The sequence below is a fragment of the Vulpes vulpes genome, chromosome 7 (genome assembly GCF_048418805.1).
Source record: "Vulpes vulpes isolate BD-2025 chromosome 7, VulVul3, whole genome shotgun sequence".
Taxonomy (NCBI): Eukaryota; Metazoa; Chordata; class Mammalia; order Carnivora; family Canidae; genus Vulpes; species Vulpes vulpes.
The window spans coordinates 6062389-6134477 of record NC_132786.1 but is presented as its reverse complement, the minus strand read 5'-3'; the positions used below and the strand labels follow the sequence as shown (position 1 = coordinate 6134477).

The following is a 72089-nucleotide window of genomic DNA, read 5'->3' as shown; positions in this document are numbered from 1 at the left end:
GCAGGTGATCCCTCTGAACCTGCTCCTCTGTCCCATGCTCACTGATCATTTCTCAGCTCAACTGAGTCAACTCAGAAGCAACCTTTGTTTCTGTTTCTGTGTGCTTCGTGCCCAGCACTTCTACTTAATCCCTCCATGTAGCTTCCAATCTTTATGGAAATTCTCGTGCACTTATGACACTGTGCATCTCTTCTACTAGATCCTTGAACGGACTTGTGAGAGTTATTTTAAGCCCCTCTGTGATAGTTCCTACCACCAAGTACATCTGATCCTGGTTCTGCTAATTTCTTGGTTCAGGGACACTGACATTTTTCTTGCCTTTTCCCCCGACCTTTAGTTTTGCCTGAAAATGGAACATTTTGCATGTAGGGAAAAGAGCATTATGCCTTGAAACGGGCACATGTCATCTGTCTGTCCTGTGGTCTTGCTTGGTGAGGAGAGTGTGGGAATCACGGACTCCTGGCTTGAGTGGGGCTTGAGTTTTGTGTTGCTGCGATCATCCCCATCTACCAACAAATTTCTTTCCCCTATTGAGACTTGTGCCTAGTGTGGAGTGTCCAGGGCTGGGAGGGCTTTTCCCAGGGTCGCTGAACCACCCTGAGTGTTCGGCTCTGCTGTGAGGCTGCCCGTGGAGAGTGTCTGTCTGCAGGCTGCCCCTGGCCCTGGTTCACAGCTGTGTCTTGTTTCTCAATCCTGCTGGCCTGGTGTTGGAGGCTGAGGCTTTATCCCTCTGTCCTGGCTCTTTCTCAGTCTCAGGCATGTCCTTTGTCGCCAGGTCTCAGAGTTGGGGCCATCTTGGGGGACTTTCCACCTCTGCAGACTGAGGAGAGGGCACCTAGTCTGAACAGAGTGGCTTCCTGCCCCAAGGACCATCATGAAAGAATGATGTGTTTTGTTTCCTGTTCTCTTCCCTCAGTAATGAGTCTTCATCAGCCTCTGAGGGAAACAGTTTGCTGCCCTTCCCCCCAGTGGCTCAGGCTTTTGTTACATGATGGAGGCATGACCTGGGCCCAGAGCTTGGCTCTGTAACACAGCTGTGGTGCCTCCACCTGACCTGCGCCATGCAGGAGGCATCCTCTGGCTCCCCCTTTTCCCTGAACATCCTGGCGAGGCCTGTCCCAAGCATGTCTCAAAATCTTGAGAACTGGTGGGCACCGCTCTTTGCTGTGGCTCTCAGCCAGTCTATGCTTCTAGGAACCCACCTCTAACTTCAGTGCCTTGTTAAAGCAATTCTCAGGGGCTTATTTGCTGGCCTGTTTTCCTCCCTGGCTCTGGCGCAGGTGAGTAAGACTCACATCCTATCTCTGCCTGGATGTGCTGACCTTTCCTGAGGTTTCATGCTCTTGGGTTCCCCTGCAATCTCAGCTTTGTTATGATTTCAGGAACAGTTATGATTCTGTGGTTTAACCTTTCTTGTTTTAGGAGGGAACCAATGTTCTTTCCAGCATTTTACAGCCTAAGTGGAAGCTAGAACAAGTTCAAGTGCTTTATATTTTTCCTTTATTTTTTTAAAGATTTATTTATTTATTCATGAGAGACACAAAGAGAGAGAAACATAGGCAGAGGGAGAAGCAGGCTCCTCGCAGGGAGCCCAATGTGGGACTTGGTCCCAGATCCTGGGATAATGCCCTGAGCCAAAGGCAGATGAACCACCCAAGTGTCCCATATTTTTTCCTTTAATGGAAACTGTGTTTTTAGAGCAGTGTTAGATTCATAGCACAACTGAGCAGAAAATACAGAGTACCCTGTGCCCCTCCACGTTTTGCCCCTAGAAACATCCTGCACCAGACAGGTACATTTTCACTTACTTTTAAGGGTTTATTTTATTCATTGTTTTAAAAAGATTTTTATTTTTTATTTATTTATGATAGTCACAGAGAGAGAGAGAGGCAGAGACACAGGCGGAGGGAGAAGCAGGCTCCATGCACTGGGAGCCTGATGTGGGATTCGATCCTGGGTCTCCAGGATCGCACCCTGGGCCAAAGGCAGGCGCCAAACCGCTGCGCCACCCAGGGATCCCTGTTTTAAAAAGATTTTATTTGAGAGAGAGGAAGCACGAGTACGGGGGAGGCAGAGGGAGAAGCCGACTTTCTGTTGAGCAGGGAGCCTGATGTGGGACTGGATCTCGGCCCCTGATTTATGAGGTAAGCTGAAGACAGATACTTGACTGACTGAGCCACTTAGGCACCCCTTAAGGTGTGTTTTAAAAGACAAGGTATAAACGGGAGATGAGATTGATAATTCACAGGTAAGTAAAATATAAAATGGCAAATAATGATATTTAAGCCAAGGAATTTAAGTCAAATAAACTGCTTATGTGAAAACAACTTACCCAAATTATATGCATAGTGTTTGGAGCAAACGATTCATTGTTTTTTTGTTTATCTTGCAAACCAAGCCTACAGATTAATAGTATATCTAATTGCATTTGTCACAAATGCCTCTTGAGAAAACAATTTTGATTGCTAGGCAGACACTCATGAGATGACCTTCCTGGGCAGAAGAGAGCATTTCCTCGCAGGGAAGAGAAGCAGGGGAAACTGCAGTTGTGGTTGACTTTGAACCTCTTCTGTCTCAGTTAGTTGAGATGTGGCATTCAAGTCATTGGAGACTGTAGATCAAATATTTGTGAAGTGAATAATGGTAGAACAAAGTGTTATAATAATAGGTTAATGTGACTATGGTTTACAGAATGAATTGTCTCAGGAGTTCCAAATGTCTTCTATCAGAAACACCTGAAAGGCTCATGAAGTTACAGTTTGCTGACCCTCCTGTGTAGGGTCTGATTCAGTGAGTTTGGGTAGAACGAAGGCTATCATTCCTTGAAGTGCACTGAATTACTTAGCACTTTGCTGCAAATACTAAAACAACAGCATTAACAATGGAAAGGAACTATCCATGGGACAAATGTTTCGACTAAGAGTGATATAACCTGCTGAGTGATGGAGGGTGAATGACAAGGCCCTGAGGATCTGGAGCAGGAGCAACTGAGAGAGGTGTGGGGTCTTTACCAAAGTCTGGAATTTGGGAGTTTCCCTTTGTTGCCTGCAGATGAGAGGAGGAGAGCAACAGTGATGTGACCATCTAGACACTGTTTCTACAGTTCTCTCAGCCATGGAATATTTCCTATTTTCCTCTGAGAAACTACCCAGCCAACTCTGTCAATCTAGGGGAGTTCAGAAATTCAGGTGAGGAATGAGAGGCATCTCTACTTTCCCTTTCTCTTGCTTGGCATATCACAACATTGTCAATGGCACTGGGTGCCGTAGTTTCAGACATTACAGTACATGGGAGAATGAAAGTGGGACCATCAGGATGATATTCACATTGGTGAGGATGGAAGGTGTGGGAGATAGTTACTGGGCACTAGGCAAATAGATGAGGTGGCATGTGGATGACCAGGGGTTCCACACATGGGTGACTGAGCAGATACACAGGTGGCTGAGTGAGTATGGAGATGCTTACAGACATTGGGTAAGTGTGTGGATGTGTAAATGGTGATGCTGAGAGTGACTGGGTATTGGAATGGGAGATGAATGGACAGCTGATTCACTTATAGGGCACGTTGCCTGAAGAATATATCAGAGATGTCATGTGACTGCAGTCTGTCAAAGTTACATTCAATCTTTTCATAAATACTACAAATTTGAAGAGGTATAGAAAATTGACTGTACTAATGATTTTGGATCTCCATCACTTACCCCTTTTTTTCCCCTGGAGAGCATCAGACTCTATTTTTATAGATCCTATTTGGAGTCTTAAATCCTTTTACATAGTGTTACTATTTTTGGAACTTCAATAGTACTATGAGAGAGGTACTCAGATGTGCATTCATCCTGTAAAACACTCAGTAGGTCTAGTAGGGTCTTTCTGCATCTTGGAGGAGTGAGGCACAATGATCCTGCGTTCAGCACAGACAAGGGTATCCTGGATTTGAAGGGGATTACCGTTTTTTCACCAGGTTTGATTGCAGACCTAGTTTCTGATCAGTAAAAAAAGGGGGGGGGGCATAAACCCTTTTTGGACTTCAGGTTTTGGATATAGGAGAATATTCTAAAACCTCAGTAAGCTGGCATCCTTGGGTTTTTAGAATGACCCTAGGCTTCAGGGGGCTGTTGTGATTTTGAAGAGAGTGGAGAACAGACTTCAGAGGGAGCAGCAGGGCAGCATGGAGACTCTGCCCTTGAGGACTGGGAGTGGTGACAGTGATGGATACTGTAATGCATAAAGCTCCTGAGGAAGTCTATCAACCTCACGTTGCTGCTTCAGACACTCCTGCACCTCACCAGGTTTGTGTTGGAACCAGTTGTGGGGCACCTGTGAACTTTCTAGCGGTGATTTTCCTCACAATGTAAACTAGTCCCAGATGAGTTCTTAGGCAAGAACCTGAGGAGTCTGGGACTCTTCATCTCTCTGGTCCATGACTTTGTTGGAAGGAAACATTCTTTAGAAACCAACATAAACTTAGACTGAGGTAGACACGCCTGTTTGTCAGGCACTAATCAGTGTTTGAGAGCACGAATGGGTGCACCAACAGAGAGTGGGTGTACACAGCCCTGTCTAGAGGGGCATGAAAAGAACTGATCTGACTTGTTAAGGACTTTGGATCAGGAATGTGATCCACAAATGCTGCAATCTTCTGACCCTAAATAGCGTGGCAAATGTTGCAAAGTGATTCTGTCTTCCTGAAATAGGGGGCTCAGGTACTGTTCTAAGAGTTCTCAAAGCTGAACTTATATACTAACAGAGAGAAGGGGGGAGGTGAAATGGGGGAGATACTGAAGATGATGATTAATATTAAGAAACTGAAGATAGTAAGGAGGACTTCTGCATCATATTTGGGGAGGGCCTAAGGCCAAGCCAGATCTGTAAGATGATAGGTATTATATTCATGAACATGTAGTAGGAATCTATTAAATTTCCAAAAAGATAAATTGTTGATAATTATCAAGTCTCTTTTCTCAATTTTCTCAAAGAGTTTGTATACCAAATATTTAGATTTTTCTTTCAGTGTTGGAAGATGGAAATGTAAGATGAGTAAGTGGATTGTTCAAAGTCCTACAACACTCAGAATGTGAATTGGGACTAGAATGGAGGTCTCCTGACTCTCATTTTTGGGGTTAGTTCCTCTAGATTGGGCTGTAGGGATTGCACTGTGGGGACACAGTAGATTGAGGAAATTATACTGCCAGTCTCCCCACTTGGGACAAGACAAAGAAGCTGAGCATTTGCTGAATGAAACCATAATAAAACATGTCATCAAGATGATTTGAGGCCAGCATATGTTGGAGAAACCGAGGCTCAATAATTGTTGATTATGTGAAATTCCAGGCACCAAATTTAGATGGAGAGTAGCAAATTGGTTACCTTGATTACCTCTGAAGATATAAAACCTGTTTGAGATCACCCTCCCAAGTGATCCTTGGGTTTTTTGTTCCAAACATTAGGTTGTTGCAAATATTTCTGCCCATGATGAATGCATTAAATGTATACAACATTCAAGTGTTCAGCTGTATATCCGATGAATCTTTCTCTAAATTAAAGTGCTATTTCTATTGGCAATTGAAGTGTGTAAATGTATGGTCTGGTTTATTTTTGACCCGCATAAGACAAAACATGTCTGTAGGTTATGAGGCTCACCTTAATGTGCTTTGTTTCTATATTCAGGACTTTGGTCTGCGGGAGTGAAGTTGTAGAGGACTCCAAATAGGAAGCCAATATGATTAAGACTCAATGGAGGATTGCAAAAGATGTGTATAGACTTTCAGAAGAGGAAGAACTTTTTCCCCCTTAGCTGTAGGGCATTATTGATGTCATGAACAGGGGGAAAATATGGGTAGTGGGCTTGCCCATAAGCATCAGTGTTTCGGATTCGATTTTTGAGGCTGATCTAATATTTTGCCCATCCATGCACTCTTCAAGTTGGTATGAATAGTGAGAAGAAATATGGTTCTGAATTATAATCCTGGAAAGTGAGGCACTGAGGAATCCTTCCACAGTGTGCAAGCTCCTGAGTCTGTTCCAATCAATACTTGTTTCTTCCTAATACATGAGGGGAGGGAGGAGATAACTTATTGAAGCAGCCAGACAAAAGAAGTGGAAAGCGTTGCTAGTTTTAAATGCTTACACATGAGTTAGTGAATTTGACAATGAATGCTGAGAATAGGGAAGATATATGAAACCTTTCACCCATTTGTGGAACTCTGAATAGTTCCATCCTTATAAAATTTAATCAAGTATTTTGGAGTGTTTGTCCACAGAGTAGCAATGGAAAGAAGATGCAATTAAAAGTGATTTAAAAACATGAGGAGCAGCAGCAGCAACTGAAGACATCTCCAGAGAACCACAAGTAATGATCCTGTCTATGTGGCACCAGCTTGGTATAAATTCTTTCAGTGCTTGTTGAATTTTGTCTGTGGGTCAGGTGTCTTGTCTTAATTGATGAGCAGTTGCTCATAGTTCTTCAAGGCCTTATCAGCTCTATTAGAGAAGGAATCTGGGGAGGTTGTGGAAAGAGCTAAAAGAGCACTCTACTCTGTCGAAAAGCCATATAGTTACATGGGGCGACACCCTTCCTCTCAGGCATCCTGTAGAGCTGTAGGGGGCTCCCATCTGGCAGGTCTACTGATCAGAATTTAAGTAAATTATGACAGATGAGTTGGAGATGCCTCATTTACATGACTCCTAAATACCACATGTTTACAAATTTTATCAAAAATTACTGCCTAAGAATTCACCATATTTCTAATGGGCAATTTTATTAGAGCATGGATCATTTTAGTGGAAGGTAGAGCTTGGCATAAAGAGTTACAGAGATGGTGTGAAACTATTTGGCTTGTAAATGAAGGGTTAGGAGTGAGAATCAGATAAAGGGAGGGAGGAATAAGCTAAGGCCAAATTTTATCTACCCCATGGAGATAAAGGCCGGTCCTGGCTTAAACATTAGCAAGCATTGTTGTCTAAATTGTTTACTGTTCATCTTGTTTAGGTGACATGTTCTTTCAGCTAAAGGTGTCATCAGGTAGTAGGAGACTGAAACAATAAGAAAAATAATTGTGGTTGAGTTTAAGGAGGTGGAAGTGGAATAGGTTGAAAAATAATATTTAACTTGTTACAATTTGCATCAACTTTATAACAGAAAAAAATAACCGTTTCCATGGAATCAATGAATAGATTTACTTTTTAAAAAGATCATAATGGTTGGCTAAAATTTAACTTTTAAATTGGGTGTTGTCATATAAAAGGTGTTGTGTGAGAAATTTGTTCACCTGCTTTATGTCTTTATTTCTTTGTCATGGAGAGAACATTCTAGTCTCGATATTTGTATAACTAATAATTACTGAATAATGGGAGGAGGCACTGGGAAGTAGTTTTAGCTAAGGTCTAGAAAGGTAATATTTTAACTGGAAAAATTTGACCTTGCTGTCTATACTTCACCCCTGACGTTTTCTGCAACATAAGAGTCATTCACATACTAGTTCACAAAAAATTATTTGCTATATATTTTAAGCCTTCCATTTAGTGTTTTTCATACTTAACTATGTCCTCAAAAGGAATGTTTCACATAAAAAGAACAGATTTCAGGCATTTGTATCAGTATTTAAAGAGGAAATTTTTCATAGACTATTTCTATGGCATCTTTCACACCAAGTCATGCAGCGTGCTCTATTTGTTATGGCTACGGTAATTATCTTACTTTGCCATAATTCATAAAACAAAGACACAAAGTCCTTCCTTCTAGGTGTTCATGTCCAAGAAGATTAACCAAAGTATATGTCATTCCTCAATACTATGTTCTGAGCAGACAGCATGGATTATTTGTTTGTGAGTAGACCATGATAGCTCAAAACATATAGAGAGTGGTTTTAGATTTTTTGAGAAAACATGTAAAATAGCATTTGTTGCTTATTAAAGGAATATTGTGGACCTGACAAAAAAGGTAAAGTAGCCAGAGTTAGAACAAATTCTCAGAAGACAGAATAAAATACACTATGCAGGAGGAAGAGCTAAATAGACATGCCTTTAACTGTGGTCATTATTCAACACTGGTTTTGAACATCAGTTGCCTGCCTAACCCTGTACTAAAATATTTCTGTTGTCTTATTTATGCAGACAAATGGAACACATATTCCCACATTTCCCCTTCATTTTTTGACCTCAGTGAAAAATACATGTTCAGGGAGAGCTACATATCTTACAAATCAGTTAGATCTGAGAAGACCAAGCTCTGGCTTTCTGATAGGAGTGGTGAGATCTGAAGTCTCCACCTGGCACCGGGTCCATTTTCCACCCTAGGCCAGGATAGAAACCCAGATAATTTAAGTGGAGCCAGTCCCAAAGTATTAAGGTGATGATATTAACTGCAGGGCATGCTAAAAGCATCTGATGAACACACGTTTCCTCATGCACTTGTCTTCCCAAAGGCCAATCTGCTTTATGTACCATGAGTCCCAAAAAGGACTGTACAAGTATGGACAAAAGGTATACTTGGATATTAAGGCTTTTGAAATAAGGCAGTGGTCTTTGGAAATGAATAGCAGCCTTGGTGGGTTAAAAGTAATCAGCTAACTTATCAGTGAAAGTTACTTTGGTAGTAACAGCTTATTTTAATAAAATACTTTGCTGTAAAACACACAGTATGATAATAAATGCTAGAGATAATAAAAGTTAGAAGTAGAATGAGGCCAGATTGAGGATTGTGTGGAAATTCTTCTGTGCAGGTAAACCTTAATTCTGTGTATGTGCAGACATCATAGATGTGTTTGTGTGGTGAAGTGATGGGGAAACACTTATATCTCCTGATGAACTTGGAGGAAGTGTGTAGAAGTATGGAGTGAGTGGAGGAGGCATCAGGGAAATTTAAAAGGGTGCCCTGAACTCCATGAGGTGGGATGATGAAAGCAAGTGTGAGTGTGAATGCCATGATGGGAGGATGAGGAATATGCAATAAAGGAAATGAATAAAGGATTTATTCCATGGAGTGGGGAGGAGGAGGGAAAAGTCAAGCATGATGTGCTGGGAAAGTGGGAGAATTTTTGTTGGATTGACATGAAGGAGTCAGGAGGGATCCTGTGTGTGAGGGGGTGAGTGGAGGCCTTGGTGAGAGATTTATGAGACAGACACTCATTTTGGTGTTGGGGAAACCATCTGGGCGTTTAGGGGAAAGGGCAGGAGATAAACAGACTTGAGGGTGAGCTGCGTCACCCTTCTAATGATTGTAATTAGAAATTACAAGCCCTTCGATGGAAAAGCCATAGAAATGTACAGTTGGTGAGCACCAAACTGACCAGATCCTCATAGCATGCAGCGGGAGTGTTTGGAGAAATCTCCCCAGGAATGCAGACAAGCAATAAGAGATCAGAGGCAACTCAAGACAGAAGCACAGGATAGAGTCAAGAGTTTGAAGGAGCAAATACTGGACACTGTTAAAAGTTAAATAGTGGAAATCAAATGAAAGCCTGTATATTTGCTACCAGAAAATTACCAGTGACCTTTGAGTATAATTTCCACGTTTTAGTGAAAACCTCATTTAGTGAAAACCATTAGGTGAAAACCTCACTTTTATGGCTCAAGGGATGAACTCTGTGATAAAATAATTCCAAATAGTGGACACCAATCATTTGAGAACTCTGGATGTGAAAGAGGAAATAATTAGAATGATAGATAGCAAAGATTCCTCTCCCTGTACTGAGAGGTTGTATATTTTTTTCTTTAATGAGGGCAAAGTGGTCAATGAGAGTTAAGAGAAACAAAAGAAACCCCAGGATGGCAAAGAGGATAAAAGAAGGAATAAGATCCTTATTGAAAGAGTTGAAAAAGATAATAAAAGAGGTAGAGAGTATGAAATCAAAGATTAGATCAGTTATCATCACCAAATAATGGATATCTCCCCTGATTCAGTGGGAATCCATTATAGCCACTATATGATCCATTAGTATAGGAAAGTTGGATCTTTCTCTTGTACACCCCAAGGAAAAGAAAGTTGGGGGATGGACAGGCATGGTGTAATAGTGAAAATGAGTTGATCGTATAAAAAAAAATTTTTAAGTTTGAACAGTTTCTGTTAAATGGACATTAAATGTCCAAAATTGATATTGTAACATATAGATCTACTTTAAAAGCCTTTCTGGGATGAAGGAAAGCACAAAAGAAGCTGCCTTCCAGCGTACATCTACATATATTCTTACGTATATTATACTCTGCCTTGATCAATGATGAAGGCTCCTTAAACATTTGTTTCCTTTCCTCTTATGTAAATAGAAAGTCAAACATCCACACTGTCATTTCCTTTATTCTGAGCCCATATGCAAAAGACAGAATCTTAAGAACATCAAGTTGAGAAGAAAATTAGAAAAGGACAAGATATGATCACACTTCCTTTTCCCTTCCTCTCCCACAAAAGGCTGAAGAGATCAAGGCTCTAAAAAAGACCAAAGGTCCCAGGTCCTCAACATGACAGTCATCCTGAAGCCCTCAGTTCCCTCGTAGAATGCCTCCAATTTCATTAATATCTGAGTTTGTGGAGGTTTTACATGGGAAACTCCTTTGCTATTCTATGTACTCTAAGGCAGAGGTCATGTTACTACTAATACTCAGACTACTACGGTACTATGAATACCAGTACAGTCTAGAAAGTACTTTCTCTAAAGTTACCTACTTTACAGCTTGAAAGTACTCGTGAGTTGTATAATACTGTCCTGTTTCATATGTAAAAGTTTGTCACTGAACCACAATAACAAAGCTACTAACTAAATTAGCTTTCAAACCTACCGTCTCTGATTCTAGAACTTTCCACAAGGCCCTGCTTCTTCCCAAAGCGTGAGTGCTTGCCTCTTGTAATATAGTTATTCATTTTATCATGATGAGGCTAGTCCAACCAGATTGTTTTTTCATTGTTTGTCATTTTACCTATTACTGTCACCTACCAAGCTCCCTTCACTCTCAGTCTGAAGTCAGTTGGTAAGATGCGAGCTCCTAGAATTGCACTGCATTATCTCCAGGCTTTAACTGGGTCATCCTGAGACCACCTCATGTACTTATAAAGGTGCTACCCTGACTCAGATGCAGAATAGAAATAATACATGTTGGGATAGACTCTGTCATCTTGGCCAGCAAATGGTCTGAAACATCTGGTAAAACAATATGTGTTTGTAATAAGTTATTTTTATGATTCTTTGATTCATTGGTTTTTGTTGTTTCTGATTCTCTCTGCAGATTAATAATCTTGAGATTTTTTAATGGGAACAGGTAACCAGACTTGGGTGAGAGAGTTTGTTCTCCTTGGCCTGTCCAGTGACTGGGACACACAGGTATCCCTCTTTGTCCTGTTCTTGATGACATACATGGTGACAGTGCTGGGAAACTTCCTCATCATTCTTCTCATCAGACTGGACAGCCGACTCCACACTCCCATGTATTTCTTTCTCATCAACCTCTCCCTGGTTGACGTCTCTTATGCCACAAGCATCATTCCTCAGATGTTGGCACATCTTCTTGCAGCCCATAAAGCAATCCCATTTGTGAGCTGTGCCGCCCAGTTATTCTTCTCCCTGGGCTTGGGTGGGATTGAGTTTGTTCTACTGGCAGTGATGGCCTATGACCGCTATGTGGCTGTGTGTGACCCCCTGCGATACTCGGTCATCATGCACGGAGGGCTCTGTACTAGGTTGGCCATCACCTCCTGGGTCAGTGGCTCTATGAACTCTCTCATGCAGACTGTCATCACATTTCAGCTGCCCATGTGCACAAACAAGTACATTGATCACATATCCTGCGAACTCCTAGCTGTAATCAGGCTGGCCTGTGTAGACATCTCCTCCAACGAGATTGCAATCATGGTTTCTAGCATTGTTCTGCTGATGACACCTTTCTGCCTGGTTCTCCTGTCCTACATCCAGATCATCTCCACCATCTTAAAGATCCAGTCCACAGAGGGAAGAAAGAAAGCCTTCCACACCTGTGCCTCTCACCTCACAGTGGTTGTCCTGTGCTATGGTATGGCGATTTTCACTTACATCCAGCCCCGCTCCAGCCCCTCTGTCCTTCAGGAGAAGTTGATCTCTCTCTTCTATTCAGTTTTGACACCAATGCTGAACCCCATGATTTATAGTGTAAGGAATAAGGAGGTGAAGGGAGCCTGGCAGAAACTATTAGGGCAATTAACTGGAATAACTTCAAAACTAGCAACTTGATGAATCTTGAAAATCACTTAGAGAAAATAACTTTCCCTGTGTTTTCTCCCACTTACCTCGGAAATGCAGGCATCACCTGCATTGCCCTGGCAACCAGGAAGGAGATGACGACACATGTACTGGTGGTGCTGGGTAGGAGGCTGGAGGTTGGATTGGGGTGTGGGATGTGGGCATATTTTTATGTCACAGCAGCATGTTCAGTGGAGATGAGCACTGCTGTAATAGAACTTCCTACACTTTCTCTATCTCCATTCATATGGCCTAAGAGTACTAAGAAAAAAGGCATTGTTTTGATTGTCACATTGTTTCTAATCTTGGACCTATTTGTGGATCTTACTTTGGACCACTGGTTCTTATTCATTCAAATTTGCGCAGGGTTATAGTGCTTCAATTGGGAACAAAAGAATTTTCATCTTTTAGACGCAGAATACTGCACAGCGTATGTATCCACATCCTGTAACTGTGTGAGTCACTGTTCTGAGGACAGAGATGCTATCAAGGCTGTGAAGATGTCTGTGTGCTGGACCTGCTACCTGTGCACATAGTATCTTCTCTCAGTGATGAAGATACCTCAAGACAAAAGCATCAATTGAAGGTCTTGTTTTCTAGTGATGAGAATGTAACTAAAGGTGTTTGTACAAGGCTACTACTGGCCAAGGAAAGGCCTGTTTTGGGGCACTACTTGACAGCATACAAACAGTTTGAGAAGAATTTTACTGAATATGTAAGAGGTACAATTGAAATGTTAAAACTGTCTATCTTTGAAAAATCCATAAATTTCTGACTCTCTTTCTGAGACTTTAAAAGCAATAAACAAATAAAATTGGAATTAATATATAAAATATAAAAGATATAGTCAGTCTTAGAAAGGACCAAAGCCATTGAAAAACAAGACAATTTTAATACGTATTTTGGGAATCAGGATAGTTGGGTCAACTGTGCAGTGTCCCCCGCTCTAGTCTCTGTCCGAACACTTTCTCCGATCCCTCCTCCCACACACAACAGGGCCCTAGCTGATCTTTGTAAACTAGTGAGGTAGACTATCTGGGACCAGACCTCATCTCTGAGAAAACACCTAAGTAAGGAACAAAGTGGGGGAGAAATATTGTACAATAGGCAAGGGAGGGGAAAGAGGATAAAGAATGGATAGCAGCTCATCTCCTCACTCCCTTGAAGAAATCTCAATGACTTTTTTCCCTGTGTCTTGTGTAAGTCAGGGGATTCACAGTTCTTCCATTTGATAACATGTTATCACACGTTCTCAGTGTTCAAGTAGGATTGAAGCTTCATATAATCCAAAGCTCATTTGACATTTTACATCTACCTAAAAGTAATCAATCCTAAGTTTTTCAAAGTTGGCATGTGTCCCAGTAGATGTCAGTGGTACTGGGCTAAATTTGTCTTATTGGGTATTTAGATATATCAGTGGAATATCAACTGTGTATCAGTGACAGTGAATCATTGAGACACAGTAGTCAATATGAATCAATCCTGGCAATATAATGGCATAGCAAGGATGACAGTGAAGCAATTAAAATGCAGGGTGAGGGCATCCTGGGTGGCTCGGTGGTTTAGCACTGCCTTCGGCCCAGGGTGTGATCGTGGAGACCCAGGATCGAGTCCCATGTTGGGTTCCCTGCATGGAGCCTGCTTCTCCCTCTGCCTGTGTCTGTGCCTTTCTCTGTCTCTAATGAATAAATAAATAAAATCTTTAAAAAATAAATAAAATGCAGGGTGAGAAGATTCACAGAGGATAAGACTTTGGGTGTGATTGCAGAAGTCTCCCCATATGAAAGGGCCAGAAAATGTCTTGTTGGGGGCCAGGAAAGTGAGAACAAGTGATCCAAATAACAAGCAATCCAAGCAAAAGAACACCTTGTGAATTGTGATGAGCTGGGAGAGAGCCCAAAAATTCAAAAACATCCCAAACTGGGCATATAGGGCAGAGAGGATGAGGAAGTAGTGGAGATGAGGCAGGTGGTATTCAGGGGCCAGGTGTTGGAGGGCACCGAATGCCAAATTCAAGCCAATAAATATTTCTAAGGCAGCAGTAGCTTGATAAAACTTACAGTCCTGAGATTCATTTTGGCAAACATGTCAGAGGAAGAAGAGATTGGAGAGAGGAGACTAACTAGGGGCTGCTCCACAATCACTATTGAGACATTAGAGGAATCTGAATTAAGATGGTGGCAATAGGGAAAGAAAAAAAGTCAAGTCCTGTGATTTAAAAGATATTTCAGGGGAATACTTTGTCTTCTCTCAGTTTGAAATTCCCATGTGGATCTCATTTGTCTTCTAAAATATCAATATCCTGTCTAATATTCTGTAAATTATGGAGTTAGTTGAAAAATTGGCCACAATGAACACATCCTCTATACAGTGTAGGAGAAAGATATAAAATAAGAAGGAAATTAGTCAAATATATACAGGACACCTCAAGGAGGAGAATATATGATGGTACTATACCTCATTTCTGTGACTGGTGTGTGGTTTCAGTATGACTTTTCTCCACCTTCCATCCTGTGATCCCTTTGCTCTCACTCAGCCACTTAGCTTCTTTGGGTTTGCCTGAAAAGTTTTCCTGATCTTCACTTCTCAGGAAGCAGAAATGTTGAGAGTGGGCCTCAGATATGTAGAAACAGATGAGTGTAATTTTATATTTTATGTGTTAAATTTCTACTTTAATCTTTTTCATTTTATAGATTTTTTCCCCCCCAGGACTGCCTTTTCTCAGAAATTTAAATTCTCACTAAGTAATATAGGTGGATATCTGGAGACCACAGACATTCCTCATTAGTAACTGTTTGTGAATGACATTCTCAGTATAAGAAAGGAAAGTACTGTTGATTCAAGGGCAAAATAAGATGATGTTGGAAACAATAAAGCCATTAAATACAACTTTTAAAAGAATTGGACACTGAAGAATATTTGAGAATTATAATCTTGTTCATTATTTAATAACCATGAAAATATCATTGAGGTATATTGTAAAAAACCTAATGTATATTACAGTTTGTTCAAATAAGAATCCAAATAAAATCCATAATTGCCAATGTCTACTATGTCTCTGAAAACCTGCTTAATCTATAGGTTCGCCTTCAATTTCCTTTTTTCCCCTTGGAATTATCTGTTAAATAAAACAGGGTTGTATTTCCCAGCTGGATTCCTGCGCAGCTTGAATTTTTTGATGACATCCCTGGAGTGTAGTTTTGCATATTCTATTGACCCTGTATCTTCTTTTAGATATGAAAGCTTGATCAGATTTAAATGTGTTTTCTAAAAAAATAAAATAAAATAAAAATAAAATAAATGTATTTTCTTTTATTCTTTTATTGTAAGATTTTTCAGATTGTGGCATGTACTTCTATCATGCCACAGTGTTCAGTTTCTCTTGTCTAGAGTTTATTGCAGTTATTGCCTAGCTAAGAGTTTCTCAATAGCAGCCAATGTCTATTGAAATCTGGGGCTAGATAGTTGTTTCTTGAGGGGGCCCTTCTGCACATTATAGGATGTTTTTCAACATTCCTGACCTCTACCCACTAACTGGCAGTTGTGCTCTCTCCCTACCTCCTTCCACTTTTAACAATCAGAAGTCTCCAGATATTACCAAATGTCCCCAGGGATGGCAAAATCACCCCTGGTAGAAAACTACTGACCTAGATCCATTACATTATTAGGAGTTTCAAGGTAGGGATATTACACTGTCCTTTTCTCTTTATTATTTGAAATACATTTGTAAATGGAAACTTCTTCCTCACCCTGAGGTATAGTTGGTAGCAGAAAGTCAGTATAAGTGTTTTATTTTTTCTTTTTACCACTTTTTTTTTTGGACAACAAAAGGGATGTTTAAAAAAATCATAATGGACTCATCAATGTAAACTTACTTGTTTTATTCTTATTTGTTGCACTTATGGTCCTTATTGATGTCCAAATTGTCTCATATTACTGAGTAGGAGTCTCTTAATTTCCTCTTAGTGCTGTAAGAAATCACAAGTTTTGTGGCTTAAAACAACACAAAATTATTATCTCACAGTTCTGGGGCTCAGAAGTCTGAAATGGGCTTCACCAAGCCAAAATCTGGATGTCCACAGATTGTATCCCCTTCTGAAGGGCTAGGGAAGAATTTGACTTCTTGCTTGTCCTAGCCTTCTGTTCTTCTCTTCCCTTCCCTCCCTCCCCTCCCCTCCCCTCCCCTCCCTTCTCCTCCCCTCCTCTCTTCTCTTCTCTTCTCTTCTCTTCTCTTCTCTTCTCTTCTCTTCTCTTCTCTTCTCTTCTCTTCTCTTCTCTTCTCTTCTCTCTCTTCTCTTCTCTTCTCTTCTCTTCTCTTCTCTTCTCTTCTCTTCTCTTCTCTTCTCTTCTCTCTCTTCTCCTCTCCTCTCCTCTCCTCTCCTCTCCTCTCCTCTCCTCTCCTCTCCTCTCCTCTCCTCTCCTCTCATCTTTCTCTGTCTCTCTCTCTCTCTCTCTCTTTTAAGATTTATTTATTTGAGAGAGAGAGAGAGAGGATGAGCCAGAAGAGGGAGAAGCAGACTGGGCTTAACCCTGGGACTCTGAGATCATGACCTAACCTGAAGGCCGAGGCTTAACTGATTGAGCCACCCAGACACCCTTGTTCCAGCTTTATAAGGGGGCTTCCACTCCTTGGCTTATGCCCCTTTCTTTAACTCTGAAGGTCAGCACAGCACCTTTGGACCTCTCTCTGACTCTGATTTGGCTTCCATCTCTTTCTCCTGCCTCTGAACCTTTCTCCTTGTTCCTATATTGACCCTTGTCTGGGATCACACATATTATCCAGGACAGTCTCCTTACTTAATCCTTAATCTTTAATCACTTAAAGATCCTTAATATAAATGCATATGTAGGTTTCTTTTAACATGCAAGGCAGGTTCTGGATATGAATATAAATAACATTCACAGGTTCTAGAGAATAGGACATGGGCATCTTTAGGGGGTCAGTACTCTGGCTACCAAAGAGCCTATTCAGATTAGCCACTTAGTTTTGTTTTTTTTTTCCCCACATGACCCTAAAATCTTTACTAGCTCCCTTACTTCCTGGTGTGATACAACATGACACTCCCATCTTATACCTTTCTTAGGATCCTTATAATTGAAATTATTTTTCCAAGAAGCACAGATTCCTTTTGATGGGAAATGGAATGTAAAGAACACAGTCTGAGTACTGTATTCTACTGGAGGTTTAAGGTTGGTTCTGCTCTTCGTAAGGTGTATAGTCAGTACTGTTGGTAATTGAGCTGGTATTGGTTAAATAAAATCCAATCTGTTGAACCCATAGGTAGTCATCATCCTTGTCACCATGAACACTGGTATGCTTGGGAAATGAGGCTGATTGGCTTCAGAAGTATGCCAGTATTCTTGTCCACATGGAAACTGAGAACCTCCTTTCTTACCAGAAATCCTATGAAACATGCATGAATTTACTCCTATTTCTTCCTTAAAGCCTTGTGTCCCAATCCTCTAAATGTTGTCTTTTATATCGAGGTAAGATTATGCATGGCCTTTAAATCAGTGTGTATCCTGGTTTCTAGTTATTCTCCTTCCATGTAAAGTTATAGTGAAATGCACTGTATAAAATTCTCCTCTTTAGGAAGAACACTTTCTCCATGGTCTTTCAGGACCATACCTTCTCAGTGAAATAGTCATAGGGATTACATAGGAGGGCATATTATGAGTTAAAGATTCAGTGGCAGGATGACAAGAACAGACATGGTAGACGTATTAACCAATTGTTTGTGACAGTTTGAGTCTTCAGGATATGCTCAGGCCTAGTCTCACACATACTACTTTATGATTTGTTCCTCAAAGCAGGTTTTGACGGACAACTCCAGGTTCATGGTGACCTGGTTTCCCATGGCCAGGCATTCCCATGGTCTACTAGGGCCCAATAGCAAGTAAGAGTTTTTCTCAAAAGAACAGGTAACCTGATAAAGAGGCATTTTCTTACCTCAAAACCCCATGGACCAGCACTTTGATTCTCCAATCAAATCTTTCCATAGGCTCTATTCATCATTTCAATCTGCCATAGATATTTCAAAGACCAGTGAGAGCAAAAGGTCATAAGTACCAAGTAGGAGATTGTTTATACTGCAGATGAAGTATCTAGAGAGTTTCTTTTGGGTTACTCTTGAAGTTGACATTCATGATACCCTAACCTGATTTGCCTTGTAATGGGTAAACCCCAAATGGACAAATATGGAAACACTGAGTCTTGAAGAACAACAGGTGCAGATAAAGAGTAGATTGCACTGGTTTATCATGATAGAAGCTTCAAGGCTGGATACCTAGACATTAGGCCTTGATGACATAGTTTATTGATTAGAGAGGTTATTTCCTTATATGGTACAATGTTGTGGATATTGACTTGATGTTCCACTGTATGGGTTACAAGGATCACTGTCTTACAAAGAGTTTCCATATGAAGTATAACCCGTTCTCCACCTGCTTCTAAAAATATTCTTTGGGGGGGCCTGGATGGCTCAGTAAGTTAAGCATCTGACTCTTGATTTTGGCTCAGGTCATAATCTCAGGGTCATGAGATTGAATGCTCTGTCCTGGGTATGGAGACCTGCTTAGGATTCTCTCTCTGTGTTTCCCTCTGCATACCCCCTGCTCCTCCTTCTCGCTGCTCCCACCCTCCACTCTTGCTCATGCTCTCTCTTTCCCTCTGCCCCCCTACCGCTCTTGCTCATGCTCTCTCTCTCTCAAAAAAATATTCTTTAAAAAATAAATATTTTACTTTAGAGAGAGAGCAAGAGAAAGCATGGGGTAGGGGGTTGGAGAGAGAGAAGCCAGTCCCCTCCCTGAGCAAGGATCTCTGAGCAGAGATCCTGACGTCTGGCTCAATCCTAGGACTCTGGGATGGTGACCTGAGCCGAAGGCAGACACTTAACTGACTGAGCCACCCAGGTGCCCCTAAAAATATTCTTTATACTACTTATTGCCTGGATCAAGAGCAAACCAGCTTTAAAAGTAGGCTAGATCTCAAATCTGGGTCAGATTCTTTGGTCTGTTCTGTTGAGGCTGAAGACCACGTGCTGCTACTGGGTCCTTTCTGAGAGACACTGAGGGGAGGGAATGATCAAGCTACTCGCTCCGCTCCTCAGTGCATACTCATTAGCATGATCTCAGACTTCTTACTATGAAGCGTTTTCTTTTATGGGGCTTAAGCATTCTAAATATCCCTTTTAAATTATAGAGTTCTGAAATAAACACATGATCTCAAATGTAGCCTAATCAAGTTGGAGTCCAATGCATGTGGCAGAAACTGGCCTAGTTGCTCATAAAAACATTTCCTCTAACTTCTCAGTGAGGTGAACTAGGGAACCAAGTTCTAGCTTCTGAAATGTAGAGGCCAAGAAGGAAAATATGCCACTTCTGGGCCTGGCCTGCTGAAATCTTCCAGCCACTGGCCTCCATTATTCATTGTTTTGCTCTGAAGCCCCCCATATATGGATCCAGCATGGGACTCTGGGAACTCAGAGGGCAGAGGAAGCCTGGATTCTGAATCACTGCCTGGAGGAGAGATACCCAGAAGAGCCATCCCCACCAGTGTCACCCACATGGGAATTTGTATAAATAAGAAGTAAATTTTATTGTGTTAAGCCATGCTTCTTTGGGAACTGTTTGTTTCAGCATTTAACCCATTTTGAATAGTACAATGAGATTATTATTTTAATATGATAATTTCACAAATATCCTGTATACATCGAATTAGTACCCTGCTACTTATAACTAATGAATGATCTTTGCCTTCAAGCAGCTCATAATCCAATTTATTTCCAGGAATTTAGACTTTCTCATAATCATTACAAATGTGTTTAAGATTGCTTTGGCTTTTTAAGTTTTAAATAGATACCAAGTATTGAAATGTGATAATTGAAAGCTTCACATCCTTATATAAACTGATGTTGAACCAACAGTCCAAATTCCTTACTATTTGATTTTTTTTGTGCCTAAGTGCTATGCTAAGATTAATACATAATAAAAGCTAATTCCTTATTTTAGTTTTTATTGAAGCATAATTTACATATAGTAAATTCATTCTTTTTTTTGTGCAGAGTTCTATGAGTTTTAAAAATGTATACAATCATATAAGCGCCACCACAATCAAGACAGAAATTTTCATCAACCAAACATATTCTTGTGCCCCTTTTTCGTCAAACTATTTTCTGAACACCATTGATGGTCAACCACCAATCAGATTTCCCTATTTGTCTATTGCAAAATATATTTCATGTAAATTTTTAAAATTTATTTATGATAGAGAGAGAGAGAGAGAGAGAGAGAGGCAGAGACATAGGCAGAGGGAGAAGCAGGCTCCATGCTCCGGGAGTCTGACGTGGGATTCGATCCAGGGTCTCCAGGATCGTGTCCTGGGCCAAAGGCAGGCGCCAAACCGCTGCGCCACCCAGAGATCCTGCAAAATATATTTCATGTAAATGAAATCAGTAGGACACAGCCTTTGAGTCTGACTTTTTTTCCTTAGCATAAAGCATTTGAGATGCATTCATGTTTTTTTTGTTACAGTAGTCCATTCTTTTTATTTGTGGAGTAATAGTTTAATTGTATGGGTGTACCACATATGTTGGTTTACTTTTTAAAGTGCATCTGGACTGTTTCTAACTTGGGGGAATTATGAACAAAAAGTATTGTAAACATTCAAGTACAGATTTTTGGGTGAACGTAAATGAATTCAATTGGGTGAAAAGAAATCCTACGTGGGAGTTCTATGGTTGTTATGATAAGAGCAAGTTTTATCTCATAAGAAATTGCCAAACTTTTAAAATATGGTAGCACCATTTGCATTTACACAAGCAATAGTGAGAGGTTCAGTTTTTCCATATGTTTGCCAGTGCTGACTAGTGTCAGTTACTATCATTTTTTTAGATTAGTAATTTTGAAAGGTGGGTAGTAACATTTCACTGTGGCTTTAATTTGCATTTCTTTGAGGATTAATTATGTTGAATATTTTTTTCTTTTGCTTTTTTGGCCATTTGTGTGCTTTTGGTGGGATGTCTGTTCACATCTTTTGCCCAAGTTTCACTTTGTTGTTTATTTTCTTACTATATTTAAAATTTAAATTCCATTAGCCAACATATATCATTAGTCTCAGATGTAGTGTTCAATAATTTATCAGTTGCATATAGCACCTAGTGCTCATCACGTTACATGCCCTTCTTAATGTCCATCACTCAGTTACCCCATCCCCCCACCTCTGCTCCAGCAACCCTGTTTCTTTCCTATATAGTTAAGAGTCTCTCATGCTTTTTCTCCCTCCCTGATGACTTCCAATTCAGTTTCCCTTCCCTTCCCCATGATCTTCTGTGTTGTTTCCTATATTTAACATATGAGTGAAACCATATGTTGTCTCTCTCTGACTGACTTATTTCGCTCAGCATAATAACCTTCAGTCCCATCCACATCAATGCAAATGGTAAATATTCATCCTTTCTGATGGCTGAGTAATATTCCATTGTATATATACTACACATCTTTATCCATTCATCTCGATGCACATCTGGGCTCTTTCCATAGTTTGGCTATTGTGGACATTGCTGCTTTGAACATTGGGGTGCAGCTGCCCTTGCAGATCACTACATTTGTATCTTGGGGTACAGTATCTAGTAGTGTAATTGCTGGGTCATAGGGTAGCTCTATTTTTAACTTCTTGAGGACCTCCATAATGTTTTCCAGATTGGCTGTACCAGCTTGCATTCCTACCAACAGTGCAAGGAGGTTCCCCTTTCTCCTCATCCTCACCAACATTTATTGTTTCCTGTCTTGTTAATTTTAGCCATTCTCACTGGTGTGAGGTGGTATCTCATTGTGGTTTTGATTTGTATTTACCTGATGCTGAGTGATGTTGAGCGTCTTATCATGTGTCTGTTAGCCATCTGCTATGTCTTCTTTGGGAAAATGTCTGTTCATGTCTTCTGCCTCTTACTTAACTGGATTATTCATTAATTATTTCTTGGGTGTTCAGTTTGATAAATTCTTTATAGATTTTGGATACTAACCCTTTATTAGATATGTGATTCCCATTCTGTTGATTGTCTTTCAGTTTTGTTATTTCCTTCTCCGTGCAGAAGTTTTTTATCTTGATGAAGTCCCAATATTTTATTTTTGTTTTTGTTTTTCATGCCTCCAGAGATGAATCTAGTAAGAAGTTACTAGGGCTGATGTCAAAGAGGTTACTGCCTGTGTTCTTCCTTAGGGTTTTGATGGTTTCTGTCTCATATTTAGGTCTTTCATCCATTTTGAGTTTCTTTTTGTGTATGGTGTAAGAAAGTGGTCCAGGTTCATTCTTCTACCCGTGGCTGTCCAGTTTTCCCAACACCATTTGTCAAAGAGACTATCTTTTTTCTATTGGATATTCTTTCCTGCTTTGTCAAAGATTATTGACCATACAGTTGTGGATCCATTTCTGGGTTTTCTATTCTGTTCCATTCATCTATGTGTCTGTTTTTGTGCCAGTACCATACTGTCTTGAAGACTGCAGGTTTGTCATATAACTTGAAGTCTGGAATTGTGATGCCTCCAGCTTTACTTTGCTTTTTTAAATTGTTATTTGGGGTCTTTTGTGATTCCATACAACTTTTAGTATTGTTTGCTCTAGCTCTGTGAAAAATACTGTTGGTATTATTTTTAGGGATTGCATTAAATGTGTAGATTACTTTGGCCAGTATAAACATTTTAATGATATTTGTTCTTCCAATCCATGAAAGTGGAATGCCTTTCTACTTCTTTGTGTGTCATTTTCAGTTTCTTTCATCAGTATCCTATGGTTTTCAGAGTACAGGTCTTTCACTTTAGTTAATTCTTAGGTATCTTATTATTTTTGGTGTAATTGTAAATGGGATTGTTTTCTTAATTCCTTTTTCTGCTACTTCATTATTGGTATGTAGAAATGCAACAGATTTCTGTAGATTGATTTCTATCCTGCGACTTTACTGAATTTGCTTATCAGTTCTAGCAGTGCTTTGATGAGATATTTTAATTTTGTGTGTGTTAGTTAGCTCTTGTTTGATATTATCCCATGCTCTCTTCTCTTAGTATCATCATAAGTTTTCTCTTTGTACTTCAGTTTTGCTAATTCTATCAATTTTATCCTCACTGATTTTTTTCTCAGTTCTGTTGAATTTACCCATAAACAATCTTCATCTTTGTTATCGTGTTCTTCAGTCTAGTATTTCCATGTGATTCTTCCATATAGTTTTCAACTATCTACTGAAACTTCTCATGCATTTATGACACTGTCCATCTTTTCCACAAACCACTTAATGTTTTAATGAGAGTTATTTTAAAGCTCTATGTGATGGCTCCTATATGCAGGCCATATTTAATTCTGGTTCTGTTAATTGCTTGCTCTAGTAACAGCATATTTTTTTCTTGATTTTACTCTGATCTTTAATTTTGGTTAAACTCAGACATGTGTGTGTAGGATAACAGACTATGAGATAAATAGTATTATGCTTTGCAGTGGACACATCTCTTCTGTTTGCCCCATGAGGTAGTGTGTGGGAGGGTATGGAATCAGTGCAGCTAGGATCTCAATGAGTTTGAGTTTTATGTTACTATGATTATCTTCAGTGCACCAAAAATTCAATTTTCTCTATCATGACTTACCCTTACTGTGGGATATTTGGTGGTTAGAGGGCTTTTCCCAGTGTTGCTGAACCACCATGAGTTTTAGGCTCCTTCTATTAGACTGCATATGGAGAGTGCTAGGAGATGGCTCTTGGACTGATCCAGATTGGTTTCCTGCCCATTGGAAACCCCAGACCTAGAGTTATTTGTTTGTTTTTCCTGTTCTCCCTTCCCTCAGGAATAAACCTTTATCTGTCTCTGAGGATAACAGGGTTTGGTGCCCTTCCCCAGTGGCCTCAGGCTTTTGTTCCATAATGGAGATTATTTGGTAGTTAGAGAGTTCCTTATCTTACTGTGGCAGATGTGGCTGCGTTTACCAAGACCCACGTTATGAAGGAGACTTTCTCAGGCTTTCTATCTCCCTCAAACATTCTTGTGAAGAGTGGTATAAGTATGGGGAGAAAATCTTGAGAATATGTGTGAATGCCTCTTTTTTTTTCCCCTGGCTCCTAGCCATTGTATACTCATAGTACTCCCACATTCAGCCTTTACCAATCTGATAAATCAATTCTTACAGGTTTGCATGGTGCCCTGCATTCCTCCCATAATCTGGCCCAGGTAAGGCAAAGTCCATGTCCCACGTCTTTCTGGATGCAACTATCACTTCCCAAATAAAATGAAATACCTTAGTTTTCTAATAATTTTTAAAATCATTATGGTTTTGTAGATTAGCTGCTCTTTTCTTGTTTAAGATGGAGGGGATGTTCATTTAATCTTTCTACAACCTAACTGGAATCTAGAAGCTAAATTACTCTTTAAAGTCCATTTTAACAAAGTAAAATAGGAAAGTAGATGCTAATTTTCAGTTAAGTACTACTATAGTGATGGCAAATAAAGCTCTTTGGCCCAAGGAATTTTAAGCCAACAAATCACTTACCTGGAAGCAGCATATCCAAATTATATGCAGTGTTTGGAGCAAACATTTATGTTCTTGGTTTTTTTTTTTTTTTACATGTTGATAGTATATATTAGTGCGTTCGTCAAGTGTTTCTTGAAGAAGATATTCCTATTCATAGGCTGACACTGATGAGATGACATTCTTGGTCCAAAGAGAGCATTTTCTATTTGGGGAACAGCAGGAATTGTAGGATGGGTGGGGGCTTACAGAGGAGACAGACAGGGAAAACTGAGATTGTGGTTGACTTTGAATTTCTTTTCTCACAGTTAGTTGAGATACAGCATTAAAGTCATTAAGATCAAAGATTTGTGAAATAAGTAATGGTAGAATAAAGTGTTGAATGAAAAATTAACGTGACAGTGGTTTACAGAATGAATTGTTCCAGGAATTCTCAAATGTGTTGTATCAGAAATACCTGAAAGGCTTATTAAATTACTGTTTTCTGGACCCTCCGGAACATATCTGATTCAATAAGTTTAAGTAGAATGAAGGTTATTATGCATTGAAATGAACTGAATTACTTGGCACTTTGATACAAATGCTAAAATAATATCAGTCAGCAGTTTTAGTAATGGAGAGAAAAGATCCATGTGACAATGTTTTCTTAAGAGTTATATCAATAACTTGGTGAGTGATGGAAGTTGAATGAAAAGAAAGGCCTCCCAGGTCTGGTGCAGAAGTGACTGGGATTGCTGTGGGGTCCTTACCAAAGTGTGGAATTTGGGAGTTTTTCTTTGTTATCTGCAGATGCGTGGAGAAAACCAGCAGTGATATGAACATGTGGCTATTGTGACTACACTCAACAGCCATGGAATTTTTCTAACTTTCCTCAGAGAAAGTACCCAACCAAACCTGTCAATCTTAGGGGAGTTCAAAAATTCAGGTGAGGAATGAGAAGCATCTCTACTTTCCCTTTCTATTGCTCCAAATGTCACAGAAATGTTGTCAAAGTCAGTGGGCGCTGTAGTTTCAGACATTATAATAACATAGCAAAATGAAAGTGGGACAAACAGGATCATATTCACATTGTTGAGAATAGAAGATGTAGAAGACAGTTACTGGACATTAGGGAAAAGACGAGGTGACATGTGGATGATAAGGGGATACTTACGTGGTTGGCTGAGCAGATAAGCAGATGGCTGAGTGAATATGGAGATGGTTATAGACAGTGTGTAAATGAGTGGATATGTAAATGATGGGTGTATGACTGGGAGATGAATGGACAAACGATTTACTTAGAAGGTTCATGATACCTGGAGAATATCTCAGAAATGTAATATAACTGCATTCTGTGAATTTTGCATTTAATTTATTCAGAAAAATTTAAGATTTGGAAAGGCATAGAAAGTTAACACACTGTCCTTCTGGGTTGAGAATTCCAATGAACTTTTTTTTTCCCTTTCCTTTTTGCACCTGTGTAAAGCTTAAGATTTTCTACATCCCCCTTTTGGGATCTTATTTGAAGTCTTAAATCTATTATGCAATGTTAGTATTCTTAAAACTTGAATAGCACCATGAAAGATATACTCAGGTGTGCATCCATCTTTGTAAAATTTGCAGCAGGTCTAATGGGTCTTTGCACATATGTGAGGAGAATGAGGCACAATGCTCCTGTGTTCAAGAGAGATGAGAGTATCCTGGAGCTTGAGGGGACAACTGTTTTCTGCTGTTGCTATTTTTCCCACCAGGCTTGGTTGCAGACCTAGTCGTTGCTCAGTAGAGTAGGGGCACGAGTGCTAAATGGGGATTTGGGCTATAGGAGAATATTCTAAAACCTCAGAAAACTAGTACCCCTGGATTTTTAGAATGACCGTAGGCTTCAGGGGACTGTTGTAATTTTGAAGAGAGTGGAGAAGAACAGACTTCAGAGGGAGAAGCAGGGCAGCATGGAGACCCTGCCCTTGAGGCCTGGGAGTGGTGACAGTGATGGATACTATAATGCATAAAGCTCCTGAGGAAGTCTGTCAGCCTCCCATTGCTGCTTCAGACACTGCTGCACCTCTTTAGGTTTGCATAGGAGCCAATTCTGGGGCACCTATAAACTTTCTAGTAGCTATTTCCCTCACATCTAAACTAGCCCCAGATAGTTCTCAACTAAGAATCTGAGGGGTCTAAGACTCTTCATCTCTCTGGTCCATGACTTTGTTGGAGGGAAGCATTCTTTAGACACCTAACTCTGGGAAATGAACAAGGGATAGTGGGGGGGAGAGTGGGCAGGGGGATGGGGTGACTGGGTGATAGGCACTGAGGGGGGCACTTGGCGGGATGAGCACTGGGTGTTAAGCTATATGTTGGCAAGTTGAATGCCAATAAAAAATTTTTAAAAAAAAGAAACTGACATAAACTAAGGCTGAAGTATACATGTCTGTCAGGCACTGGTCAGTGTTTGAGAGCTCAAATGGGTGCACCAACAGAGGGTGGGTGTACACAGCAGTGTCTAGAGGGGCAGAAATAGAACTGATCAGATTTGTTAACTGACTTGTTATGGAGTTTGGATCAGGAATGTGACCTACAGATGTTGCAATCTTCTCACCCTAAATAATATGGCAAATGTCACAAAGCAATTCTGTCTTCCTAAAGTTAGAGCTCAGGTATATTTCTGTTCTAAGCATTCTTAATTTCAAAACTTATGTATGGATAGAAAGAGCAAAAGTTCAATGGCAGGGAATGGGAGGAAGCACCTGATTTATTAAAAAGTGGAGTTCCCATGAATGAATTCTGCATCTTTGGGGAGGAAAACACTTAGGAAACAAGCTCAGATCTATGAAATGATTAGTTAGGTTTTCTTGATTAGTATTCTTGAACATGTAGTAGGAGGATATTTCCAGACAAGATAAATTTTCAATTGCTTTAAAATATCTTTTCTCACTTATTTTTCTAGGAGTATAGATACATATACACAAAGTACTTGGATTTTCCTTTCAATGGTAGATATTTGAAATGTAAAGTGATTAAGTAGATTACCCAAATTCATATACACTTAAGAATATGAGCTGGGACAAGAAATAAAGTCTCCTGACTCTCATTTCAGGGTTGGTTCCTCTAGAATGGGCTGGAAGAATTGTAATGTGGAGACATTGTTTATTGAGGGAATTATACTGTGCTAGTCTTCCCTACAAAGGACAAGACATATAAAGAAACTGAGCATTTACAAAATGAAATTATGCTAAAATATCTAACAAATGGTAAATTTCAGGATTGCACATGTTGGAGAAACTGGGCCCTCAATAACTGGATTCAGTATATGTGAAGGGTCATGTAACAAAATCCAGATGTGAAATAGATAACAAGAATCCAAGAAGAAAAATTAATTGCCCTCTCAGGATTAAAAATTATCTTTGAAATATCACCTTCCCAAGTGGCTCTAGGATATTCTGTTTCCAAATATTAGTATGATGCAAATATGCCTGCCTAAAATTCAGTGTGTGCAAAAAATAAAGCCATAGCTTAGAGGACTTTTTCTTTAAATAAAAGCATCATTTCTATTGATGACTCAATTGTGTAAAAGTCGGTCTAGTTTATTTTTACCAGCATGAAAGAAAGCCTATCTGTAGGTTGTGGGATTTACGTTCATATGTTCTGCTTCTGAATTTGAGACTTGCAATCTGTCTTTGCTAAGACTGTAGAGGACTCCAATGAGAAGCCCAAATGTGATTATGACTCCATGTCGTATTACAAAAGATGATGTACAAACTTTCAGGGGAGAAAAAAGCTTTTGGCATTTTTCTCTTAGCCATAAAGCATCAACTCTATAATGAATGGGGGAAAATATGAATAAGGGGATCACCCATAAGCGTTAACTGGGTTTCAGGCCAGATTTTTGAGGCTGATCCAAGGTTTTGTCCATCCATGAACTCCTTGAATTGGCATAAATAGTGGATAGGGTTATTATTTTGAAACATAATCCTGGAATTTGAGATATTGAAGAATCCTTCTATAGTCTTCTGAGTCTTCTCAAATCAATACTTCTCTCTTTTTGATGTGGGGGAAAGGGAGAAAATAATTTACAAAGCAAAAGTCAATAGAAATGGAAAGTATTATTTGATAGATTTAATTTAAATATATTTAAATGGATAACACATTCACTGGTGTATGATGTTAGATGTGGCTTTGAATGTTGAATAGATAAATATACCCATGTGTCAAGTCCTGAATATACTTCTAAAGGAAAATTGAGTATTTTGGAGTATTTGTCCATAAAGAAGTAATGGAAACTAAATGTGACTAAAAAATGATTAATAAATGCAGACAGCAGCATTGAAGGCATCTCTAGAGAATCACAAGTGATGATCCTGTCTGTGTGTACCAACATATGAAAAGTTCTGTCATACTTGGTTTATTTGTGTATGGTATGGGTCAGGTGATTCATCTTGTTCCTGATGAGAAATTCCTCATAATTCCTCAAGGTTGTACCAATATTGTTAGAGCAGGAATATGGGGAGGATGTGGTAAAGGCTAAAAGGTTAATTTATGTTGAGAATTGCTACTTGGGGCGATATCCTTTCTCTCAGACATACTGCAGAGCTATAGGGAGTCGGAATGAAAGGGGATCCCATCTGGGAGGTCCATGGGTCAGAATTTAAGTAAATTATGATAGTTGGGTAATGCGTCATTTTTAAGACTCCAAAATACCAGATGCTTACAACAAATACTATTAAAAATCACTGCCTGAGAACTTAACATTAGAAAGATATTTAACTTGACTTAAAATCTTGACTTTGCTGATATTCTTCTTAAGATGGGAGAGGAAAGGGCAATTTTAGAGTATGGACCACTTTACTGGAGTGCTGACCTTGGGATAGGGAGTTAGAGATAGCATGAAAGTATTTGTTTGTAGATGAAGGGTTAAAAGTCAGACTCAGATGGAGGGAGGCATCAGCTAAGTTTAAATTTTATCTGCCCCATGGACATAAAGGCCAGTCCAGGTTTTAACATAAGCAAGCACCATTGTCTGAATTTTTCCCTCTTCAACTTCTTCAGGTGACATATACTTTCAGTTGATGGTGTTATCAGGTTGTAGGAGTTTTAAAAATAGGAAAAATAATTGTGGTTCAATTTATGGAGATAGAATAGGTTGAAAAATAATGTTTAACCTGTTTACCATTTCAACTTTTATAATACAGAAAATGTAACAGTCTCCATAAGATCAATGAATGAATTTGTTTTACTTAAAATAAGATCATAATGATTGACTAAAATTTAATTTTTAAGTTAGGTGTATTGTGTCATGTAAAAGAAGGTTCTTTTGAGAAATCTCAGTACCTTTTGTTTTTTGTTGATATATATATATATATATATATATATATATATATATATTCAATTTGCCAACATATAGCATAACACCCAGTGCTCATCCCAAGTGCCCCACTCAGTGCCCATCACCCAATCACCCCAACCCCCCACCCACCTCCCTTTCTACTACCCCTTGTTCGTTTCCCAGAGTTAGGTATCTCTCATGTTTTGTCACCCTCACTGATATTTTCACTCATTTTCTATCCTTTCCCTCCCATTCCCTTTCACTATTTTTTATATTCCCCAAATGAATGAGACCATATAATGTTTGTCCTTCTTCAATTGACTTATTTCACTCAGCATAATACCCTTCAGTTCCATCTATGTTGAAGCAAATGCCTGGTACTTGTCGTTTCTAATGGCTGAGTAATATTCCATTGTATACATAGACCACATCTTTTTTATCCATTCATCTGTACCTTTTGTTTTTATTTCTTTGTCATAGAGATAAGAACATTTCTATTCTGATATCTGTAGTAACTAATAATTACTGGATACTATGAGAAGATAAATAGAACTACTTTTAGCTGAAGTCCAATGCTGATAATATTTTATTTATTAATTTATTTTTAAATATTTATTTATTTATTTTGAGGAGAGAGAGAGAGGGAGGGAGGGAGGAAGAAAGAGAGAGGGAGTGAAGGGAGGGGCAGAGGGAGAGAAACTCAAGCAGACGCTCTGCTTAGCACACAGTTCCACATCAGGCTGGATCCCGCCACCCTGAGATCATGACCTGAGCCCAAATCAAGAGTTGGATGCTTAATTGACTGAGCCACTCAGATGCCCCCACCAATGATAATATTTTAAATGAAAAAAAATTTGTCTTCATAGTTTAGACCTAACTTTTCCTGCAACTTCAGTGTCATTCATGAAACTTAGAATTTTCTACTCTTGCATGACTTATTTTCATGGGTCAGTGTAAACTGGTATACTAGTTTACTAGATTAGTTACTGCCTACAAAACTTCCATTTCATATCATTTCATTTTGTAAAATATTATTTCATTTTAAATCATGTCACTAAAAGGACAGTGATCAACATAACACTAATGGATTTCAGGCATTAATGACAGTGCTCTAAGGAAATAACTTTTCATGGACTATTTCAATGACATCTATCATATTATATCACATATTGTGTTTTTTTTTTCAGTTATGAAAAAGTAACTACCAAGTAACTACCCTATATCCACCATAATTCATAAAATAAAAGCATGAGGAATTCCTTCCTTCATGGTCCTCTTGTCCAAGGAGAAATCACGGGGGTATATTATTGTTTAATATGATGTTCTGAGTAGACAGCATGGATTATTAATTTTGGGATAGACAAATAAATCTCAAAACATATATAGAAAGGTGTGGTTTGAGATTTGTTGAGTATGAGATATGACCCAAAGAATGGAAAGTGGGATTTATTATCTGTTTTATTAAAGTAAAAATCATATTTAAGGTATACAACATGAAAATTTTATATATATATACACAGTTAGATGGTTACTATTGTAAAGGTAATTAACATATTTTCTCACATAGTTGAATTTTTTGTATGTGTGATGAGCACCTAAAATAAATTCTCTTAGCAAATTTCCAATGGAATGAGCACTGGGTGTTACATGCAACTGATGAATTATTGAAAACTCATCTGAAACTAATGATATACTACATGTTGGATAATAGAATTTAAATTGAAAAAAAATATTACTACTTATGGTCATCATGATGTACATTAGATCTTAAGACTTATTCATCCTAAATAATTGCAACTTTGTACCCTGTAACCAACATCTCCCCATTTCCTCTTCCTCTGGTAACTACCTTTCTACTCTCTTTTTCTATGTATTTAACATTTTAGATTCCACATATTAAGTCAGATCATGTGGGTTTTTTCTTTCTGTATTTGGCCCATTTTACTTAGTATAATGTCCTCTATGTTCATTCTTGTTGTTGCAAATGGCAGGACCTTTTATTTAAGGCTGAAAAATATTCCGTGTATGTACATGTATCATATTTTCTTTATTCACTCAACAGATACTTAATTTGTTTCCAGATCTTGGCTGTGGTGAATAATACCGCAATGAACATGGGAGTGCAGATATCTCTTCAAGGTATTGAGTTCATTTTCTTTGGGTATGTACCAGAAGTGGGATTGCTCGATCACATGGTAGTTCTATTTTCAAATTTTTTTTTTTTTAGGAAATGCCATATTATTTTCCATATTGGCTGCAACAATTTACATTCCCACAAGCATGTATAAGGGTTACCTTTTCTCCATGTTCTGGCAACATGTGTTTTGTTTTGTTTTTTATACTAGTCATCTGAACATGTGAGGTGGTATCTCATTATGGTTTTCTTTTTTTTTAAGATTTATCTATTTATTCATGACACACACACACACACACACACACACACACACACACACAGGTAGAGGGAGAAGCAGGCTCCATGCAGGGAGCCGGACAGACGGACAGACGTAGGACTTGATCCTGGGTCTCCAGGATCAGGCCCTGGGCTTAAGGTGGCGCTATACCGCTGAGCCACTGGGGCTGCCCTCATTATGGTTTTCATTTATCTTTCCCTGATTGGTGTTGCTGAGATACTTTTTCCTATACCTGTTACTCATCTGTATGTCTTCTTGAAAAAACTGTGTGTTCAGGGCTTTGCCAATTTTTAAAATCTTGTCATTTGTTATTTTTGCTATTGAGTTGTATGCATTCTTTATATAGTATGGATATTAATTAACCATTTATCAGATATGTAGTTTGCAAATATTTTCTCCCAATCCTTATATTGCCCTTTCATTTTGTTGATTGTTTCCTTTGCTGTGAAAAAGCTTTTAGTTGATGCAGTCCCGCTTGTTTATTCTTGCTTTTGTTGCTTGAGCTTTTGGTGTCAATTTATTAAAAAAAAAAAAATTCACGCCTACGCTAATGTCAAGGATAATTTCCCCATGATTTCTTCTAGGAGTTTTCAAGTCTTAGAGTTTAGTCTTTAATTTTGGGTTTATTTTTCTGTATCTGTAAGATGAGTGTCTCTTTATTTCCTGTGGGCGTGGGGGACTCTTGAGTGCTGAGCCCTGTTGGATCAGAGAGCTAGGGAATCAGTCCCTCAGGTGATAGCCATACAATTTGGGGTGCTGGATATGCAGTCCAATTACTTTATCCTCAGAGAGAAGCTGGGAGTGATGGGTTACAAGGAATTGTGCTAGTAGTGAGGATTGTGCCTCTACTGTGTCTCAGCATCTTTAACCTGTTTCAATGTGGTCATTTTCTCAATCATCCTATGTGTAGGAGTTACTCAACTATGTTTCGGATTTCTCTTAGAGGGATTTGGTCTGTATATAGGTGTTTATTTGGTGTATCCATGAAAGGAGAGAAGGTCAGGAGCCTCCTGTTCTGCTATCTTGGTGAACTCCGTTCCTAGATTTTATTGTATATTAAAAGAGTATTAGGTCCCTGACAAAAAGGTAAAGTAGCCAAAGTTGTAACAAATACTGAGAAGAAAATGCAAACAAATTTGGGAGGAGGGAGGAGGGAAAGCTCAATAGAGCTAATTCTTAACTGTGTTCATTGATCGACACTAGTTTTGAGGCAAGTAAATGTTTTCTCAGACTAATCATGATTAAAGAAAAGTGAAGGGTGGTAGTACAAGTGTCATGATACAGCAGGAAAGACATAAATGTTGAAAGAACAGATTAGGTTTTGAGAAGGAAATTAAGAAATTTATGAAAATATACATGTCTGAATCATGAATGAGAAAGGCATTTCTGGAATGACATGTTCTGTTTTGTTGTTTAAGAGGTAAGAGTGTTGAAACATAAAGAGTGTTCATTTTTCTGCTCAGTGATCCTAGCCTGACATTTTTATGGGTTCTGGGATTGGCAGGCAGCTCTGTTTCTGCCCCTAATACCTCTTGCTGCCTTTAGCTGCTATTTTCCCTTATTTTGTACACTGCAAGAAAAGGAAAGTTAGTGAATAGACAATGATTCAATTTTTTTAAATTTTAATTATTCCTGTTTATTGATCAAAATTGATATAATAACAAATTAGTTCTATGGAAAAAGCACTTCCTGAATAGAGAAACAGGAATAAACTCCATTCTAGCATGCATCTACATGAATTCATACTTTCTTCTCTGCCTTGGACAATGAAGAATGGTCCTTAAACATTTGTGTTTCCTACCTCTTTTGTATCAAGTCTTCTTTGCTTTCTTTTAAGCCCATATACAAAAGATAGATTATTAATAGTAGTAAATTGAGAAGAATAAAAAGTACAAGATATCATTACAATATCTTTCCCTTTGTGATCCCACTGAAGGCTGAGAGATCAAAGCCAAAGAGGATCAAAGGCAATCAAAAAACCAAATAGTCTTCAAAGCCTCCCATCCATTCCTAAGCTCTTAGCCCTGGGAAAGATTGCCTCCAATTTTATTTACGTTTGAATTTGAAGAGGTGATGCATGAAGAAAATCATGTTTTTTACCTTATTGACCTCAAGGCAGAAGTCATGTTACTACTAATACTTCTACTACTATAATACTACTACCAGTAAAGGTTCACAAAGTACTATCCCATTAAGTTACCTACATTTGAGCTTAAATGTACTTGTGAGTTGTACAATATTTTCTCTGTTTCATATATAAAAGCTTGTCACCTAGCTCAAATCACATAAAAATAAAAAATAAGTAAGAAATAAAACCATTTTGAAATTTAGCTTCTCTGATTCCAGATCTTTCCACAAGGACCTGACTCTTCCCAATATTTCCTTTAGTGATAAATTCACCCTTTTCACTGTGATGGGTCTAGTTGACATATGTGAGATAGCTTTTTAAAACGTTCCAACCAAGATTTTTCATTGTTTATCATTTTACCTACAATTATCACTTACAAAACTCTCCTTGCCCTGGTATCTGAGGTAAGTTGGTACAGATGTGAGCTCCTAGAATTGTACTGCATTATCTCCAGGCTTTACCTGGGTTTCCCTGAGACCATCTCATGTCCTTATGAAGGTGCTACCCTGACTCTGATGCAGAGTCACGTTGACTGATAAATTGTCTGAAATATCTGGTGAGGCCTAGCTAATTGTATACATTATGTACTCATTAAAATGGTTCTTTGACTCAACAGCTTCTGTTCTCTCCAACTGTTTGCAGATTAATGGTTCTCACATTTTTTTAATGGGAACAAATAACCAGACATGGATGAGAGAATTTATTCTCCTTGGCCTGTCCAGTGACTGGGACACACAGGTATCCCTCTTTGTCCTGCTCTTAGTCATGTACTTGGTGACAGTGCTGGGAAACTTCCTCATTGTTCTTCTCATCAGACTGGACAGCCGACTCCACACTCCCATGTATTTCTTTCTCACCAACCTCTCCTTCGTTGACGTCTCTTATGCCACAAGCATCGTTCCTCAGATGTTGGCACATCTTCTTGCAGCCCATAAAGCAATCCCATTTGTGAGCTGTGCCGCCCAGTTATTCTTCTCCCTGGGCTTGGGTGGGATTGAGTTTGTTCTACTGGCAGTGATGGCCTATGACCGCTATGTGGCTGTGTGTGACCCCCTGCGATACTCGGTCATCATGCACGGAGGGCTCTGTACTAGGTTGGCCATCACCTCCTGGGTCAGTGGCTCTCTGAACTCTCTCATCCATACTGCCATCACATTTCAGCTGCCCATGTGCACAAACAAGTACATTGATCACATATCATGTGAAATTTTGGCTGTGGTCAGACTGGCTTGTGTGGATACTTCCTCCAACGAGATTGCAATCATGGTTTCTAGCATTGTTCTGCTGATGACACCTTTCTGCCTGGTTCTCCTGTCCTACATCCAGATCATCTCCACCATCCTAAAGATCCAGTCCACAGAGGGAAGAAAGAAAGCCTTCCACACCTGTGCCTCTCACCTCACAGTGGTTGTCCTGTGCTATGGTATGGCGATTTTCACTTACATCCAGCCCCGCTCCAGCCCCTCTGTCCTTCAGGAGAAGTTGATCTCTCTCTTCTATGCTGTTTTGACACCAATGCTGAACCCCATGATTTATAGTGTAAGGAATAAGGAGGTGAAGGGAGCCTGGCAGAAACTATTAGGGCAGTTATCTGGAATAACGTCAAAACTAGCAACTTGATGAATCCTGAGCATCACTTAAAGAAAAGAACTTTCCCTGTGCTTTATCCCACTTAACTCCCATATGGCAGGCATCACCTGCATTGCCCTGGCAACCAGGAAGGAGATGACGACACATGTACTGGTAGGAGGCTGGAGGTTCAGTTGGGGTGTGGGATGTGGGTGTATTTTTATGTCACAGCAGCATGTTCAGTGGAGTTGAGCACTGCTGTAATAGAACTTCTCACCCTTGGCAAGCCATAATAGACTCTTAATCACAGGAAACAAACTGAGAGTTGCCGGAAGGGAGGACAGTAGGAGGACAAAGTAACTAAGTGTTGGACATTAAGGAGGGAACGAGATGTAATGAGCACTGGGTGTTATATAAAACTGATGAATCACTCAACTCTACCTCTGAAACTAATAATACACTATATGTTAATTAAATTTAATTAAAATTAAATAAATTAAATTCTGAATTTAAATAAAAATAATAATTCTAAAAAATAAAGAGGAAAAAAAAATAAAAGAACTCACCCTTACTCAATCTTCATTCATATGCCCTAAGAGTAATTAAAGACAATAATTTACTCTTTTGATTTGTCACATTGTTGTAATTATGGACCTATTCATGAATCTTATCTTGGAACACAGTTTTTTATTCATCCACATTTTGTAAAAGGTTATCATGTTTCCAGTGGGAACAAAATCATTTTCAATTTGAGGACTCACTTAAAATGTGTGGTATATGTAACTATATTCAGTAATTGTGTGAGTCACTGTTCTAAGAATGAAGATATTTATTTGTGCTACATTCACTACATGTGGTTATAAAGACTATCCTGAGTAATGGAAATAATTGGGTGGAGAAACAGCAACTAAAATTCTTGTTTTACCCTGATGAGAATATAACCAAGGGTTGTTTGTACACAGTAACTTTATTGGCTAAGGAAAATCTGAGATCCAGTCACTGCTAATTTATTGTATATACATGGACATGCATTCAAAGGCAAAAATTCTCTAATTCTGAAAATCAGCAAGCTTTTTCTCTGAAACTTTACAACTAAAGTAAGCAAATGAACAATGAGATAAATGTGTAAAATATCAAAGACATAAGAAAAGCACTTTCTTTAGGCAATCAATGAAAGATAATGCAGCATTGATGTGGATTTTGGATTATCAAGATAGGTCAGTCTGCTGTGCAGATGTTACTTGCAAGTCTCCACATTAAGAGCCTTCTTGTATCCCCCCTACCCCAACACACACACACACACACACACACACACACACACACACACGCGCGCGCGGGGCCCTACTCAACCATTGTAAATTTAGTAATGGAGTATCATCTGTGAGTGTACCTCACCTCTGACAGTAACCTAAAAAAGTAAAAGGGGAAGAAGTGATTAAACAAGGGATATGTAGGAGATGGAGGATAAATAATATAATTGTGAATCTCACTTTCTTCAAGAAAATGAAGAAAGTCTCCTTCCATCCCTTTGTCTCTCCATTGAATCTGTTCTTTCTTGTTTCACTGATTTGTATTTGGGAATTAGTGATTAGGAGTTGACGGGCTTCCACTGGCACCTGTTTTCTCTGTGAAACAAGAGGAGGTACCCATTGCCAAGAGTGCAGAGGAGGAAAGAGAGGGGTAAGATCTGTGGGAATGGAGAAGGTTAAAAGCTCATATTGGGTCTAGGATAATGTGCCCCATTAGCTGTGGATACCTCTGTCTGGAATTTCATGCAATATCAATTACAAGGCCATAGTGGTCAAGCTTTCCTTCTGATATGACTCATTTTATTCTTAGCCTTCTCTAAATAAAATCACAGATGATCATTTTATGGCATCAACTTTGTTAAAGACATTACTATAGGCATTGTGGGGTACCAGAGTTGTGTTTAGATATGGCCGTGGCCTCCAAAAATCGACAGTGTTCCAAGGCAGGGGTTCGGAAACTTTCTATAATTGGCCAGATTGCAAATCTTTTAGGTTTTTCAGGTCACTCAGCTACTCAACTCTGTCATTGTAGCACTAAAACAGCCATAGACAACACATACAAGAATGAGTGGGGCTAGTACAAATACATCTTAATTTATGAACACTGAAATTTGGACTTTATAAGTTATGAAAATATTATTCTTCAACCATTTTTTCATAATATTGGAAAATAAACCAATATTTTTTCAACCATTTAAAAATGTAAAACATCAAAAAAAAAATAAATAAAAATGTAAAACATCTTTTTCTTGTGGCCATACAAAAATGGGCAGCAGGCCAAATTTGGCCTCGGGGCTGTAGTTTTCTACAGCAACATAGAAGAAATGGTTTAAAATGTAAAATTATAACACAAGATACACACAGAAAGAGCTCTGGAAATTCAAAGAAAGAGGGGATTTTTTTTTCCTAGATGTGGAATGAGGGTCATACAGGTGAAGGCTTCTAAGAGAAGATGAAATAGTTCTCATTTCAGTTTCCATTTCATAAAGCATCTCATTTTTCATAGTCATTTAGATTCAATTACCCAAGATCTAAGGACTCCATACTAATGGATGAATGGAGGAGGTGCCTCATGCACTGAGCACCAGCTTAGATTTCTGTTGGATACTAATTGGATGATTTGCATTACTTCTTAGTCCTTGAAGAATTTAACAACAGTGGCAGGTCTGTAGGGAGTACTTTCTCTTATGTCCAAGCTGAAGCTTTCATTCTACTGTCCCTCGTTCTGATAAATGGGACCATCAGGTGTAACCCCCATTCCTTTAAAATCCATAATTTTAATATCTAAACCTGACCCTGTTAAATATAGGTGCATACTACCAAGTCCATACGGTTTGGTTGTCCTTTCTGCTCTATCATTAGGCGAGGCTGCTCTCTGATCTTCAATATCATTTTCCTTCATCTTATAGAACATTTTTAAAATCACTTGTATGCACCTTTCTCCCTGACTCTGTTGAGCCTTCTATATCTTCCTCATCAAAGTGCAACAGCACATTAAGCAATAAATGCAATCCTGGACAAGTTACAAAACTCAAAAGTCAGTTTTATTCTCTGAAACATGAAGAATAATAAGCATCTAGTGAGTAGTCAGTCTGAGAGGATGGAATGAAATTATTATATGTAAAGAGCTTAGTAAAATATACGACACATGAAAAACACTTGATAACTGTTAGCTATTATTGTTTTTTTTCTAGTAAAGCATCTTTCTCATTTCCCCCCAATTCCTGTCCTCCCTGGCCCTCTAAGAATGTTTTAGGACTATTAGCTAATCCACCCAGAACAACATAAGAAGTCTGACACAAAAGTAGGTACCAGAAAAGTGTTATAAAACAGACTTCTGATTTTTTGGCACCAAAGAACAAATTCTGTTTTGTGCGTTCTTAATAGGGGGAATTTTATCCCCAAGGGGGTGAAAATTGGTCCTTGCTGTGGGAATAAACATAATTATTGTAATGGTTTACGGTCCTTTGAAAGGCCATGGTACAAAAACAGATATATATTGTATCTGTGGTGTTAATATTTCATAGGAAGTGAGTGGTTAAGAAAAAGATATCTATCGACTTTTCTTCCTTGGGTGGAAAATATTGAATAAATAATTGAGAAATGTTGCTCTATCTGTAGATAACTATTTCTTCTTTGGGCACAAATATTCACAAGCACAAAGGACCGGAGACAAATAGTCCAGGTTAATTAACTCCGGGCTTCAAGTCTGCCTATTTCAGTTTCCATTCCTGGACTTGGCCTACTCTATCTACACAAATCCTTCTGCCCAATTGGTTCCTACACCTACTTTGGGCTTTTATAACCTCATGGGTATGGACAGCAGGATGTTGCTGAGTGAGTCCATCCTGCCTTGGGACTTGAGTCACTGGGGAATCTGTTATTTTCCTGGCCATGCACCTGATGGCAGTGCTGAGATACTTCATCAAGCCCTTCTGAGCAGCCTAAACACCTGGCCAACTGTTTTATATATATATATTTGGTGCCAAAAAATCAGAAGTCTGCTTTATAACACTTTTCTGGTACCTACTTTTGTATATATATATATATATATATATATGAATGAATGAACTGTTATATATATGAATGAATGAATATATATAACAATGAATAAAAATATTTTATATGTATATTTTTTCTTTTAACTAAATGGCTATGTTTTTTAGGGTTCTATTATACGATAGCACTGTTTCACACATGCTTATTCACTTTTTTTGGGATCCTAAATATCTAAGTTTTATAGGGGATGTTAAAATTCCCATCTACATCCTATATCCTATAAAATATAGGATTTAAGTCAGATTCATAAAAATCTGAAGGAACAGAGCAATATTACCTAGCATTTGTGCTACACTTACAAATTATAAATTTTATTTTTTATTGTTTTTAAAGATTTTATTCATGAGAGACACAGAGAAAGAGACAGAGACATAGGCAGAAACAGGCTCCCTGCAGGGAGCCTGATGCAGAACTCAATCCCAGGACCCTGGGATCACAACCTGAGCCAAAGGCACTCAACCACTGAGCCACCCAAGTGCCCCCCAAATTATAAATTTTAGAGGCCTACTAAGTCTCACAGGTTTCTGTTGGCACCTCTTCTCAAAAGTATCTATGTGGCACAGAGGAAGAGGTTGGGATTCATGTATATATACCTCCTGTGAGTTCAGGCAGCTAGCAATCTACACTGAGAGCCTGGATTCGGTGCAGAAGTGACTTGTCTGATTCCAAAAGCATCGTAAATTTCAACATGGACACCCCTCTTGGGATGTTAGCTGTGTGTGGATCAATGTTTAACTGAAGTTGTGTCAATCCCCAGAGTTATAATGTTATTGTCATAGGTAGGATGGTTACACTTCCTAGAAATAAAATCCAAAACAAACTGATAAATGCAAAATTAAGGACTAAGTAAATTAAATACTGCAACTGTGGAATATAGTAATGAACTGGTATCTGAATAGTGAATCTAGAATCCAAAGTTTTTTTGAAGTATGTCTATCTTTTTGTTTTTTCCTGTATCTCAGGTTTGCTTCTTTCTGTTGGCCTTATGGCCTATGTCCTATGGTTCTATTCTATGGTTCTTAGATTTCCTCCATGAGGTGGAAAATGTAACCTTGGAGGCTCCAGATATACATTATGATGTGGGAAATAAAATCCTACCGTGTTGACCGGCTCGAATAGAAAAGTCTCAGAGATGGGTTTGAATTGGCTTAGCTTGGATTACGTGGCCCTTCCTCAGCTAAGCTCTGTGTCAGATTTGAGGCATTTTGACCAGGCATGAACATATTTTGTTGACTTGAATCATTTCAATTCATGATAACTTGTTTCATCTCATCATATATTCCATTTTGATAAGTGCTTCATGCACACTTGAAAAAAAGTATTTTCTGTTATTGTTGATTAGAGAATTCTATGAATGTCAATTATGTTGAGTATGATAATGTTCAGATTTTTCTCTTTCCTTACTAATTCCTTACTATTCCCTTCCTTACATTTGTTCTCTCACTTATTAAGAGATAAGTATTGAAATCTCTAACTATAATTGTGGATTTGTCTATTTCTTCTTGCATTTCTATCAGTTTTTGCTTTATGTGTTTTGAAGTTCTGTTGTTAAGCACTTAAATATTTATGCTTATTCTGTATTCTCTATTAATTGAACCCTTTATCATTATGAAATATCTTTCCTTATCCCTGATAATATTCTTTGCTCTGAAATCTACTTTGACTGATATTAACATTGAAATTCCAGTTTTCTTTTAATTAGTATTAAAATGGTATTTCTTTCCCATATTTTAGGGATTACCATACTTCATTTCTTGCTTTCCAATGAAAATTGTCCTTTGTATATTTTGTCCTGATCTGTAGTTGTACTGTACTCAGAACCCCCAGGTGTGAAGGTAAATCCATTTCCAGTTTCTCTGTTTTGGCTGGAAATAGAAGTCTTTTCTTAAGTTTTTAAAGCCTTCTAAAACTAAATTTGTGTTTGGATTCTGGAGTCATCTTTTTAATTGTGACAAATATTATGAGGAAATGTGTCTGCAAACTCAAAGTAGTTTTAAGATTCTTTCACTTTTCTCTGTTGGGACTCAAGTTATCTGCTGCTAGAAGCTGTGTGCTGAACCATTGTCCCACACTGCTTCTAAAATATTTTATTATTTCTAGTGGTGAGAAGATAGAGGTTCTCTCACAGGAGAAACTACTTTCCAGGGCTTTCTAAATCAACCACTTTCCAGAGACTTTTTTTTTTTTTTTTACCTTATCTGAAAGGTGAGGAAACTGGACTAGATGGGAACCACTTCCATAAAGCTACATTACTCTATGAATCTGTGACTCCTATTTTCTGCGGAAGATGAATATTTCAGACTAGGTTCTCAAAAGAGCTTACCATTATTTTTTGAAAAACAAATTCTATTTAAAAAAAAAAAAATCAGAAGCCAGGGTGCCTCGGTGGCTCAGTCTGCCTTCGGCTCCGGTCATGATCTTGGGGTCCTGTGATCAAGCCCACATCAGGCTTCTTGCTCAGTGGGGCGTCTGCTTCTCTCTGCTCCTCCCTGCTGCTCATTCTCTCTCTCTCTCTTTCTCTCTCTCACTCAAATAAACAAATAAAATCTTTTTTAAAAAAAAATCAGAAGCCATAACTATAATAAAGAGAATTTAAAAACACCAAAACTTTGACTTGATTTTATTGTGACACATCAGAGAATTTTATGTAATAGTGGGTAAAGATACAGTGTTGTTATTTGGGAATTTTTAAGTTAGGCATTTTAAATATAAAGCTTCTATTGTTATTAACAATCATTGACCCAAAGTAAAATATTATTTTTAAAATAGTGTATTCTACAAAACCTATGATTCAAGAAAGACTGGTGATTCTAGAGCTGGCTAGATCTAAATCCCTAAATCCCTTCATGTTTTGGGGCAAGGTATTCCATCTCTCTAACCTCCTGTACAGACAATTTTTAAGAGAAAAATCAGTACATATAGATGTCAGTATCGACATTACTTTTGCTATTGTTAATTTGGGCAATATTGTTTTATGTCAGAGTTTTAATTTTTGAAGTATTTTTTGTAACTATCATCTCATTCTATTGTTTTATTAATTCACTGTAAGGACTGCAATTATAGAGTACCACAAACTGGATGGGTTAACAGAAATATATTTTTCTGCAATTCTGGATTCTAGAAGTCTGAGATCAAGGTTTTGGCAGAGTTGATTTCTTGAGGCGTCTGTCCTTTCTGTAGGTGGGTGTCTTTTTCCTGTCTTTTCCCTGGTCTTCCCTCCTTGCATGTCTGTTTCTTAATCTTTTCTTATAAGGACACCAGTCATATTGAATTAGGGCTCACCTTAATGATCTTATTTTAACTTAATTACCTCTTTAAATACCTTGCTTCCAAATATAGTCACATTCTGAGGTTTTGGAAATTAAGATTTCAACATGTGAATTTGGAAGGGACCCATTTCAGCCCATAACATTCTTATATTCAACAAAGATTATTGCCATGATTATTATACCCCTCTTTCTTTTTAGTTTATCCACTCAGGAGGGGGATCTGGCATTATTATTCCTACTCAAAATATGAGGAAACCAGTATCAGAAGAGAATTTGGAAAGACTACAAAGAATTTAATTTGATTGATATTTTATTTTCTGTAAAATTACTGAGGCTTATTATAAGATAAAAAAGGTCTCAGAGATAAGAAAGATCTTATAGGTAAACAGTCTTTAAATTTTCATTACAGGCAATTTTACAGAGATGCAATTCTGCTAAGGGCTATTGTAAGGGCTAAGCACTATCTATTATTTAGGCATTTTATAAGTACTAGATAAGAACTCTCTACTGCACTTACTAAATGCTAAGTATTATTGCTAGAGGTCAAGTGAAAGTCAAATTTGTGATAATCTGTGAACACTTAGAGATCCATAATATGACACTTAACAGAAAGGAGACAGTGTGACTGAACAAGTCTCTTGCACTTCCTGATTTTTCTTTTCTTTTGAAGGAAGGGGCACAATTGAATGGCACATGCATATAGAAATTCAGAAGAGCCAGTTCCTGAAATCAGTTTCATAGATTGTCATAAACTTATGTGTTATAGACATGGAATAAAATGTAGACATGATGTGACCCAACTTTCTACTGTTGGTAGAAGATTGATAACAGGGCTTATAGTTTGGTAAGACAACACAGTCTTTGTTCCAACTAGAAAAAGGCATCCCTTCAGGATAAAAAGTCCCATGGCAGGGCACGTCCATTGCCAAGCAAAATAGGGGTTTGATAATATTTTCTTACTACTTCATCACTCCATGTTTTGTCTAATGCACAACTACATATTTTGGTTCCAGAGTGCAGAACAATTGAAGTGATTCTGTTTCATGGAAATTTGATGGGACACACCCAGATAGCTTATCTTTGAGGGAATATCTTTAACATAGATTTTATTTCTCTAAGGCTTTAGGGTTGTTTTTTTTTTTTTTTCAGGATATTTTATATTCCATCAGCTTTTGGTAAGTTATATTTTAACAGGAATTTGTCCTCTGATATAAGTTTTCAAATTTATTGACATAAATATATTAATAGTTTTGTTTATTGTTCTTTGAATATCTGCTGAATTTCTGCTTCTAACCTTTTTTTTTTCCTTTTTTTAAAGATGTTATTTATTCATTAAAGACATAGAGAGAGGCAGAGACAAAGACAGAGGGAGAAACAGGCTCCTCTCAGAGAGTCCAATAGGGGACTTGATCCCTGGACCAGGATCACGCCCTGAGCCGAAGGCAGACGCTCAACTGCTGAGCTACCCAGGTGTCCCAACTTTTTTTCATTATTATTTTATTTGTCCTTTTCATTTTCCTTTCTTAAAATCATGTTTATTGATATAAAATTACATTCAGCAAAATTTGTTAAAGTGTATACTTATGTAATTTTTGACAAATGTTTAAAACCATCAAAAACAGGATGATAGAAAATTTCCAAAAGTTTCCTTTCTCTAAGGGCACCTGGGTGGCTCAGCAGTTGAGCGTCTGCCTTCAGCTCAGGTCATGATCCTGGGGTCGTGGGATCAAGTCCCACATCGGGCTCCCCTCTGGGAGCCTGCTTCTCCCTCTGCCTGTGTCTCTGCCTCACTCTCTGTGTTTCTCATGAATAAATCAATAAATAATCTTAATAAAACAAAAGTTTCCTTTCTCTAGCTTGTGGTCAATGTTCTCTTCTCACCCCAGCTCCAGGAAATTACTAATCTCATTTCTGTGCCTATAATTTTGCCTTTTCAAGTATGTTAAAAGTAATCATAATGATATAGCCTTTCATGCCTGTCTCCTTTCACTTGTACTAATACATCAGAACTCGTGTACATGGCTGCATATAGTAGTTCATTTCTTTTTTTTAAAAGATGTTTGTTTGTTTGTTTTGAGAGAGAGTGTGCAAGTGCACGTGAGTGGGGGGAGGCAGAGGAAGAGAGCAAACTTCAAGTAGACTCCCAGCTGAGTGCAGAGTCTGGCTCAATATCATGACCATGAGGTCATGACCTGAGCCAAAATCAAGAGTTGGACACTCAACTGACTGAGCCACCCAGGTGCCCCTCATTTCTTTTTGCTGCCAAGTAGTGTCCCATGATGCACATGTACCACAATCTGTTTATTCATTCAGCAGTTGATAGATATTTGAGTTATTTCTTTTCTTTTGGCTGGAGCATTTAGTCCATTTACATTCAAAGTAATTATTGAGAGATATGTATTTGTTGCCATTTTATTACTTGTTTGTGTTTTTTTTTTTCCTGGAGATTTTCTCTGATCCTTTCTTGTATTTCTTTCATGTTTTGCCTATTTTCTTGAGTGATATATTTGAATTTCTTCCTCTCTATATGTTTGTCATTGCTATTAGGTTTGGATATATGGTTGCCATTAGGTTTGTATACAACCTCTTCTGCGAATATCTGCCTATACTAAGTGTGTGGTCATTTAAGTTTGAACCCATTCTTTTCTCCTCTTGCCACATTTTGCTTACGTATGTGTCATTATATTTTATATCCTATTTTTTGGTGATTTCTTTGATTTTTTAAAGAAATATTCATTTTTACTGTTTTTGTGTTTCCTACTTTTATACTATTAATTTTGGTATTTCCTTTCCACTCAGAGTCCCCTTTAACATTTCTTTTTTTTCTTTTCCTTTTCTTTCTTTCTTTCTTTCTTTCTTTCTTTCTTTCTTTCTTTCTTTCTTTCTTTCTTTCTTCTTTCTTTCTGTATTTTTTTTTTTGAAAGAGAGAGAAAGCATGAGCAAGAGGTCAGGGGCAAGACAGAGGGAGACAGAGAATTTTAAGCAGTCTCCACACTCAGTGCAAAGCTCGATGCAGGGCTCTATCTCACAACCCTGAGATCATGACCTAAACTGAAATCAAGAGTTGGATGTTTAACTAACTGAGCCACCCAAGTGCCCCTCCCCTTTAATATTTCTTGCAGAACTCCCTTAGTTTTTGTTTGTCTGGGAAACTCTTAATCTCCTTTTCTATTCTGAATGATAGACTTGTTGGATACAGTATTCTTGGCTGCAGATTTTTCTCATTCAGCACTTTGAAAATATCATGCCACTCCCTGCCGGCTTGCCAAGTTTCTGTTGAAAAATCTCCAGCTATTGCTATGGATTTTTCCCTTGTAAGTTAATGACTTCTTTGATCTTGGTGCTTTTAAGACTTTTTCTTTATCACCATATTTTGCAAATGTAACTATGTCTTAGTGTAGGCCTGCTTTTGTTGATTTCTATGGGAGTTCTCTGTGCCTCCTGGATATCTGTTTTTCCCCCACATTAGGGAATTTTTCTCTAATTTTTTCTTCAAATTTTCTGCCTTCTTTCCTCTCTCTATCTCTCCTTCTGAGACTCCTATAGTATAAATGTTTTTACCTTCGATGGAGTCATTGAGTTCCCTGTCTATTCTTGTTTTGCATAATTCTTCTCTCTCTTTCGTTAAGCTTCATTGCTTTCCATTATGTTGTCTTCTAGGTCATTGATTCATTCCTCTGCTTCTTCCAGCCTGCTGTTCATTTCATCAAGCATATTTCTATTCTCGTTTATTGTACTTGTCATCTGATTGATTTTATAACTTTATCTCTGTGGTAGATCACTGATGTCTTCCATCCTTTTCATAAATCCAGTGAGTATTCTTATGATTATTACTTTAAAATCTCCAACAGGCATGTTACTTATATCCGTTTCACTTAGTTTTCTATCTGTGGCCATATCTTGTTCTTTCATTTGGGATAAATTCCTGTCTTCTCATTTTGTCTAACTCTCTGCTTGTACCTTTATGTCAGAAAAGCCAGTTATTTCTCCTGTTCCTGGAAGTAATGGCTTTATGAAGAAGAGGTAATGTATAGTCCAGGGCCTGATGCTCCAGGGAGTATCTTCTGTGTGTGCAGCACGTGCTTTGCTGGTGTGTTTGGTTGCTCTGTCCTTTAGTCCCACTGTCTGCATAGGCTCTCCTTGCCTGCTGTGGGCAGTTTTGTCCCTGGCTTGAATGAGGTAAGATTTAACTAGGTGTGCTGTCGTCTGCTTGTGAAATGAAGCCTGTCACTATTTCCACTGTAACTGAGGCCTTGAAAAACTCTCTGGTTGGGAGGTGTTGAGGGGGCAGGGGTTTGTGCTGGTCTTCTGAGGGAGGGGCCCACCACACTGGGACTGAGGCAAGCATGACTGGAAAGGGTGGTTCCACCAGACTGCAGGGGGGGTAGGGCTTAGTGTAAGCAAGTTAGGCAGCCAGTGTTGGGGCTGCATTGCTTCTGGTACATGGCTCTGAATTTATGATGAGGGGTGGGAGAGGGATATGGCACCAGTCAGCAGCTTTGTTCTCTGAGAGATCTCTCTGGGAATGCTGTCTCTCAGGGGCATGCTTCTAGAAGAGCAAATTATCTCCCCACTGTGTGCCCCAGGTACTCTTCAGATCACTGCTTCCACACTGTCTGTCTCCATGTTGTTTGCCTGCCTTGTCTCCCAGTGCAGCACAGTGCCCTTAGGGCTCTATCCTAACCCAGTCTGCTGACCTTTACAGCTCCAGGCTTTAAGCCCCACTGACTGCAAGAACTCATGAAGTTTAGCCCCTCTTGTTTTCTAAGCCAAGAGCTATGGAGAAGTGTTCTCCTTGTGCAATCCCCTGTGTGTTTCTCTTCTCTCTCTCTCTCTGTCCATTCCCTGAGTCCATGGGCTCCCTCCCCTCTGCAGCAGCTGTGATCTGTTTCTCTTCTAAACCCTGACTCTGCACTTCCTACCTTCTTCGATGTGGCCCCTCCTCTCCCTTTAGTTGTAGAGTTTGTTCTGCCAATATTTAGGTCAATTTCTGGGATATTTAGGGTGATTTGATAGTTATCTAGTTGTATTCATGGGATGAGACAGGCCTAAGTTCTTCCTACTCTGTTGCCATCTTCCTCAAGAGCCTCCTTTTTATTTTTTTAAGATTTTATTTATTTATTGAGACGCACAGAGAGGCATAGACATAGGCAGAGGGAGAAGCAGGTTCCCTGTGGGGAGCTGGATGCAGGACTCATCCCAGGACCTTGGGATCAAGACCTGAGCTAAAGGTAGATGTGCAACCGCTGAGCCACCCAGGTGCCCTCTCTCAAGAGACTTCTATTTATTTTTTTATATAGCTGGATACATTTTGCTAATATTTTAAAAGTATTTTTATGTCCTTGATCATGAGTGATTTTGATCTACAGTTTTCTTTTTAAAAATTTGTGATGTTTTTGCCCTGTTTTGGTATTAGTACAATGCTTAAATAATGAATTGGAGAAAGTTCTGCTTCAATTTTCTAGAATATTTCTTTGTTAAAATTTTAGTACAGTTCACCAGTGATGCCACTGTCCTATTGTTTTATTTGTGGGGAGTTTTTTTTTTTTTTTTTCCAGGAGATGGTGAGTTTTATTGTTTTGTCTGGATAGAGGTTTGATTTGCTCTCGAATGTTCCAGGGTGGAGAGACTAGGAGAAAGCACAGGATGCAGAGGTCTATTCGGTGTAATCTTCTCCCTCGTTCTCATCTTCACCGTCAATGGAGAGAGCAGCATACTTGCTTGCAGAACTGAACTTGGAAGCTGGATTTTCTTCAGGTTTCTTTGGCTCAGGTGCAGATCGGGAGTCTTGATCCTTTTTGCCGTCTTTCCTATCCGGCTCCTTCCAGTGGTCTTTGTTCCCTCCGTCTCCTGGACCACGGCTGGAGTTCCCACTGTGGCCTTTTGGGACACTCACCCCATCTACTTTGTTTTCACCTGCTCTCCTTGCTGGTCCTTCCTCCGGGGGCTGAGCCGGGACTGCTTTCCCTCCACCACTCGTGGGGGACTGTTGCTCTGTGTCCGAGCTCTGAGATCGGGCAGGAGGGTTAGAACTTCGCTTCACCCAAGCATTCTCCTTTGGTGGAGGGGCTGGCATTACCTTCAGAGGCTGTTCAGATTTGGGTGGCTTAGAAGTTGGAGAGTGACAGTCTTCCTCCTTATTCGGTGTTTCATTTTCTAGAGACTTCTCACTCTCTCTCCTTCGTGCATCCTGGTCTGACTTACTTCTGCCAGTTGTGGCCGAGGTCCCAGTCTGTGATGACTCACCTCCTGTCCTGGACCGTTCCCGTTCCTGAGTCTCTTCACTTCGCCAGCTTGGGTGTCTCTCTCTAGGCCGTCGCTCTAGTTTTGGCTCATCCAGCTGGCACTGCAGCTTCTCCTGCTCCTTCTGCAGCCGCTCTTCTACTTCTCGCTCTCTAGCAGCTGTGTCAACAGGCTTTGCCCCTCCAAAGATAGAGGCCACTCGACTGCACTGGGAGGTGCTAGCGGAGGGATCATCTTCCTTAGGAGTACTCCGAGGCTTTAGATTCAGTTTGGGTCTTTGGGGGGGACCTCTATCATCACGCCTATAGTCATCCCGAGAGTAATCATCTCTGGAGCTCCAGGACCGATCGTCTCGCCTGTCGTATCCGTCTTCATAGTGGTCCCCGCCTCCTCTGTAGTCGTCATCCCTTTGGTACCCACTACCAAATGCTCTTTTTATTTATTTTTATTTTATTTTTTAATTTTTTTTTATTTATTTATGAGAGAGAGAGAGAGAGAGAGAGAGAGGCAGAGACACAGGCAGAGGGAGAAGCAGGCTCCATGCACCGGGAGCCCGACGTGGGATTCGATCCCGGGTCTCCAGGATCGCGCCCTGGGCCAAAGGCAGGCGCCAAACCGCTGCGCCACCCAGGGATCCCCCAAATGCTCTTCTGCCACTGCCTATCCTGGAATCGTAGCCTCTGTCATAGTCTCGGCTGCCTCGGTCATCACAGCGATCCCGGCCTCCGTATCGGTCCATATCTCGGCGTGGACCATCACGATACCCATCCCGATATCCATCACGGTATCGGTCTGGATGGTAACGGTCTCGACACTCGTCTCCAAAGCTATCATCACCTCTCCTAGGTGGGTAGTCATCGAAGCTCTCTGTGGCCGGACGCGCCCTCCAGTCTGTTATCAGTTTTGTCAGAATCCCGATTTCTATCTCGGCCAAAAGAACCATCATCCCTGTCTTTATCCTGTGCTTGATCAGCAGCGTCCACTCGAATTCTCCTGTTACCTAGAGACTCTTCGTTGAGGCTCAGGGCGCTGAGCAAAGAATCCAGGTCCTCAAACTCAGCGTAACCAAAACCTTCCCACCTCTCTGGATTGCTGGGTTCACGTGGTAAACGCACTGCACTGATACTCAATCCTCTAAAGAATTCCTTAATGGAATCTTCTGTGACATCATGGGGCAGGTTCCCTAGAAGAGCAGTATAGGGTGGCGATTTTGGAAGACGGCTCCGGTGGATATTGGGCTCCCGAGCAGCCCGTGGAGCAGTGGGCAGGATGGAACGGTCAGTTGGAGGTGCCCTACACACGTCATCGTCATTACTGTGCCAAGTGGTTGAAGCATCTCCAGGTCGTCTGTTGCATCAGCCCAGCTGACTGGTTTGGGGACATAGGTGCTTCCTCCCCCAGTCCCTCCATCCTCAGCCAGAAAGTCTGTTAGGGAGATAGTTTTTCCCTTCTTATTCTTCTTTTTTGCTGAGGCCACCATGTTGGGAGAGGGAGAGAGAACTGTGGGGAGGTTTTAAATTGTTTTTATTCTTTTGATGCGTTTAAGATCAGTAGTGATGTTACCACTGTCATTTTTTATATGGATAGTTTGTATCTTCTCTCTTTCTTGATCAGTCTGGATAGAAGTTTATCAATTTTATTGATATTTTCAAAACTTCAGCTTTTGTTTTCTTTGGTTTTCTCATTATTTTTATTTTCTATTGATTTATAGTTATTTTTATTATTGTCTTTCTTGGGTTTATGTCCTTAACTTTGCTTGAAATGCTTTTGTCTCCCGACTGTAAATACTTCTATCATTTGCCGATGAATGTATCTTTATCTTTCATTTTTTGAATAATTTTTTTTTCCTTTTTTTAAATTTATTTTCAGTGGCATAGAATTCTTCTTTGGCATTTTTTTCTTTCAGTTCTTCTGTTAATATTTTTTTCTCTGTATGTAATGCATATTTTTTTCTACAACTACTTTAAAATTTTTCTTTTTGCTTTTTAGATGTAGTACTTTAGTATTTTTTTAATAATTGGGGTTTGTGGAGCCACTTTAATAAGTAGGTTCATTCTTTCCATTATATTTGGAAATTTGGGGTTAATATTTTTAAAGTATTGATTATATCTTTTCTATACCTCATCTTCCCCTTTTCCTTTTGAGACTCTGATTTCATATTATTTTATTTCTCATAGCTTATTTAAACATTATTCAATTTTTTCAATCTTGTTTTTTTCTCTCTTTCATTTTGGATGAGTTGTATTGCTCTGTCTACAAGTCCTCCAAACTCCTTTTCTGCATTGTCTAGTCAGTTACTGGTTGCATCCAGTCATTTTTCATTTTAGATATTATATGCTTCATCACCTTATAGTTTGAATTGGGTGTTTTTATGTCCTTGGTTTCTTTCTTCATTGTGCTTGGGTTTTCCTCTGTCATCTTGAACATGTGAAGTGTATTTGTAATGCTATTGCAATGTGCTTATATCCTAATTCTATCATCTATGTCATTTCTGTATATGTTTCCATTGACTGACTTTTCTTTTCATTATGGTTTGTTTGGGTTCTGTCTCTTTGTCCTATGGTCTGGAAACTCTCCTGTCTCTTTGCATGACTGGAATTATTTTTATGAATTACAAACACTGTGAGTTTCATGTTTTGGGGGCATGGGATAGTTTTGCTTTCCTTTAAATATTTCTGCACTTTGTCCTGGGAAGTGGTTCAGTTGCTGAGAATTTGTTTAATCTTTTGAGGCTTTTTAAAAGATTTGTCAGGTTGGATCCAGAACAGGCTGAAGTGTAGGATCAATTTGTACTATTGACCAAGATTATACCTATCCGAAGACTCTACTCAATATCTTGTGTTCTTCCATTTGGCTGGTGAGAACTTTTCTGGGCCTTTTGTCACCTCTAGAGATTATTCTGTGTACTTCTTTCTGGTGGTTCTTTCCTTGGCCTTTGTAGGCTCTCACATTCACACAAAGATCAATAATCAGCAAAAGATTTAAGGACACTGATTTTCAGATAACACAAGTTCTCTCTATTTGCAACTTTCTCCTCTTTCATCCTCTTTTCCAAACTATGAACTGTCTTTTCAATTTAGGATGACCACAAACTCTATTTTGATTCCGCCTCCTCATCCTATGGCCTGGAAACTCTCTAGGCAGTGAGCAGAGGTACTTGTAGCTCACCTCACTTGTTTCCCTCCTCTTAGACATCCCTGTCTTGCACAGCCTGTTGTCCAATGTATGAAAGCCATTGCTTCATTTATTTTGTTCAGTTTTCTAGTTCAAGATAAGAGAAAAAAATACCATCCCTGCTATTCCATTATCACTGGAAACTAAATTCACAGTGACCTTTGATATTGATTTATTTAACCTAAAAACTATGCCTAATTATTTTATTAATTGTAATAATTTATCTATGGATTTATTTGGAATCTTTACATAGAAAATTATATAAGCTGCAAATAAAATAATAGTACTGTTACTTCTTTTCAATCTCCATAGTATTATATTTTCCCCCTGTCTCCTTGCACTGGTTAGGACCACCCGTATAATGCTAAATAGAGATGAGTATAAGTAGCATTATTATTCTCTGTCTGAACATACAAGGATTACTTTCAAAACAATCACAATAAGTATGTTTATTCTATATACATTTTATCATATTAGCAAATCCTCTATTTTTTAAAATCATGAGTTGATGTTACATTTAAAATTACTTTCTGTATCTATTAATATGATCATATTATTTTTTCTTCTCTTATTTATTAACGAAGTTAATAACATCAACTCTTTTCAATATGAAACCAACCTTTCCTTCTTGAATAAAACTGACTTTGTTATGATGGGTTCGTTTTATAGATTGACAGATGTACCTTACTATTTTTTTTTTTTTTGAGAATTTTCTATCTGGTTTCCTGAGTCTGCTTGAACTATAATTATCCTTTATTTTGCTTTCTCATTCAACGTTTGGTATGATGGCCATCCTAAACTCATACAGTGAGTTAACACATGATCCCTTATTTTTCTTTTCTCTGGAAAGTCTTGTGCAAATTAGAAAGTATATGTCTTTTAATGTTGATAGAATTTACAATAAAGCCATAAAATACATTGCTGAAATCAAATCCTTTTAAAGAGCCCAGCATTCCTCTGAAAAAGAAAGTAAGGTCAATTTAATATATATATATATATATATTTTTTCTTAGCACATGTATTTATTTCTCATTCTGAAATTTAGAAATTTTCCTATTTTCAGTGTAAGTGATCCTATTTGTAGGGTGTCCTGAAATTCTGAGAAATGGCCCTCATATAATAGGGCCAGAAATAATAATAATTATTGTGGTATCTTATTCTCTTCACATATATTTTGGGATAATTTTGAATGGTATTTAATTTCTTTTATAGTCTTAAGATTTATCTTCTTGGGATGCCTGAATGGCTCAGCGGTTAAGCATCTGCCTTCAGCTCAGGCCATAATCCTGGAGTCCCAGGATTGAGTCCCATATCAGGCTCCCTGCATGGAGCCTGCTTCTCCCTCTGCCTATGTCTCTGCCTTTCTTTGTCTCTGTGTCTCTCATGAATAAATAAATAAAATCTTTTTAAAAAAGGATTTATCTTCTTAAAGGAGGAAATATTTTCTTCTACCTATTACCTATTAAATGATACTTTCATCCTCCTTCTTTCTTGCTTTCCTTAAACCAAATGATATTAGAAATATCTTATAGCAAACAAAACTCACTGCCAAGATGAATAAGAGAGAGAGAAAAATGGAAGGAGTGAATAATGTCAGGAAAGAAAAGGAGACATAATAGATTCTGTATACACTAAAAATATATAGAAGATATAAAAATCATAGGCTAGTATTTTATTTTATTTTATTTATTTGTATATTTTTAAAACATTTTATTTATTTACTTGAGAGAGAGAGCAAGTGAGAGAGTATGAGCCAGGGAGAGGGGCAAAAGGAGAGGGAGAAGCAGACTCCTTGCTGAACAAGAAGCCCATGTGGGGCTTGATCCCAGGATCCTAGGACCATGATCTGAGCTGAAGACAGATACTTAACCAACTGAGCCACCCAGGCACCCCTATTTTATTTATTTTTTAAAAAGATTTTATTTAGTTATTTGGGAGAAAGAGGGAGAGAGTGCGTGCATGTGCGTGAGTAGGGGGAAGGGCAGAGAGAAAGAGAATCTCAAGCAGACTCTACTGAGCATGGACTCCACTCCATCTCCCCATCATGAGCTCAGAACCTGAGCCAAAATCAAAGAGCTAGACACTTAACTAACTGAAACACCCAGGTGCCCCTAATTTGTTTTATTTTATTTTATTTTATTTTATTTTATTTTATTTTATTTTATTTTGTTTTTTTTACTTCAAGTTTTTATTTAAATTCTAATTAGTTAACATATATGCATGGGCTAGTAAATTTTAGAAATAAATATCTAGATGAAACAGACAAACTCCTAGGAAAAATAAACTTCCCAAAATAGATACATGAAGAAAAATAATAGTCCTATATACTAAAAACTTTAAATTCATATTTAAGAATTTTCTACCAAGAGTACTTGGGTCACATGGTTTCATCAGTGAATTCTATCAAATATATAATGAAGAAATTGCACCAGTCATCCATAAAAGTCATTCCATGTATACATATTTAATATGTAAAAGCCAATTATATTTTTCTATAGTTCAGAAGATTATAATTAAAGTAGCCTTTTAAAGCTTCACACCTGGCTACAAATGTAATCAGAGATATACAACACTGCTACATAGAAAGAAATGGACAGGTATTAAGTAAATGGAAGAAAAATACCTTTTTATGGATTGAAATACTCAAGAGCATAGAAAAGTCACTTCTCATTTACTTTTTAAAAACATTTTAAAAATATTTTAATTTTAAGTAATCACAGCACCCAACATGGGGCTTAAACTCATAACCCTGAGATCAAGAGCCACATGCCCTACTGACTGAACCAGCCAGGTGCCCCTCCCTAAATTTATTTTTAGGTTAAATTCCAATTAAAATTTCAGCAAATTTTATTTCCTGAAAATTTTCTTTTTTTTTTTTTTTAATTTATGATAGTCAGAGAGAGAGAGAGAGGCAGAGACACAGGCAGAGGGAGAAGCAGGCTCCATGCACCGGGAGCCCGACGTGGGATTCGATCCCGGGTCTCCAGGATCGCTCCCTGGGCCAAAGGCAGGCGCCAAACCGCTGCGCCACCCAGGGATCCCTCCTGAACATTTTCAAGATAATTTTCGAATCAGATTGAAAATTCAAATAGCCTGGGACAGCCAAAAGAAAAGAAAAAGAAAAAAAATGTAGAATCAAGTTAGAGTATTTATACTATGATAAAAACAAGCTTTATTATAAAGCTACAGTAATTAAAGCAGTGTAGTATTTTTATAACAATAGACAAGTAGACCAGGGGGTCAGGAAAAAGAGTCTAGAAATCAATCTACACGTATAAATAAAAAATTGATTTATGGCAACACAGGAGAATAGTGAGGAAAGAATGATCTCTCAATAAAATTGGATATCCACATAGAAAAACAATAAATTTGGGCTCCTATTGCATGTAATAAACAGACATAAATTCCAGATATATTGTTGTTTTAAATATGAAAAGTAAAGCATTAAAGCTCCCAAAGATTACATTGAGGATTAATTTTATGATTTGGGATAGACAAGGATTTCTCACTCAAGACAAAAGAAAAGCAATAACTATATGAAAAACAATAAATACAACTATATTAAAATTAAGAGCATCTCTTCATCAGAACACCATTATGAGAATGAAAAAACCACAATGTGGAAGAAAATATCTGGGATCCATATAAATAACAGACTCATATTAAAAATACACAAAGAGGGTGCCTCTTTGTGCCTCAGTTGGTTAACTGTCTGCCTTCAGCTCGGGTCATGATCCCGGGGTCCTGAGATAAAGCCCCACATCCCTGCTGAGCCGGGAGTCTGCTTTTCCCTCTCCCTCTACCCCTCCCCCTGTTCATCCTCCCTCTCTCTCCCTCTCTCGAATAAATAAATAAAATACAAAAAATATACACAAAGATCTAAAATCAGTAAGAAAGAAGAAAACCCAATAGAAAAAATAAGCAAGACACTGAACACACACCTCAGAAAATGGAATCTTCAAGGGCCACTCAATATTTAAAGATATGCACAACCTTGTTAGTCATCAGGGGAAAGTAGAATATGATCACAATGAGATACTACTATAATACCCATCAGAATGGCTACAATGATGACAACTGACAATCTGAGGATAAAGCTTAGAGCAAAAGAAGTCCTCGTACAAATGTAGTTGGTGGGAATGTAATTGGTACAACTGTTTTGACAAACACAATATTAGCTGAAGCCAGACCTGCACATGATCTGTGATGCAGCTATTCTACTTTCTAGGTAACAGAAATGTCCTCTTCTAGAACAAAAGGTTGAGTGTGACAGTGTGTGTGTGAGACAGACAGGAAGGGATGAGGCAAGGTGAGGCGAGGATGTTCCTAGTAGTATTGTTTTCAATAGCCACAAACTAGAAACAGCCCAAATGTCCATCCATAGAATGAATATGTAATTTGAGATGCTTTAAACTGGCTCATAAATTTGTGTCATAGTTGTAGAATATGAGGGCAGATACATAGATAAAAAAAATAGTTGAATAATTTGATAGTGCCCAATTAAAAGCCCTCCAGTAGTGAGACAAAAATGGGGGGAAAAAATCTCACCAAATAGCTGTATCAGTTGTGAAGCGATTATCTGACCATAGCTCCTATACAACTTCAGAATCATGTTACAGGAGATGTTTCTTGAAGGGTCCCTAGGTGGTCCCTGAATAACTGAGCACTTTGGGTCAAATGGTCTCAATCTCAAGTACATGGCCAGAAAGTCATGAGCAAGTTGTAATTTCTCAAATGGAAGCTTCTGCAAAGACAGGAGAATGTCTCCAAGGGAAACAGGGGCTTTGGATTCTCTTCTCATGGGTCAGGAAAAACTAAATTCTGATTTGTAAATTCTTTTAAAAACTAGGTGAGAGTTTCAGATGAGGAAATCACCATTCACAGAAGTAACAGAAGCCTAACAAGCACAACATAATTGGCCTGTAGAGATTGTCTCTCTGAGGGAAAAGAAAGTTGCTTCTTCCAAATCCCAGATCTTGCCCATCTCTGCTCTTCCTGGGGCAATGATGACCTCCTGTCCTGGAGGTAAGGCAATCATGATCCACCGGGTTCTTAGGACCAGCAGTCAGGAAATCAGGATTCCTTTCACACACACATCTTCTTCCTTGGCTCCTGTGGTGATTGGATTGAATCTGAGATAAGTGTCCCACTTTGGCAATTGGTTTAAAAAAAAAAAAAAAATATATATATATATATATATATATATATATATATATATATATATATAAATTTTATTGTTTTTTGGAAAATGTATTAGGGTTTTAATTAATTTAAATTCCAGTATAGTTAACATGTTGTATCTATAGATATAGATAACATAAAGAATACATATTTTGGGTAGCCAAACTGGGGAGAAAGTTCCTTCAGATATCTCTGAGAAATGCAGCACCTAGCACAGAGCTTTGGCTGCATCCATAGGAATCGCTGGGCTTAGCCACTGTAGGTCATGTCCTGTCCACCACTCTGCACCCCTCAACACCTGCCTACTCCTGGACATCTACACCAGCGGACAGGTTCGTGCTGACCAGCATTCTTAAATGATGATGGTCAGAAGGTGATTTCATCTAAATAGCTGGCTTCAAACTTTCTGTTGCTCTAAGCAGTGTAGGTATGCATAAGGAATTGGGGATAGGATGGAGAGAGCAGGGGACCCCTGGGTGGCTCAGTGGTTTGGTGCCTGCCTTTGGCCCAGGGCGCGATCCTGGAGTCCTGGGATCGAGTCCTGCATCGGGCTCCCGGCGTGGAGCCTGCTTCTCCCTCCTCCTCTGCTTCTCTCTCTCTCTATCATAAATAAATAAATAATTTTTTTTAAAAAAAGGATGGAGAAAGCAATGTAGCCAATTAATAGCTTTTGGGAAATATCACACTTTCCAGGTGCTTTTTTTTTTTTTTTTTTTTTTTTTTTTTGCACCACCTGGAAGAGGTGCTATTTGAGAAGAAGACTTATGATGTGTAACTTTAGGGAGCTTGAACCACAATTTCAGTGCAGGCTTGCTGTTATATCAGTAACAACACCTCCACCTTACTTTTGAATCTGCTTTAAACTTTTATTTATACAACACATTTTCAAAAATATTTTAAACTTTTATCTGTTTTATTTTTAACCTCCTTTTTCAGTTAAAATCATTCCTTTTACTATTGATTTTATGTCCTTATTCCATTCTCATCTCTATTTCCCTCCAGTGAATTAGGATAAACTTGAATATATGATCCCTTTAGACAGATGGGGAAACTTGGTAATGAGAATTGAACTGGGAAATGTGTGTTTATTGGCATAGCAGTTCATTCATTCCCAGAGAGAGGCACTTTAAATACCATGAAGATGATACAGAAACATGATATGCTAACCATGGGTGCTTTTTATCTTTTTTTTTAAGATTTTATTTTATTTTTTTATTTTTTATTTTTTGAGAGCGTGCACGAGCAAGGGGGGAGAGGGAGAAGCAGAGTCCCTACTGAGCAGGGAGCCAACCCGACATGGGGCTCCATCCCAGGGCCCTGGGATCATGACCCGAGCAAAAGGCAAACTCTTAACCAACTAAGCCACCCAGGTGCCCTTGAGTGTTTCTTTTTGTAATCCACACCTGCCTGGACCTTTAAGGGAAATTAATGACCTAAAATCAGGTATTACTGCATTTTAAAATCAAGCCCTTAAGTAATTATTAGTTGTTGAGAAGTGAAAGATTCACAACTCTTGCAAGATTATCATCAAATTTTTAAACAAATTCTCCTTATTTAGTCCCTGAGAATACATTAATAATCAGCTACCCCCAGCACTGTTTTTTTTTCTCTCATAGCTCTTTTCTAGTCAAATTCCTCTATGCAACTTGTTTCGTGTAGTCTAGCATCATTAGAAACTACCCTGTTCACCTTCCCAGGACTAGCTCATGAAATGCTATATCTGTAGATGGTCAAGTTCCATTGATAGTCCCAGACACAAATTTTTCCCTTTTAAGGTCATTTGCCCCTCTCCTTTGTCCCTGGGTACTTTGGCCCTGATATGTTTGTATCTCAACTTTTCCTTTTCCATTAGGGATAAAGAGGTAGGTTTCCTTTTTCTTTGATAGAAATGTTACCAAGTGACTTGCTAAACTTGTGAGGCTCTAGACTAAATTCTAAAGAATTAGGGAACACTTTGTACTTCTATTGCTCTCCCTTGTAGCTTAAATTATCTCTTAGAGTGAGTGTAGTTTATCAAGTTTGATTTATTCATTGATAAAGGAAGGATTATCATATGCAAATCCCCACAGACCCTTCTCTACTGTCTAATCCAAGCATCTCAGGCCCCGTATGATCTCTGGTTAGTTACCCTATTGTCACGAATACCCTCAACACAAGTGGGATTTTCATCACATATTCAATGACATTATCTTTTTTTTTTTTAAAGGTTTTATTTGTTTATTCATGAGACACACACAGAGAGAGGCAGAGACATAGGCAGAGGGAGAAGCAGGCTCCCTTCAGGGAGCCTGATCCAGGACTCGATCCCAGGACCCAGGATCACGACCTGAGCCAAAGGCAGATGCTCAACCAGTGAGCCACCCAGGTGCCCCTTAATGGCACTATCTGATCATAGACAACAAGCAAATAATATCTCCTTGGGACAGCTGTGCATGAGTTTCACTTTCTCCTTCCAAAATAAGAGTAAGTAGAGGGACAGTGGATGTGGGAAATTGAGAGCAGACTTTATTTAGTCTGTGAGTTTTTTTTGGAAATCACTTGTGATTTGAATAAGGTACAAATAAGATTACTAAGAATTCTAAAGATACTTTCTGAATACTAGAACCTTGGAGCTTCCTGAAATAGTACTACATGAGCAGGATTAGAAAGTTTGGAAATGTCATTGAGCAGACTAGAGTATCACCTTCTGGTCGTGTAAGTTATGGTAGCACAAGGATGGAATGTGACAATTTCCTCAGAGGGAAAAATGGTCAAATATTTCAGATGGAGATAAAAGTGGGGGAAGATCAAAGGAGAAGATAATCAACAGTCTTTTCACTGAGTTAATTCCAGTTAATGATGTTCATTCACACTGTTCTCCAAGCCTAGACTTGGAGGACTACCCGGGACACATAGAATCAGCAGAATGTACAGCTAGTTATCCTTCTGGTCTAGTTAATAGGCTAATATATGTGGCAAGTATTTGAGTGGCTACCATGCGTTAGGGAAGCTAGTTAATGCATCTTTGACTTTGATTTGTTTTATCACAGACATACCCTGCCTACCCGTGGTATGCTGCTCTTCCAAAGGAGGAGGGAAATAACATTGCACATTCTTTCCTCTTACCCTCTCACACAGATACAAGACAAGCAGTGAAGATTCTTCAGAACAGAGGCTGATTGCCCAAGGTCTTCATTCTTTACTTCCCCAACCCTGAAATGTCATCTTGACAATTGTTGCTACTGAAAAAAAAAAAATATATTTGCTACCTTCTAACTTATAACCTAAAATTTCTGATTTTAAAAGGGTGGAAAATGAATATTTCATTTTCAAAGAGACTCCAAAATTAAAATAGTAAATTAAAGAAAAAAAACAATGACAGTTAATACCTGCTAGGCTCCATTCAATATGGATTTTGAGGCAGCGAGGAGGAAAATACTGGTATCCAACAGAGAAGTGAACAAACTCCATGCTTCAGAACTGGCCCTAAATAAGAGAAGCATGTTTTACAGTTATTTATCTCCAATGTCTAAGCATTTTAATAAAAACCTTTCCTATTTAAGGAAGGAGAAAACTCTTTTCCTTCCTTAATTCAGAGCCATGTCAATGGGTTCTACTGTGGTCCCAAACCCTGAAAGAGATAAATAATGTGGGAAAGCACACAATTTAATGTTACATGGCTGTGGGGTCTGAATGACCTCATCAGGCCGCCTGCCACCTTAAGTATCTGGTATTTATTGACATAACTTGGGTTTGGTCCTCAAAGGCTCATGGGCAGGGAAAACCAGACATGGACGAGTGAGTTCATTCTGCTGGGGCTGTCCAGCTGCTGGGACACTCAGGTGTCCTTATTTGTCCTTTTCCTGATCATGTATCTGGTGACCGTGCTGGGGAACTTCCTCATCCTCCTCCTCATCAGACTGGACAGCAGGCTGCACACACCCATGTACTTTTTCCTCAGTGTCTTGTCATTGGTGGACATCTGTTACACCAACAGCACTGTCCCACAGATGCTTGTTCACTTCCTGTCAGCCTGGAAGTCCATTCCTTTCCACAGCTGTGTGCTCCAGCTGTTTATCTCCCTGGCGATGGGCAGCTCAGAGTTCTTCCTGCTGGGAGCCATGGCCTATGACCGCTACGTGGCAGTGTGTCACCCGTTGCACTACACAGCCATCATGCATGGAGAGCTGTGCCTGGGCTTGGCTGCCGGCTGCTTGGGGGCTGGTTTCATTAATTCGATGATGCAGGCAATCATCATCTTTCGGCTACCTTTGTGCCATAATGTTATCAATCACTTTGCCTGTGAGATGTTGGCTGTACTGAGGCTGACCTGTGTGGACATCTCGTTCAACAAGGTCATGGTGGCCATCTCAGGGTCTCTGGTGATCATGCTTCCCTGTTTCCTGGTCCTGTTCTCCTACGTTCGTATAGTTGCTGCCATTCTGCGTATTCACTCTGCCCAAGGACGCTGCAGAGCATTTGAGACCTGTGCCTCCCACCTCACTGTGGTTTCCATGTGCTTTGGAACAGCCATCTTCACCTACTTGCGACCCTCTGCTGGCTCCTCGGCAGAGCAGGAGAAGATGGTTGCCCTGTTCTATGCTGTGGTGACCCCAATGCTAAATCCCTTAATCTACAGCTTGAGGAACAAGGAGGTAATGAGTGCCCTAAGGAGACTGTTGGGAAAATGTAGTGAAAAAAGGTAAAGATTCAAAAAAAATTCTCCTTCCAGTAGCCTAAAGAACAATATTTCAAAAAAAGAGGAAATGATTGACATGCCCTTTTCCCCAGACTTCCTGATAAGGTAGGTCACACTGAGCATGTTTTTGAAGACCAACTTTTCACTTTAGTCCACATTTTGACTATGTATTACTGCCCTATTATACATACAGTTGAAAACAAAAGCCTTCAGTTATTAGGTGGGGTCTGCTGGGTTGGCCATAGTTCTAGAGCTCACCTTCCCTCTTCCACTTTCTTATTCTTCCTGCATTTGCCCCTAGGAAATGCAGTGTGGACAGTGAAAAGTTTCAGAGTGAGGACAGCCATGCTTCACATGTCAACCCACACCTCAACGGCAAAGGGGCTTTGACAAATGTGTTTAATATCTTTGACCTCTAGTTTCCTCAACTATAAGAAGTAATAATTTTTAGCATGTATGATTATTTTGAAGATTATGGATAATCTATAAAAATACTTGGTAGAGTGGTGGTATAGATATTCAACTATATTTAAAATAGTTTTTAGGACACCTTATGGGGCTCATGCAAACTTCTCTCCATATACAATTATTAAAAATGAACTTTCTTTTTCTTTCTTTTTTTCTTTTTGTTTAAAGAGTGAGTGAACACAAGAGGGGCAGAGGAGAAGGGGAGAGAATCTTAAGCAGGCTTCATGTTCAGTGTGGAGCCCAACTCAGGGCTTGATCTCAGGACCCTGAGATCATGATCTGAGTGGAAATCAATAGTCGGATGCCTGGGAAGTGAACCTTTTTTTCTATTGCATGGCTGTAGTAGATCCCTGTTCTGTGTCTGCTCCAGGTGATCATCTTATCTGGAATCATGACATCTATCTATAGATCTCTCTTTCTCTTTCTCCCAATCTCTGATCTCTCAATACCTCAATTTCCAGCTTTTATATATATATTTTTAGCTCCAAGACAGATAAGAACCTTTCTCATGAGTTCCAAACACATTTTTCCAATTGCTTGCTTAACACCTTCACTTACACCATGTGAATTGCATTAACAATAGAATGATTGTGCTTGCTTCCTCTACCCTCCTTCCTGATTTCCTTTCCTCTTGTCCTAATACACCTTCACTATAACAGCAAAAGGAAACTTATACATTCAGAATAATTATTGATTCCTTTATTTTATACCCACTCCATCATTAGAATCCTTTAGCCTTATGGACAAGATATATGACCAGTCTGGTCTCTCTGCACCTCTGCTTTCTACATTTTATTCTTCACACTACAGTTTAGTTAAAACTTTTTTTTTTTTTTGACTTGATTTTGTAAAATAAAACACAGAGGCAGAAAACCATACTAAACAAATGTGTGGCTGGATGAATTATGATAAGACAATCCTTCTTAAACCATTCAAGTAAAAACAAAGAGCTGCCAGCTACTGCCAAAAACCCTCCATGTGTCCCATCCCAAGCACGAAACCTTTTCCCCCAAAGTAACTACTATGCTGACCACTGCAGCAATTGTTTTCCTGCATTTCTTGATGGCTTTGTAACCCAAACAAGTATCCCTAAGTCACTGTAGTTTGGTTTTGCCCATTTTTCTTCAATTTGGTGTCTTTGAAGTCTATTGATCTATAGTTCTGTACAATTCTTTCTTTTCCTGCAATTCATTTGAGTGGCCCAGTCCATTTGACCTGCAAAAGTTGCCTTTGTCTTAGAAAATATGTGGTCATATTTTTTTAAAGATTTTTAATTTATTTATTCATGAGAGACACGGAGAGAGAGAGGCAGAGACACAGGCAGAGGGAGAAGTAGGCTCCCTGCAGGGGAACGATCGATGTGGAACTTGATCCCAGGACCCAGGATCACGCCCTGAGCCGAAGGCAGACTCTCAGCTACTGAGCCACCCAGGCTTCCCATTGCTTACATCTTTATCCTGATTAAGATAAAGTCTAGTTGTATACATGTGAGGCCTGACATAGTTCAACTGCTTCTGCAGAGATAATTGATTAACAATATTCCTCAGTAGATGAAACATTATCACCTGCAGAAGGACCCTGTTATTGTTTAACATCAACTAATTATCTGCAGCCACCATGGAAAACAGTATGATAGTTCCTCAAAAAATTAAAAGTAGAACTACCATATAATCCAGTAATTTTACTTTTGGGCCCTTACCCAAAGAATATGAAAACAGTAACTTGAAAAGATATATGCACCCCTCGGTTTATTGCAGCATTATTTACAATAGTCAAACCATGGAAGCAGCTGAAATGTCCATTGATAGATGAATGGATAAAGAATTTCTGTGTGTGTGTTTTTATATATACATACGCAGATGTGTGTGTGTGTGTGTGTGTGTGTACACATGGAATCTTGCCATTTGCCACAATGTATGGATCTAGAAGGCATAATGTGAAGTGAAATAAGTTAGTCAGAGAAAGACAAATACCATATGATTTCACTCATACGTGGAATTTAAGAAATAAAATGAACAAAGAAAAAAGAGACAAACCAAAAAACAGACTTTTAACTCTAGAGAAGAAATGGTTACCGGAGGGGAGATGGGCGGGAGGATGGGTGAAATAGGTGAAAGGGATTACGAATACACTCATCATGATAAGCACTGAGTAATATATAGATTTGTTGAATCTATATTGTGCACCTGGAACTAATATAACTGTGTATGTTAACTATATTGCAATTAAAATTTTTTTGAATTCTCTTTTTTTTCTCATTATTTCTTCCTTGCTGTGAGGACAACTATTCTAATATATTTAATGAGTGTAATTATGTTTGAGAGTATATTTACATAGTTTTTTAAAATACATCATATACATATATATTTTTAAAGATTTTATTTATTTATTCATGAGAGACACAAAGAGAGACAGAGTCAGAGACACAGGCAGAGGGAGAAGCAGACTCCATTCAGGGAGCCCGATGTGGGACTCGATCCCAGGTCTCCAGGGTCATGGCTGGGGCCAAAGGCAGGCACTAAACTGCTGAGCCACTCAGGGATCCCCTAAAAAATGTATTATATTTTTGAATATTCATACTGTGTCTTAGTTTTTTTCACTCAACACTGTATCTTTAAGATCCATACATATTGCTAGTCTATTACTTCTAACCATTCATAGTATTCCAAAGAAACCATATTCTAGCTGTGACTCTGTTGTGGCACCCAACTCTCCAACTTCACAAATAGCCCTATGATGAACATCATGATAATGTGTACTTAAAGAGCTGAGAATTGCTTTAGGGAATATACGCAGGAACCAAGGGCATAAGCCCTTGAGAGCAAGGGCTTATGTTCTTGGGGTAGTGAAGGAATGGGAGATAGTAAAAATGAGTTAATTGCAAATATGTTACAAAAGATAAGTTCTTTGGAAAAAATAACTAGGTAAGAGGGAACAGGAGTAGGGGCAAAGAGAAAGTTTACATACAGAATGGGGCAGAGATGAGAGTTGATTAAAGAATTGGAGGAGATGAGGAAGTGGCCATGAGCAGAGTCTTCCAGGCACAGTGTAGTTAGAAAACAGGCCTATGTCCACCATAATGACTTTAGGGCTTATTTTGAGTAATTTCAGGGTTGAAAAGAGGAATGGCATGATTTGAGTTTTGTTTCAAAGGAATCACTCTGAGTGCTAGGATATAGGAGTAGAAGCAGAGAAATCTGCTGCAGGCTCTTGTATTAACAAGTGGGAGATGATGATGGTGCTCACACCAGGATACAGGAGTAAAGATGATAAGGGGCTGTATTCTGTATATGTTTTGAATGTAGAAACAACAGGATACTCTTGCATATTTGAATCAGATACAGAAAAAGAGAGTGGTAGATGGTCTAACCACTGCAATGATGGGTTATCATGAACCTCATGAGGTGGCAAAGGCATGGATAGAACAGCCTGGGGTGAAGATAGATGGGAATCAGGAGTCCACATATGAAGACATAATCATGTTGGTGTGTGTATCATAAATATTAATCCATTAATATTATGTGTGTATCATAAATAATTAATTATTTATTTAATTAATTATTTAATTAAATAAATATTTATCATAATCATGTTGGTGTGTGTATCATAAATATTAATCCATTAATATTATGTGTGTATCATAAATAATTATTTATTTATTTAATTATTATTTAATTATTTAATTAAATAAATATTGGTATTTATAATAATACCATAAATATTAATCATTAATATATGATTATATTAATATCATAAATATTAATCCTTCCTGTTATGGCATTGCAAATACATATCTCCAAGCTGTCATCTATCTGTTAACTTTATTCACAGAGTCGTTTGTTTTGATATAATCTAGTTCATCAGGTTTTTGTCCTATAATTTATGCTTTATGAACTTTTTATTAAAAAATTCCTGCAGGAGAAAAAATGAGTGGGAAACATCAGAAAGGAGACAGAACATGGGAGACTCCTAACTCTGGGAAACAAACTAGGGGTGGTGGAAGGGGAGGTGGACGGGGGGTGGGGGTGAATGGGTGACGGGCACTGAGGGGGGCACTTGACGGGATGAGCACTGGGTGTTATTCTGTATGTTGGTAAATTGAACACCAATAAAAAATAAATTTATAAAAAAAAAGTTCAGATGTGGATGTCTGAGGGTCTGTGATGGAATTACCCTGCAAGGGAGAAGGAATATTCTTTTTATTAAAAAAAATTCCTGCAGGTCATAAAATATCCTATTTTCCTATTTAATTAAATTTTCTACTTTTACCTTTCACAGTTTATTTCTTTAGTTTTCTGACATTCTCTTCTGCATAGGTTGTCAGATATGTATCTGGTGGGTTTTATTCCACGTTGTGGTCCACTTATTAACAATCTATTCTTTACTCATTTATCTGCAGTAACTTTAACATACATTGAACTTACCTGTACGAATCCGTTTTTGAACTCTATTCTCTGGGTTCATTTGTTTGCTCTTACACCATATAATTCTATTATTCTGTTTTTAAGTCATTTTGGTTTGTAGTAAGTCTTCATTTGCCATGTGTAGTTTATCAAATAAGATGGGCAAAGTCATCGTTTTCAAAGTTATTAAATATATAATCAAATAGCTAGTCTATTTATATTTATGGACCCATTTGTATTTATTTGTAGTCAGTCTATAACTTGTTATAGAGAGATGTAATCCGTATACATTTTTGAGTAATTTTATTAAGTTCCCCAAAAAGTTCATCTAAAATTTTTGATTAGGTTTGCATCGAGCATGTAGAATCATTTTGGAGTACTGAATCTTTATAATATTAAATTGTCTCATCCAAAGAATGGAATGTCTGTGGGGTTATTTAGATAATCTTTAAGGTGCTATTTAAAGTTTTAATATTTTCTCCATATTCGTTTAACAAATATTTCTTAAACACATATTATATGGCAGACACTCTTCCAGGTATGGAGGATACGACAGTGAAAAGCAAGCAAAAATTTCTGCCTTCGTGGAGACTACATTCTACTTCAGGGAAATAATAAATATAAGAAACAATGAACATGTATAGTATATTATAGGTATTAATTGCTACAGAGGAAAATGGGAAAAGTAGACAAAGAATATTGGAAGGACTGAATGTTTGGGCAAAGATCTCTATAAAAATCATGTATTCTCTCTCCTGAGAAATTCCTAAATACCTTATAATTTATATTGATATTATAATGTCATTTTATTTTTATCATTGGTTATTGCTGGTGTGCAGAAACATTGATTTCTGTGAGGCGGTCTCATATTAAATCTAGTTGATTGCTGAATTTTTTTCTAGATATATAATATCATCTGTAAATAGTGATTGTTTTCCTTGTAATCTTTATAGATCTTAATCTATTTCTTTTCTCATATCATAGGGCATCTAATGTCAGGTCAAACAGTAGCTATGATAGCAAGTATCCTTCTGGTTCCTGATCTGAGAAAAGCATCTACAGATTCTCCATTAGGTATAATGTTTCCTGTGGATTTATGGCATTTAACTTTTATTAAATTCAATGGGGTTTTTGCTTGTTTGTTTTTAAAGATGTTTATTTATTTGACAGAGAGAGAGAATGACAGGGTAGCAGGGCAGACAGAGGGAGAGGGAGAAAAAAACTCTACTGAGCAGGGTGCCCAACTTGGGACTCAATCCCAGGACCCTGAGATCATGCTCTGAGCCACAGGTAGACACTCAACAGACTGAGCCACTCAGGTGCCCCTTAAATTTAGTTTTTGAAAAAGAGGGATTGATTGCCTTAGTATATATCAAAGCCAATTATATGTAAGTACAATTAAAACTGTGGTATTGGTGTAGAAAAAGGCATGAATCAAAGTACAATCCCTGAAGAAACTTTTGCATATATGAATTTAGTATATCATAAATGTATAATTTCAAATTAATATAGGGAAATATGTACTACTAAATATATGATGTTTGGACACATGGCTATACTAACAGTACAAAGAAATGTCACCTTTCCTATTAATATGCCATGAAAAATTAATTCCAAATATTTAAAGGTGAGGAAATAAGTGATTTTACAAATAGTTTGTATTTGGTCTCTCCTAAAAATGTACTAAACTATGGTAAAGAGATAAAGAAACAAGATAATAAATCCACAAAGAGAACAATAAATTAAAAAAAAAATATTTATGAGAACTGCCAGCAATATTTTGGAAGCTAGAAGGCAATCTTTTCTTGTCTTTTTAGGGTCCAAAGCTAATATAGGTTCTACTACACTTGCCCTTCCAACTCCAACGCTCACATAGGCAGCACTCTGCAGGCAGATTATTTTGTTTAGAAATTGGGTCTCAGGGGCACCTGGGTGGCTCAGTCAGGTTGAATGTATGACATTGGTTTTGTCTTGTCATGATTTCTGGGTCCTGGGATGAAGCCCCTTGTTGGGCTCTATGCTTAGTAGGGGTCTACTTGAGGATTCACTTTCCCTACCCCTCCCCACCTTTTGCTCTCTGTCTTTCAAATAATAAATAAACCTTTAAAAAAAAAAAGGAAAAGAAAATGGATCTCAGATCATTAGCTGGGAGAAGATGCTATCAAAGCTCCAGAAAAAGTTGGGGAGAATGAGTCACAAGCCTGTATCTGGGGCAATGCCAGGTAGCTGAGCAGAGGGTGAGAGCAGCCTGGTTACTCTCACAGAGACAAGGCACGTGAGTGGAGTTTACCCCACTCTTGGAGAAGGGAATACACCAGGCTTCTACAGGTTTCACTCGCAGTGTTTAACATCCTTACTAGAGTTGCCCCATACAGGATGGCTGCACTTTTATTAAAGATTCTGAACAATGAATATCTCTAAGTATAAATCAGGGTATTGAAGATTATCTTCCTTAAAGGAAAAGTCAGAAATTTTAAGAAGTTTACAGGATATGGTGGTAAAATTCCAAACCTAGAGAGCAGTCCCACCATTGGCTGCATCTATCCAGGGACTGACATCAAAAAGTCTCCCTGTCCATGCCAAGAGCAGATAATGAACCACAAAGCATCCCATCAGCCCCTTGAATTGCCTGGCTAGGACTATTGCTCAAAGGAATGTGGAGATGGGTGAACTGCAATGAGGAATTTGAGATTTAATCACCTCTTCATGCTCATAAAGTGGAATAAAAATTTCTACCATGCAAAGGTGGTGTCACTGAAGACTCAGACACACCCCATCCCCTTGAGAAATTAAAGTTTGGAGAGCTCCTTTCCATGCTCTGGGGACAAGGAAACAAAACTTTGATTTGCAAAGTTGAAATGTAGGGTAGGGTGTTTGGTGCAGAAGTGACCAGACAGAGGGGGAGGGAAAATAAAAGAAATCTAATAAACAAAGCATAATTGGCCCCTTGAGATTTCATCACTAAAGTTAGAGAAAGTTACCTGTTGCAATTGCACTCGCTTCGAATTTCACAACTTGCCCACCCCTCCCATCTCGCAGGATGGCCTCCTCCACTCTCCAGAGGTGAGTCGGCCATGGTCAGTGTCTCCTTAACACACTTATTTAGCAACATGAATTATGAAACCAGGTTCCTGTAATCCATAGTCCCTCCTGTGTTCTTAAAGCCTAAGCGCTTGGCGGCTTGACATAGGGGTCTTCTGGAGATTTGTCCTAAGAACATGTGCTCTGGCCATTTAAAACTCTGGCAGCTAGAGTTTCCAAGTCATTTCAGGATCTCCCTGGCTGTGGGGGGCTGAGCCTGCTAACAAGTTGGCACCAGTCTTCATCTCTTCTTTTCACCCACTGACTCCTGGAAAGAGGGGCCAAGTGCCAGATCTGTGCTGATGGGCTTTTTTTTTTTTTTTTTTTTTTTTTGCTGATGCCAGTAGAAAGATGACTCCCTTAGAGACTAGCTCCCTCCTCTTCACATGGAATTTCTGTTTGTGAAACAAGTCTTTAGAGTTAACATCCTTGTTTGAAATGCTTCCCGCAGGTGCCCGTCTGGGACTGGTCAGGAACCTAATGCTGCTTTACTAGGACCCACTGTCCATATTTGCACACTGAATAGGTTGTTTAGCTGATGCATGTTGTTAAAATAGTAATTTTCAAATGTATTTATTTCCATTTGAATTTTTGTTATTTTTTTATTGCTAGATAACTATGCATATTCCTCTAGGAAAGGCACAGTTTATGCCATTATCTTTATTTATTTTTTCAGATCTGAAAACTGATGTGCTAGGACTTTGGGGGAATATATGTTTTTCCATAACACTCTCTTCCAGTGGAAGGGGTCTTTCAAAACAAAAATCAAGTGTTCAATCTGTGTGAAAATAATACAAAGATGCAGAGCTGTTGGTAACGATAAATGCAGCTATTTTAGTGATATAAAAATTTGTGTAGGCTACTCACCATGCCTGGCCCTAGCTTGAAGCTCATTCTCTAAGTCCTCTGGGGCAAGGGAGAGAAAACGATGTAACACTGGAGCAGGACTAGTTGGGAGTGGAGCAGAGGGGAGGGTGGGGAGGTGAGAGCCTTACCTGCAGGAGGCAGCCCCACCCAGGAGTCTGCACCTTCTCCTCAAATCCCCTCTTCCTTTCTGCTCTCCATGCATTTTACATTATCTTCTTTTCTTCGCCCCGTATCCCTCTCCTTTCAAAATAATTCTAAAAGCTCAGAGGAAAGGGCTATGGGTTCCTGATCATCTCCAATGTGCTTTGGCAAAGTAGAGATGATTCTGGGAAAGGATTTGCGCCTCTTTACAAAACAATTTATGATAAAATGGCTGAAGAACAGATAATGTCAGTAACGCCAATTATATGTACCTTAGCTTAGTGTTTCTGAGTCTTCTATCTTTTGGTAGGAAATTTGGGGGTTTTCAGTAATGTAACTGAGGGAAAATTTGTCCTAAAGGGGTGTGTGTGTGTGTGTGTG

At 38.6% G+C, this 72089-nt stretch overlaps 4 protein-coding genes across 4 annotated transcripts; 3 read left to right on the top strand and 1 right to left on the bottom strand.

The window, feature by feature from the left end:
* Positions 1-11237: 11237 nt before the first annotated feature.
* LOC112934809 (olfactory receptor-like protein OLF3) lies at positions 11238-12191 on the top strand. The gene has a single exon (XM_026018327.2). It carries the CDS (start codon positions 11238-11240, stop codon positions 12189-12191), a length of 954 nt encoding a protein of 317 aa, XP_025874112.2.
* Positions 12192-35212: 23021 nt separating this feature from the next.
* LOC112934853 (olfactory receptor-like protein OLF3) lies at positions 35213-36166 on the top strand. The gene has a single exon (XM_026018375.2). It carries the CDS (start codon positions 35213-35215, stop codon positions 36164-36166), a length of 954 nt encoding a protein of 317 aa, XP_025874160.2.
* Positions 36167-49026: 12860 nt separating this feature from the next.
* Positions 49027-51210, bottom strand: LOC112934844 (eukaryotic translation initiation factor 4B-like). Its single transcript, XM_072762804.1, is given in 4 exon segments — positions 49027-50144; positions 50343-50610; positions 50612-51057; positions 51060-51210. Coding segments are annotated over 4 exon segments (1866 nt in total). The 5' UTR covers positions 51196-51210; the 3' UTR covers positions 49027-49128.
* A 10609-nt stretch (positions 51211-61819) lies between these two features.
* Positions 61820-62755, top strand: LOC112934845 (olfactory receptor 2F1-like). The gene has a single exon (XM_026018367.2). The coding sequence runs from the start codon at positions 61820-61822 to the stop codon at positions 62753-62755; it is 936 nt and encodes a 311-aa protein (XP_025874152.2).
* Positions 62756-72089: the final 9334 nt, after the last annotated feature.

What these genes read in the sequence shown, in the direction of transcription:
- LOC112934809 (XM_026018327.2), top strand. Translation starts at nt 11,238, where the DNA reads ATGGGAACAGGTAACCAGACTTGGGTGAGAGAGTTTGTTCTCCTTGGC.
- LOC112934845 (XM_026018367.2), top strand. Translation starts at nt 61,820, where the DNA reads ATGGGCAGGGAAAACCAGACATGGACGAGTGAGTTCATTCTGCTGGGG.
- LOC112934853 (XM_026018375.2), top strand. Translation starts at nt 35,213, where the DNA reads ATGGGAACAAATAACCAGACATGGATGAGAGAATTTATTCTCCTTGGC.